Source organism: Andrographis paniculata, unplaced genomic scaffold (genome assembly GCF_009805555.1).
Source record: "Andrographis paniculata isolate CXL003 unplaced genomic scaffold, ASM980555v1 Contig56END, whole genome shotgun sequence".
NCBI lineage: Eukaryota > Viridiplantae > Streptophyta > Magnoliopsida > Lamiales > Acanthaceae > Andrographis > Andrographis paniculata.
The window spans coordinates 2359459-2431547 of NW_026137591.1; the positions used below are offsets into that span (position 1 = coordinate 2359459).

General features: G+C 32.3%; 5 protein-coding genes and 1 long non-coding RNA gene across 11 annotated transcripts; 3 read left to right on the plus strand and 3 right to left on the minus strand.

The window, feature by feature from the left end:
* Window positions 1–6826: 6826 nt before the first annotated feature.
* Window positions 6827–7716, plus strand: LOC127256622 (uncharacterized). Its single transcript, XM_051282733.1, has 2 exons — window positions 6827–7617; window positions 7662–7716. The coding sequence occupies exons 1-2, from the start codon at window positions 6827–6829 to the stop codon at window positions 7714–7716; spliced, it is 846 nt and encodes a 281-aa protein (XP_051138690.1).
* LOC127256798 (uncharacterized) lies at window positions 7684–8551 on the plus strand. The gene is made up of 2 exons (XM_051282999.1): window positions 7684–7933; window positions 8023–8551. Exons 1-2 carry the CDS (start codon window positions 7736–7738, stop codon window positions 8158–8160), a joined length of 336 nt encoding a protein of 111 aa, XP_051138956.1. The 5' UTR covers window positions 7684–7735; the 3' UTR covers window positions 8161–8551.
* A 20754-nt stretch (window positions 8552–29305) lies between these two features.
* On the plus strand, window positions 29306–30802 carry LOC127256757 (uncharacterized). 2 transcript variants are annotated; one of them, XM_051282931.1, is made up of 4 exons: window positions 29306–29442; window positions 29526–30077; window positions 30180–30366; window positions 30464–30802. In XM_051282931.1, the coding sequence occupies exons 2-4, from the start codon at window positions 30000–30002 to the stop codon at window positions 30580–30582; spliced, it is 384 nt and encodes a 127-aa protein (XP_051138888.1). In that variant the 5' UTR covers window positions 29306–29442; window positions 29526–29999; the 3' UTR covers window positions 30583–30802. The 2 variants fall into 2 exon arrangements, with proteins under 2 accessions (XP_051138888.1, XP_051138887.1); XM_051282930.1 differs by having other exon boundaries at window positions 30180–30802.
* Window positions 30803–31471: 669 nt separating this feature from the next.
* Window positions 31472–32527, minus strand: LOC127256623 (uncharacterized). The gene is made up of 3 exons (XM_051282734.1): window positions 32458–32527; window positions 32216–32351; window positions 31472–32069 (listed from the first exon to the last, which is right to left on the minus strand). The coding sequence occupies exons 1-3, from the start codon at window positions 32525–32527 to the stop codon at window positions 31472–31474; spliced, it is 804 nt and encodes a 267-aa protein (XP_051138691.1).
* A 5033-nt stretch (window positions 32528–37560) lies between these two features.
* LOC127256569 (uncharacterized) lies at window positions 37561–42041 on the minus strand. Of its 4 annotated transcripts, none has more exons than XR_007839875.1 (6): window positions 41571–42041; window positions 40173–41444; window positions 38439–38650; window positions 38070–38129; window positions 37773–37911; window positions 37561–37684 (listed from the first exon to the last, which is right to left on the minus strand). It is a non-coding gene; the product is annotated as an uncharacterized LOC127256569 (long non-coding RNA). The 4 variants fall into 4 exon arrangements; XR_007839877.1 differs by having other exon boundaries at window positions 38439–38503; window positions 38598–38650; window positions 40173–42041; XR_007839876.1 differs by having other exon boundaries at window positions 40173–42041.
* Window positions 42042–50814: 8773 nt separating this feature from the next.
* Window positions 50815–55225, minus strand: LOC127256682 (cation/calcium exchanger 1-like). Of its 2 annotated transcripts, XM_051282809.1 has the most exons (2): window positions 53570–55225; window positions 50815–50915 (listed from the first exon to the last, which is right to left on the minus strand). In XM_051282809.1, exons 1-2 carry the CDS (start codon window positions 55181–55183, stop codon window positions 50886–50888), a joined length of 1644 nt encoding a protein of 547 aa, XP_051138766.1. In that variant the 5' UTR covers window positions 55184–55225; the 3' UTR covers window positions 50815–50885. The 2 variants fall into 2 exon arrangements, with proteins under 2 accessions (XP_051138766.1, XP_051138765.1); XM_051282808.1 differs by lacking the exon at window positions 50815–50915 and having other exon boundaries at window positions 53384–55225.
* Window positions 55226–72089: the final 16864 nt, after the last annotated feature.

Below are 72089 nucleotides of genomic sequence, written 5' to 3' on the forward strand. Positions count from 1 at the left end.
CTCAAACGGCCAAAATTTTCAACAAAAATGATGAATGCCGTTGCACCAATTTGCCTCCATCGGAACCTTGGGCTTGAATTTTATTGTCACTGCCACCAGTGGCGTAACTACATTGGGGCAAGGGCTTCCCCACCCTATTTATTTTTTATTTTAATTTAATAATTTTAAAATTATATACACTAAAAAGAATTAAAAATTTTAATATATAAAAAAATTTTGTACAAAAAAATTTTATTTTTAAAAATATTGAAATTTTAGTATAGTATATTAAAATTTTTGGTGTGATCTAATATCATATTAAATTTTTTTAGTACGATAATAATATATAATTTGATATTTTCAGTATATTTGTATATATAAATAATTTTATATCGATACCAAAATTAATATTTTAAATTTTAATATTTGGATATGAAATGATATATATATCGATATTGTATCAAAATTTTGGTACAGTATCAATATATACATTTACCGATTTTTCGGTATATTGAATTTTCGAAAAATAAATTTAAGCCCCCTTCTATTCTCATTCTGATTCCGCCGCTGACTACCGCCTCTGCCCAATCACCTCCGCCCTGAAACCCATCCGAAAAATTGTTTAAAATCATTGTTGACTTTGACCAATGGCATAACGGTTACTTTAGGCGAAAAAATTAACAATGTAACTAATGGATTGTATATAGAAGAGAGTGGTATTTTTACTACACCATAGGGGATTCGACGGAATTCTAAAACTATAGGGGAGTTGGTAAAAAATTTTGAAATCACGTGTAAATTTTATGCTATTTTGCCTAAAAATAAAGATTTGTTCGTTTTTAATTTTAATTTTCGTTTAAATTAAATAGTACTTTTAATGTTATATTCACTAAAACAAATAAGATTAATGATGGATTTTTCCATCGCTAACCCTATACTTTTTATTCTTGAACGATTTTGCGACGGAATTACGGACAGAAGAGTATGTGTTGCAAAATTTCTCATCGCATAATATACACGACACTTTTTTCATCACATAATATAACAGTAGAATTACGGACGGAAATGTCAACGGAAATTTCCATCGCAAACTCCATGACCAAAGGTTTTGTCATGGCCATTTGTGATGGAAATATTCCGTCGGCAACTCCATCGCGAATCTTTGGCAACGGAATCAACGATTAGACACTAATGTTCACGTGTTTTGGCTTGGGATAAATCCATTCCATCACAAATTTTGTCGCAAATTTTATTTCCTGCACCTCAAAATTTGTGTTTTTTTTTTTTTTTTTTTCTATTTACATATTCTTGTCTCAAACAATATATGTATATGAAACTATATTTCAAACTACAACCTGACAATCATATCAAATCCATTAGCACAATATAATTGAATCTTATAATATATGGAGAAAAATTATTTTTGTAACAAAACTTTTGTCTCTAAATCTAATTTTTTTGTTACTAATGAGATTAGAGAGACAGAATTAGGAATAAAATTACGTTAGTTACGTGAACTTTAAGGACAGAATTCTGTTACAAATATATTATTTTTTTTTTAGTTTAAGTTTCAAAACCATGATATATGATAACCACACAATCCACCAATTAAAGAATCTGATAACCGCCAATACAAAAGAAAATTAACAAACCGGTAGCGCACCAATTTCCCTCGGGGGTCACATGATGCATGAGCTAGAATTCACACCAAATCATTGCTCAGGCAAATTGAAATAAACCTTATAATACAACCATACAATCCACCCATTCGAAAATATGATTAAAAATTTTAAATATAATATGTTCAATTCATAGTAAAATGAAATTGTGATTTAAACTAAGGGGTATATTCAATTATGATTTTATAGGATTATCACTACAAAAAAAATAGTATATTAGTAACGGAATTACGTCTCTAAAGTTTACGTAGTTAACGCAATTCCCTCTCTAATTTCGTCTCTAATGTCATTAGTAACGGAAAAAGTAAATTTAGGGATGAAAAAACCTTGTTACAAAATTGATATTTTTTTGTTATGTATGTTGTACTTTTTGTTTGGGAGTTCGGATTTTGAGTTGAAATTTGAATAGTAAAATTTTTGAATTTGAATAGTTGTATGATGTGATATAAATAGGTGTTGATGTGATGTTTTGAATGTAAAAATTGATTTTTTAGTATAATATAAAAAATAAAAAATAGGTGTTTGATTTGATATTTTTTAGGAAAAAAAATTAGATGAATAGTGTAAATCCAATCTAATCTCCCAAACAAACACACTCTAAAATATCTTTAAAAATATAAAAATATTCAATTTAGACTTTTAAAAGTTTCAAAGATATTTAATCCAAATTTTTAAAAGTTTTTTAACAGTTGAAGATATTCGACAATTCTAAACTTTAAAATTATTGTTAGAAGAGATTTCTACGGATTCTTAAAAATATATTGTTATTATTTTTGTTATTATTATTATTTTTTATTATTGATATATAAGTGATAAGCATTATGATAATAATTATTAATATTATGGGTAAATTATTTTTTTAGTCCTCTAATGGGATTTATTTATCATTTTAGTTTCGTAGCTGAAGGTTGTTTTAAAATAATTTGTAAGTAAAAAAATTTTGCACATTCAGTTCTCCAGCACCGGAGATGCCTGCATGACATGTCGGAGACACATGTCCGCCACACGTAGATAATTTTTATTTTTTATTTATTTTTTAAAAAGAATAGAAAAAACATATATAAAATAAAATATAAATAATAAATAAATAATAAAATAAAACAATAAAAATTTTAAAAATATATATATAATATACCGTGAGTGTCTTTACTTTGTGGGATAAAATTTAATACTCTATCTGTCCATTTCTAAAATGTATATTTGTTTTTGACATGCAATGTATTGATATGATTGCAAGTAGATATAAAAATAGGTGAATTTGTAAATGATTAATAGTTACTCAAAATAAAATATACTATTTTGTCTGTCCCAAAATAATAATCTTATTTTCATTAGTAACCATATCACTGTAAAATTACTCTTACTCTTTCATTATTATTATTACACAATTGCCACTACATTTTACACTAATACACTCACAAGGGCAAAAATGTCTTTTACCTATATTTTTTACTCACTATCAATATAATATCAATAAATCTTATCCAACACAACCAAGACTATAGTTTCGGGACGGAGTGAGTAAATTTTTGAATTAAACAATCAAGAAATAAATATATATAAACTTGAAGTGGACCAAAAAAATATTGTTTCAATGATCATATAACAGAATAATTTAATATTTACTTTAATTGATTATTGTATAAAATTATTATTTTTTCTTAAAATACTCTTATTTATATGATAATATTAATCCTAAGTTGACTATTAGTTTAAAAAAAAAAATATTCTCTTAACATTTATACTAACTTATAATTATTTAAGCTTTGTTTACGCAACATACTTTTATTCATTTGACACTATTCGTTTTTCAAAAAAATATCACATCAAATACAATTTTTTTCTCGCAAAACATCAAATCAAATACTAAATTTTAATTTTTTTCAAACTTCCAAATTTTCAAAAAAACCTTCAAAAAAATCTCTATCTAAAATCTCACATACAATAATCTTTAATTATTGTTATATCGGACATTATGTTATTCTGGACTATATATATATATATTTGAATTAAGGCTCAAAATTGGGAGCCAAAAGCATTAAACAAAAGCAAAAAGGAAAGGGAAATTGTGTCACAAGAAGCACACATAGCCATAGCCAAAGCCATCTCAACTATGTGACTCACCGCCGCTATTCATTTCCTTATAAACACTACAATATATATCCAACCAATTACTTCAAAAATGTTAAATAAAATATTTATTACAAAATAAATGCAAAAAAAAAATAAATTAATATTGCAATAATAATATTAATCGCCAACCAATCGAATTGGCGAGCTTGTCTTTTTTGGTTTTTTTTTTTTTCAAAAATCGTCAATAGATCTCTGCTTATGTGGCAAAAATTGCAAATTCTACCTAGTGTTATGTTAAGTAGGCTATAATTGATTTAGTATGTTTTTCAATATAAAAACAAAATTAAATGTCCGATAAAATTTTACATTGGGCAATATCTATTAGAGCATCTCCAACCGACCTCTATTTATGGTGTTTCAACCCTATTTTTGCCGCGATGCTGCTCCAACCATACGCCATTTCATGCACTAAATTTAGAGTTTGCTACAGTGCAACACCGTTTTTGGTGTTAGCACTGTAGCAAACGCCATTTATTTATTTATTTATTTTTAATTTTTTTATTTTTTAAAATTATAAATTTAATTTTTATTTTTAAATTTTTTTAAAAATTTTATTTTAAATTATAAAAATAAAAAAATTGTTTAAAATAATAGGAAAAATTGAATATTTGAAGAATAATAGTGAAAAATGGAATTATGATTGAAGTAAAATTACTTACCAACTACATATTTAGAGTTAAAATTGGATAAATGTATGGGTTGGAGAAGGCCTTACTCCTAAAGTAAAATAAATCTGTTTAGGCAGAGAGAGAAAGAAGACCGTCGGGAAGACTACACATCAGCGCAGTGGTGGGGTGTCGAAAAAAAAAAAAAAAAACCCAGGAAAGCTTCGCCTATACTAGGTTATTGCAATTTTAAATTGATTTTTGACTGTTGATTTAAAAGCCATTGTCAACCATAATTTTCACAAGAGGGAGGGAAAGCCGTCGACGGGTTAAGAGAAGTCCTCTACAAACAAACCACACTCAGTGCTCTTACTAATAAAATATTACTATTTATTCTCTGCGTCCTATATTACTATACGTTTATTTTTTGTACAAAATTTTAAAAATATTATATTTGTTATGAGAAAACGAGAAGGAAAATAAATAAAGAATACAAAAGTTTACGTGGTTCGATGACGATGTGTCGACTTACGTCCATGGACAGAAACCGGAGAGATTGTTTTATACTGATTCAAGGAGTTACAATCATGTCATACGACTAGAATCGTAACTATCTATTCATAAACACCCCAAAACACCATAAATCCTAAACTTATTTGTTATTAAATATGATAAGCTCAAAATGAACCCTGTCAATTGAAACACCCCAAAATAAATCAAAGTCACGTTTCAACAGTATTATATTGAGATGTAGCTGAAATAAAGATAAGAAAATGACAAAACTAACCGTATTAGTATTGTATGTTCTAAAAGTAATTATATTTATGTACCATATTGTAAATTAAAAGAGTATTTCTAATGTTAGGTAGACAGTAAAGTTACTAAAACAAAAATTGAATACTTTGTTATGAGACATACCAAAATAAAAAAAAATTAATAGATTGTTAGAAACGGAGGAAATATTATTATAAAAAAAATAGAGACATTAGACTATGACGAAAATAGTGGGTATATAAAAATAATGAATGTATATATTTATGTAAGACACAGGAAAATGATCATATGTACATTTTTGGACGAGACTGACACATATATATATATATATATATATAATTTTAGCTTGTATATGGTACAATGTCTACTACTAAATATAAATCATAATTTATTTTTTTAGAAAATTGTGACGATAAAACATTCATAAATTTATATTTGATATTGTATAACATAATTTTTTAGTGGGCATCTATATATATATATATTTTTATTATTGAAAAATACATTGCAAAAATCTGTTCCAGTCTATGTGGTAGAACAATATGCCTCACATTCAGCAAAATTGACATTTTTAACACATCAACATAAATCACCAATTCAATTGACAATTTTTGAAAAATAAGAGGCAAACTCGCTAATTCAATTGAGGATTTGCATTATTATAATATTGAGCTTTTGGCAATTTTCTTTTTTTTTTTTTTTTTTTTTTTTTGTGATAAAGATTTTAGTTAATATTTTTCTAATAATTGGTTCAATAATAAACTATTATATTCAATAATTATTTTATTTATAAAATAGTAGATCTAACCATTATTTTTACCTAAGAAATATCTAAATCATGAAATAAAAATAAGAGTAAAATAGTTTTTTTTTTAAAAAAAAAATTCCTATAGTTTACATACTAATAATTTGATCCCCCTATTTTAAATTTTAGTTCAAACTTTGATGCTTAGGTATGTTTGTTTGGAAATTTCTTAATAAAACTTGTAAAATTAATTTTTTATATAATATAAAAATAAAAAAAAAATTGAAATTTAGTGTTTGGGGAGAAAAAGAAAAGTGAAATAGTAAAAAAACTTCAAAAATTCCTAACCAAAATTTACTAAAATTTTGATTTTATAAATGTGTTCTTTAAAATTACTACTACTACAAAACTGTTTGAAACATTTTTTAAATTTTTATTCAAACAAATATTATATATTTTGAAATTAAATGGCGTGAAACGGGCTCCAACTGTTTGGAATTGAAGCGACTTAAAGAAACCAGTTTTTGAATTCAAAAAAAAAAAAAAAAGATTATAATTAAAAAGCACATAAACACACACATGAGAGACATCTGACTGACCTCTTCTTCTTCTTCTTCTTCTTCTTCTTCTTCTTCTCCGTCGAATCGTGGGCTCCAAGGAATTCAAGAACCACAACCCTTCCCTTCCACCATTACAGTTTTCTTCTTTGCTTCCTGCACCATATCCAAACATGCATAAGATATACATACAATTGTGACTCTAACATACATATATATGTATATATATGAATGCAAACCAGTTTAGAATGAAGAAAGTATGAATCGACCAAGTCCACACTCCAGAGAACTTTCTTGTGCCTTCTTGATCTTCATTTCTCGCCATTTTCGATCGCAGCTCGTTCCGGATCGGAGATGAGGAACAAAGGGAGCCTCGTCGGGAACTTCTTCGAGAGCCTTTTCTACACGCACCTCGTCCTCGTCGCATGTCTAGTGCTCTATCTAACATTTCGCGACCCCGATCATAATCGTCGTTTCCAGCCAAGGATATGGCATCTTCTTGTCCAGTCGTCGACAGCCTGCGCAGGAATCATAGGATTCGTGTGGCAATTGTTTACGTACCTTGATCCTTCGAGGACTTTCCTCGCCGCATTCTGGCTCAGCCCTTTTCTCACCTCCGCATTTGGGATTATGCTCGCGTGCGTCGAAACTCCGGCGTGTTTAGCAGCCGCAATGGTCCTGATAGTCGCCGGCGTCGCGCAATCGCTTTACGGGTGCTGGGCGAGTCCAAGATTCGACAATTCCTGCAGGATACTAATCTTTTCGATCAAGAACTGTCCTCCGAGAGTCAAGACCGTCGTATTCCTTTCCCTCGTCGTCAGTTTTCTTTACACGGCGTTCTTGATGTGGGGAATCGGACGGGCGACTGCGGGGGGGACGAAGATCGACGTCCTGTTCATTTTCCTCTCCACGGCGAGCTTAACATGGACAATGCAGGTAATCAAGAACGCGATACAGGCGACAGTCGGGCACGTCAAGTATATGAAATTCATGTGCGGAATAGATCTCGACTATAAGGTAGTAGTACAGACAGAAGCCAAATATTCGATCGGAAGCATATGTTTGGGTTCGATTCTCGTACCTGTCGTCACGGTGGCGCGGGGTTTAGCTCGTGCGGTAAGCCTGATGGCGGGCGACGTTGACGAGTTCATGTTCTCGTGCGCCGACTGCTGCTTGGGAGCCGCATCAGGCATCACAAAGTATGCAAATCGATGGGGATTTGTTTACGTCGGAGCTTACAGTAAAGGGTTCGTGCAGGCATCCATGGTTACATGGGAGATGCTCGCAAGAGCCGGGATGGGAAAATTGATCGAATCTGACCTCACGAGCTCATTCTGTTTCCTTTCCGGAATGGCGTCTGGATGTCTATGCGGACTTGTCGGGGGCATCCCGGCGCTCTTGCTGTACAAAAGTTACGCTGCAGAAATCGCCACATTCACATTCTTAACAGGATATTTCATGGTAAGTTATCCGCACGAAATCTTTTTATAAAAAAGACGACTTTAGGTTGATATGTATACCTGATGAACTTTCTACTCGATGCATTGCAGAATAGGGTGGCCATGGCGTGGATACAGTCGAGCATTTCAGCATACTATGTAGCTTACGCGGAAAATCCACAAGGCCAGCAATTCGATACCTTAATCCCAAACTACATCCGGGATTTAGAGAGATTATCACAAGCATAGAGTGGGTTTTTAACTGCCTGACCAGTGTATTCTAGTAGAATTCATTGTCTCTAACCTCGATATTATTTTTTGTTCGAAGATGTGTATTGCCGGAAACCAAATAGCTACGGAATTTACTAATTCATGGATGACATAAAGTGTGTAATCGATATGCATATTAGTTTAACCTTGAGAGATTTTGGAAAGCATTTCTTCCTAAACTTTCTTGGACTCTATTTTCAAATCTCACTAATATGATGATGACAGAGGAAGTACTTCAAGCATATGGGAATCGAGAAAAATGACAATATATCAACCATGTTAAATCTGTATTTATTTCATGATAAGGTGAATGTAACATATGTAATTAGAATCGAACCTCATCTATCAACCTAGCCCAAGTGATCCAAGCCATTGTAATTGAAGTGCACTAAATACCGCACAACAATCTGCAAGCAAAGAATTGTCAAGTTCATTATCATTTCCATTGTAATATCTGTTCAATGAAAAAGTTCAGCGGGAGGTTCTATTACAACGATACCTATACATCAAGCTTTCACCATAATTCTTCGACTTCCCAAGATTGACATATAAAGCTGATTGCAAAACAATGCCACAAGTCGACTCGGATAATTGTCCAACATCTTTTGCAACCAAAACCATTAGTGTATTGAAGCCTAAAGAAGTACCGTAAAGTTTTTGAGCTGCAATGCCACTAAAGTTTTGCATAACACCTATAAATACTTGTTGTATACTTTCTCAATTCTACACCGAAAATACTAGTGAAAACACATATTTTGGATGCCCTAGACGTTTGATTAGTTTGATCAACCTAGGTCACCAAATTATCATATTTCTTGTGTGCGTTTCTTTTATCTTGATTATCAAAATTTCGTTACAACAGCTACTCGATAGGCATCTCTCTATCTTCATGACTACTTCATTGCCTCTAAATCTGAAACACTTTGAACAAGGTTTAATCCTCTAGTAGCTTAAATTTACAAAAACCTAAAACAAGAACATAATGTTACTGCGTTAACCTTCTACAACCAGATTTCATTCCAAATACAAAATGAATTCACAATCATGGCAAGAAATTGAACAAAAGTATATGCCTCTGTGCACCAAAAGACAACATGATTCATATAGAGCAAAACGCCCATTATATAATCGAATCCTCATTCAATCCAACCAATCAAATATTCATTAGCATAGTGAAACAGAAAGCGGATACTCATACGCAAGTGGAGCAGCTTCCGAAACCACATTCCCTAATTAATACAAAGTTTTATTCAGCGTCAATTCTAATAATATATACGGGGAATATCGAAGGAACATTGATTTTATAAAGGGGAATTCAAGGGTTCAATTGGATTATCTCCGAATCAGCTTATTACAAATGAGTTCTTTAACAAAACACAGAAGAGCCGCAAATTAGAGGCACTAACCCGCGAGGTGGATACAGAGAGACGATTTGGATTTGAATCAAACGTCGGAACTTTGCTCGGTTTCTTCTTCTTCTTCGATTCCTTAATCCCAATGATCGTAGCAGTAGAACTGTTGTCGCAGTTAGCAATGACAATGGCCTACAAATATAAATGATTTTTTTTATAAAAGCAAAATAATACTCCCTCCGTCCAGTAGCAACATTTACTTTTGAATAATTAATTATTTTATATTAATTATTTTATATTTTAAAAATATTGAAGAGTATTTTGGTAAAACAAAAAAAAAAAAAAAAAATGTTGCAATTTAAGACGAAAGGAGTATTTTTGTTTATAATAAAAACTTAAATAGTTAAATAAATTATAATTTTTTAATACTTTTAGATGCAAAATAATATTAAAAAGAATTCCAAAATTTTATAACTACGAAACACCAAATTACATTCCTTATAGTTTCTAAATGAGCTAAATTATATATATAATAAGAAAAAAATCAAAACAAGTTTTATTGAAATCAAAATTAATCAATTATAAGATATTCATTAATTTTAGTTCCAATATAAATTATTTTAATCAATTTAAATCTCATTTTTACAAAACTAACTATAACTGCTGAAATAGTGTGGACCAACACGGCCATGTTCAACAAAACACGGTAATATAAATATAATTGTCACACTTACATGTCACTGAAAACACAAACCGTGTTTTGCTTCTTAGTCCTCCATTGAAGCATCTCCTCTTGCCACGCTAGAAAACTCCTCGGTTGGCTTTCTGGCATCATCGCCGCCCATCTCCCTCTTTGGCTCGTTCTTCTCGGTCTCACCGGCTATGATATCCAGTATCAGTCATATCTCCTCTCTCTTACTACCACATTTTCACCCTCACTGTCGTCCCCGGAAACGGCATCAGCAGAATCGACACGATATCCAAAATTTCCTTTTCAACCGTCAGATTGCTGTCGGATTGCCTATCAGTTACGTTAGTTGCAGCCGCCAAGATATACACCGACATTGTTAATGCCGTAGCGCAGTCGTTGCCGTCCGATCAAGTGAAAGCGTTCTTTCTTCTTAATTTTGTTTTGTCGGTCTGTCGGTTTCCGTTTGCCTCGCCGCTGCGCTGTTAGCCGCAACGTGGGTGTCAAGAAAACTAGGAATCTGACAGCCAGATTCTTCACCATGTCCGTCGTCATAGGCCTCGGTTTCGCTGCCTCCCGTTAAATCCTTAATTTTGTGATCTTCATCCTCATTGTTTTTGTGCTCCTGCTTTTTCTTCTAATACACTTTCTCAGCATTTTATTACAGCTGCTTCAGCTTCGATTTCGGCTTAGATTGTCCATTGAATTGTTATTACAGGAATAGCACCATATACATGTTGGCTTTAGGTTCTTTCTATGTGTAGGAAGCCCAACAATTCAAGTTAGCCCAAAAAGAATTGAGAGCCCACTTTTGTCAATTGTTGTCCTAGTCCTCATAGTTGGGAGATGGGTCATTTAGGGTAGAGATTTTTAGAGAGGAAAATCGTTATCCACGCACATGAAAGAATTGACAAGCAAGGGATAATTTCTTCGACTCGGTTCCGATCAACGGTCTCATCATCCTTAAATATTTTCTTGGTATCGTTGATTTCTCATTATTTACTTGTTTGGATTCGATTTTGAATCTTATTGGTTGTTGATTGGAATGAGTTGTTAGTAGTTGGGAGATCTCCTGTGATTGAGGTTCGATTCTTATAATTGGGTGTGAAGTTTGATAGCCCTTTTGGTTGTGGTTATCTTTGATTGTATGAACCTCTTGATATAGTGGATTTTACCTTGGGTTGGGTGATAGGCCTCGTGGTTTTTATCCTTCACTTTGAAGAAGTTTTCCACATTAAAAGTTTTGGTGTCTCATATTTTTATTTCTGTTGTTTATTGGTGGTTATCATTCATCATATTTTGGTAGAAATAATAATTGATTGAAGGGAAAGATTTTGGTGGAACAGTTTGAACACCCTACTTAGGCGTAACCATGCTTAAGAAGTACTTCGCATATGATTTTTGTTTGCATTTGGTCTTCTTCCACTATACTCCCAACATAAAGTGGTATAAGAGAAATGTTGTTTGGGAATGAAATTTACCATTGAATGATGAATGTGAACTTGGGAAGAATAATTTGCTTAGATAGAACAAATTATCATGTTTGGAAATGGAAGATAACTGATCTTCTATATGTGAAGAAGTTACACGGGCCAGTATTTTCTGCAGCAAAGCCTGATGTTGAAACTAGTTATGCAGATTGGGAATTTGAGCATCGACAAGTATGTGGTTTCATAAGGTAATGGGTAGAGAGAACAATATTTTGAATCACATTGTGAATGAGACCAATGCCAAAACATTGTGGGACAAATTGGAAAACTTATATGCTTCGAAGACTGGCAATAATAAGTTGTTTCCACTATACTCAAGCAGGCTATACGATTGAGTTATCATGAGAACAAGTCCTTTTCCGATCACATAAATGAGTTTCAAGGATGTTTCGATCAGCTGTCAGGCATGGGAGTGATGTTTGATGATGAGGTACTTGGTTTGTGGCTACTTAATACTCTTCCAGATTCATAGGAAGGTTTCAAAGTCTCTTTGCCTAATTCTGCGCCCGATGGGATAGTCAATTTAGAATTTATCAAAAGTGTCATTTCGAATGAAGAGGTGAGGAGAAAGACTCTTGGCACTTCATCTTCTCATTCAGAGATCTTAGTTACAAATAATAGGAAGAGAAATTGGAATATAGGCCGAGATCATGGGAATCGAGAAAAGAGTCGAGGAAGAAGTAAGTCAAAGCCAAAATACAAAGACCTTGAGTGCCATCATTGTGGCAAACAACACATCAAACGGTATTGTTTCAAGTTGAAAATTGAGCAGAAAGGCAAGGACAACAAGTATGAGCAGAAAGATGATGATAGGAGCAATAATCGTGTGAATACGACAATGCTGGAGGATCTCGTCATTGTGTATGAGGAAGAGCGAATTCATCTTACCCAAAATGAGACTAGTTGAGTTGTGGATAGTGGAGCTGCATTTCATGTGACTGCCAATAGGGATTTCCTCACATCATATACTCCGGGAGACTTTGGAGTCTTGAAGATGGGAAATGATGGTTTGGCGAAAGTAGTAGGCACAGGAACAGGTGTTCGGATACCAGTAGTGGATACACACTTGTGCTGAAGGATGTGAGGCATGCTCCCGATGTTTGACTGAATCTAGTCTCCACTGGTAGGTTGGATGATGATGGATATTCCTACCATTTCGGTGATGGAAAATGGAAGATTACCAAAGGTTCTATGTTAATTGCTCATGGTAAGAAAAAGTCCAATTTATATTGGTTTCATGCTATTATTTCTGCGAATGGTGTTAATGCAGTTCAGAATGGGAGTTCTTCGAGCTTATGGCATAGGAGATTGAGTCACATTAGTGAGAAAGGACTTCATACTTTGGCGAGAAAGAATCTACTCCCTGGTGTTAAATGTACGCAACTTGAAAAGTGTTCACGTTGCCTTGTGGGAAAGCAAAGACGGGTTTTCTTTGTTCATCACCCTCCTACGAGGAAGAAAGACATTCTTGAATTGATCCATTCGGATGTGTGCGGTCCTTTGAAGGTAAAGTCTTTCGGAGGTGCAGTTTATTTTGTTACCTTTATTGATGATCACTCAAGAAAATTATGGGTTCGAGTGTTGAAATCAATGGATCGGTTCTTGATGCTTTTGTTAAGTTCCATGTTTCTGTTGAGAGACAAACATGTAAGAAATTGAAATGCATCAGGACTGACAATTGAGGTGAATATCGGGGACCGTTTGATGCTTATTTTCGAAAGCATGGTATTCGACATCAGAAGACGCCTCCTAAAACTCCGCAACTAAATGGCTTGGCAAAAAGGATTAATAGAACGTTGATGGAGAGAGTCAGATACGTGCTTTCGGATGCTAAATTGCCTCAACATTTCTGGGGTGAGGCTTTATATGCAGTTGCTCGCATTATTAATCTGACTCTTACAGTGGCTTTGCAGACAGATGTTCCTGACAAAATTTGGTACGGAAAAAGAATATCTTATGATCCCATCATAGTGTTCGGATGCAAGTGTTTTGTTCATGTGCCTAAGGATTAGCGATCCAAGTTGGATGCTAAGACTCGAAAGTGCATTTTTATTGGCTATGGTGATGATGAATTTGGTTATAGGTGTTACGATCCTATTGAGAAAAAGCTTCTCAGAAACCGTGATTTTGTATTCATGGAGGATCAAACGATTGAGGACATTGAGACGAATCATAAGCCAAATGTTCAAAATATAGACTTGATTTATTTGGATTGAGTTCTTACACCAAAATTGGGTAGTGATGAAAATCAATCTGTCGGTGATGATTCCATTGATGATGTTGATGTTGAATCTTCATTGAGAAGGTCTACCCAGGGTAGACAACCCTCCACTAGGTATTCATCTACGGAGTATGTACTCTTGACCGAGAATGGAGAGCCTAAGGATTATGAAAAAGCCATCCAGAGTCTTGAAAAAGAAAAGTGGATTGTTGCTATGAAAGATAAAATGCAATCCCTACATGTTAATGACACGTATGAGTTGGTTGAGCTTCAAGTGATAGAAGGGCCTTGAAAAATAGTTGGATCTATAAGGTGAAGCATGAAGAACACTCATAATCTCATCGATATAAAGCCAGACATTGTTGTGAAGAGCTTTAGTAAAAAACATGGTGTTGATTTTGAGGAAATTTTTTCACCGGTTGTCAAGATGACTTCTATTCGTGTTATCTTGGGTTTGGCTGCTTGTCTTGACTTATAAGCGGAGTAGATGGATGTCAAGACGACATTTCTTCATGGTGACCTCGAAGAAGAAATTTATATGGAGCAGCATAGAGGTTTTGTGGTAAAAGGGAAGGTGAACCATGTATGTCGATTGAAAAAGAGCTTGTATAGGCTTAAACAGGCTCCAAGGCAGTGGTACAAGAAATTCGAATCTGTTATGATTCAACAAGGGTACAAGAAGACTGATGCCGACCATTGTGTTTTCGTGCAGTGGTTCTTAGGTACTGATGGTATCATCTTACTTCTTTATGTAGATTATATGCTCATAGTAGGCTCTTCAGCCTCGGAAATAAATTATTTGAAGAAAAAGTTGAGCAAGCATTTTGTGATGAAAGATTTGGGGCCAACTAGAAGTATCCTTGGGATATATATTTCTCGGAATAGGGAAGAGAAAAAGTTATGGTTATCCCAAGAAAAATATATCGAAAAAGTGTTGTAGCGGTTCAACATGGACAAGGCCAAAGCTACCTCTACCCCGCTTGCTACTTCATTTAAATTAAGTGTGAAGCGGTGTCCTTCTACTGAGAAAGAAATGGAAGATATGTAGCGCATTTCTTATGCCTCAGCAGTTGGAAGTTTGATGTAATCCATGGTGTGTACTCGGCTAGACATAGCTCATGCAGTTGGTGTTGTCAGTCGATTCATGTTGAATCCTGGCAATGAGCATTGGAGTGCAGTGAAATGGATTCTGAAATATTTTCGGGGAACTTCGAGTATGAGGTTGTGCTTTGGTACTGGGAAGCCGAAGCTTGTTGGTTATCCAGATTCTGATATGGCCGAAGATATTGATAATAGGAAGTCTACTTCTGGATACTTGATAACTAATGCAGGGGGAGCTATTTCATGGCAGTCCCGATTGCAGAAATGTGTGGCACTCTCTTCCACCGAGGCGGAGTTTATTGCTGCTACCGAAGCTTGCAAGGAGTTATTATGGTTGAAGACTTTTGTGATTGAAATCAGTTTTACTCAACAAAAATATATTTTGTATTGTGACAATCAAAGAACGATCCATCTTAGCAAATATCCGACATTTCATGGGAGATCGAAACATATTGATACAAAGTATCATTAGATTCGAGAGGTTTTGGATTCTAAGTTGATTGAAGTTGATAAAATCCACACGGATGAAAATGGCGCGGATATGTACACTAAAAGTCTTCCAAGAGACAAGTTCGAGTTCTGCATGATGGTTGTTGGGTTGGTTGCTTCCTTCATATAGTCGGAAGGGGGAGAATTGTTGGGTTTGGGTTCCTTCTATGTGTAGGAGGCCTAACAATTCAAGTTAGCCCAAAAAGAATTAAGAGTCCACTTTTGCCAATTGTTGCCCTAGACCTTATAGTTGGTAGAAGGGTCATTTGGGGGTAGAGATTTTGAGAGAAGAAAATCGTTATCCACGCACACGCAAGAATTGACAAGCAAAGAAGAATCTCTTCAACTCGGTTCCGATCAACGGTCTCATCATCCTTGGATATTTTATTGTATTGTTGATTTCTCACTATTTACTTACTTGAATTCGATTTTGAATATTATTGGTTGGTGATTGGAATGAGTTGTTAGTAGTTGAGAGATCTCTTGTGATTGGGGTTCGATTTTTGTAATTGGGTGTGAAGTTTGATAGCCCTTTTGGTTGTGGTTATCTTTGATTGTACGAACCTTTTGATATAGTGGATTTTGCCTTCGGTCGAGTGATAGGCCTCGTGGTTTTTATCCTTCACTTTGAAGGAGTTTTCCACGTTAAAAGTTTTGGTGTCTTATATTTTTATTTATGTTGTTTATGGTGGTTATCGTTCATCGTATTTTGGTAGAAAGAATAATTGATTTAAGGGAAAGGTTTTGGTGGAACAATTTGAACACTCTGCTTAGGCGTGACCACGCTTAAGGAGTACTTCGCATTTGATTTTTGTTTGCATTTGGTCTTCTTCCGGTATTCTCCAATAATACATACACAATAAAATGCCCTGTATATAGGTCCAATTATCATTTTCGGACATTTTTTCACTTTTGCATTTTAGGATTATATATGTACTCCGGGCATGATTTTTACCCTCCGGCGTCGGAAAAACGCACGTGACTATCACGTGCGCCTATGTGGAATTGCGGGTGCAAATGTGGACTTCGTCGGTGATGTGTTGTCGCCTGCGTGGACGTCGGAAGAGTGACATGGAATTTCGATTTATTTAAAAAATAAAAAAATTATAAAATTTCAATTTGGCCCGATTGGACCAAATTGAAGTTTAAACCATAGAGGAAACGAGAGACAACCCAACTCCCTTTGATTCGAACCTGTAAACAGAGCCTTAGTTTAATCTCCTCCCAAACATCGATCTCCCCCACCTCCATTTTGATTCCATAGTTGGCCCACCTTTGTTTCCACCGCCAGCGTTGAACCGCACAGCACGACGGACAAATACTCCATCTTGTGGGAGAGTGGGGTGGAGTCGTTGCGAAAAACTCCATTATTTTGGAACTAGGGTAGGGCGATGACTACAAAATTAGGTATGGTTTTTTCTCTGTGCTTAGGGTTTGATATGTTTTTTTGTCGAATAAAAAAGAAAGTATGTGGGTTTGTGTTCCGTTCTACTAGTAATTAATCACATAAGATGTGATCTTTTTTGTCATGTTCGATTTGTGGAAAGCATGCCTAGTTGTGTTCTCATTTTTCTGAATTAATTACTTAGCTATTTTGACCCGATCGAGGTAAATTTTCTTAACACAACGTGTCTACTTAGATATGCTTTTCATTGTGGGGTATCGAACACCAGTAAGTTGGATTTCTACGTATATAAAGATGAGGACTTTAGATTGGTAGTAGATGATGAATCCCTTAGGAAAATAGCATCGGAGACATAGGAGGGAAAGTTGGTGAATTAGATGTGTTTGTGGATGTAGGAGAAGTGATAAATGCAGATGGTGAGTCCGAGTCTGATGTAAAGTATTATACTGAATCAGAACTGGATGTGTGCGATGATGATCTGTTTGATGAATTTGTGGATGGGATTTCCGATGAGTTATTTGGTGAGGTGACAAAAGAAATTGAAGTTGATAAGGTAGGAGAGTGTGAGGGCATACAAGTAGGTGAGGCTTCTGAATCTGACAGTGAATTTGTCATGGGTTCAGATACTGATGAAAAGGATGATTTTTTATTTGATGATAATGTGGATGATGTATCCGAGGAGATTATCGGTGATTTGGAAGGAGAAGGAGAAAAGCATATGGATGAAATGGGAGAGAGTGCATTTGAGGGGGATGCGGAGCATGAGACAAAAGATGATATATTGGAGACTAATAAAGAACTTGTAGAATTGGTGGAATCAAATAACGGTGGCTTGAAGGAGAAGCCTTTTCCCACATTCCAAGAAGTTTTTACCAAAGTTTGAAATTGGTATGGCCTTTTCAAGCAGGAATGAGTTGAAAGATGTTGTAAACTTCTATGCTGTTGTCAATAGGAGGCAAATAAAATTTACAAAAGTTGACCTGAAAAGAGTGTATGTTGTTTATGGTGATAGCAGTTGTAGCTAGAAAATTCATGCACGCGTGATGGATGATGGAATCGGATTTGAGATCTCAGTATACCATGGAGAGCATACTTGTGAGGAGAAGTTCAACCTGTCCAATATAAAAATGAAGTGGTTGAGCGATAAGTATGCAAATAAGTTCAAATCCGACCCGAAAAGAACAATGAAAGGATTCAGGGTGGATGTTATCAACGAATTATGAGTAAATGTGTCAAAAGATATGGCTTACAGGGTCAAAAAAAGAGCTTTGAAAGAGTTGGAAGGGGATGCCACACATCAGTATGGTAGACTTTGAGATTATGCCCATGCACTACGGCAATCTAATCCTGGGACAATTGCTGTGCTAGGGACCGAGGTGGATGGGGATAACTCCACATTTGACAGAATATATATTTGCCTCGATGTGCTGAAAAGGGGTTTCAAGGAAGGTTGTAAGTCTTTTATTGGCATCGATGGATGTCATCTTAGGACTGTTTATGGGGGAGTCTTGTTGTCTGTTGTTGGTTTGGATCCAAACAATTGTATTTTTCTGATAGCCTTTACATAAGTGGCAAATGAGATTCAGGAAACGTGGACTTGGTTCCTGACATTATTGAAGTGGTATTTGGAAATAACGTCTGAATGGAAAGGTTGTTTTATGTCCGATAAACAGAAAGGACTTGTGCAAGCATTGTTAGATGTATTCCCTGGTAAGGAGCACCGATGTTGTGTACGACACTTACACAATAACTTCTTGACCACTGGCTTCAAATGGACAACCTTGAAGAATGCCTTGTGGAAGGCAGCAAGGGTCCCCACTGTTGGTGAATTTAGACAGAAGATGAATGGGGTAGAGGAGTTGGACGAAAAGGCGTGGGAATGGCTTCGAGCAAAGCTTGCTGAGGAATGGAGAAGGTCACACTTAAAGCTATTTTCTAAGTGTGAGTTGCTTGTTAATAACTTGTGTGAGAGTTTTAACAGTGTCATATCCGAGGCCCGAGACAAGCATATTTTATCTATGTTTGAAGAGATTCGAGTGTACCTTATAAAGCGTTTGCAAGCTAATAGAGATCATGCACGTAGAAAATGGGGGGACTTGGTGATTTGCCCGAAGGCAATGAAGGTTGTTCGAAGGAATAGAGCAAAGGTGTCAGATTGTATTCCGATCAAGTCAGATGACAAGCATTATCAGATATCTTGCGCTGATGGAAGACAACACAGTGTGGACTTGGCCAACAGGACGTGTTCGTGTAGGAGGTGGCAATTGAGTGGGATCCCATGTAATCATGCTATCTCGGCAATCGAAAATCAAATGGGGGATGCCATAGACTACGTGAACAGCATGTATCATATGGAAATATATAACCGAGTCTATGCCTATTCTATCAAAGCTGTAACTAGTGAGGTGTTTTGGGAACCCACAAATTACCCTCATCCAAAGCCACCCACTGTTAGGAGACGCATTGGGAGGCTAAAGAAACAACAAAAACGTGATCCTGAGGACCCTTGGAAAAATGTTAAAATAAAAAAGGGAACATCGAGGTTGAAAAGAAGACAAACCGCCATTAAATGTGGCCGTTGTGGTGTTGCTGGCTATAATGCAACCCATTGCCCATCTCTGAACCCACAACATAAGGTTTGTATGTAGATTTTTATAAGTTTATATAATATAATACGTGTTACTTGTTTTTTTACCTCTGTGTTAATATGTATGATACAACTATGGATGAGGGAGAAACTATGGATGAGAGAGCAACCAGTGGAGAACATTTGCTTACAGTTGAAGAACAGTGTGGACAAACTTCGGTCCACGAAAGTGCTCCGGTAAGGATAATACTACGGTTTGGTTCTAACACTACATTGTGTGGTTTTCTATTCACACTGTGTGGATGTTTATCCAATACAATTAAACTATCCTAGGGTGCGACTGAGGAACACATCGAACCAGCAACACAAGAATCCACTGCCAATGTTGCGTGTGGAAAGGTTGATCAAATTGCACAGCCGAAACGAAAAAGACAACCAATGCTACCTTTACGTCACAGTGTATGCAGTTTTATATCTCCAAAATTATTGTAAAATTTGCTTTCAGGAGCACTTATATTTTCTATTTTGGTAACTTAGACAAGAAATGTTAAGGCACGTAATGCATCTGGAATTAAAGAACAAGTTTCCATTGAACCAGATCCCCCAACAACCCTGATTGAACAACGTCCAGTTGAAGCAGATCCTCTAACAACTCTGATTGAACAAAGTCTCAGTGAAAGTTGTCTCCCAACAACCGCGATAAAAACACCTATGGTACATCTAAACTATATTGTCGACAGCTTATTTAATCTTAATACATTATTTGACGTTTTAGTTTTGCGCCTCTACAGCCTTCCCCAAAACGCCATGCAGAACCTCATCAAGTAAAGCTCACTACACAGCCACCACGGCAAAGCGTGAGTTTCATCTATTTATTATATTATAACGCTCTTGTATTTCTATCTTCTTCATATCAAACTTTTTTTTTTCGACAGATAAGAAACAAAGGTAAAGAGATCCAATTACCTTCGGATGTAAACCGGCAAGAAGATGTGCGAGAGGTGATATATCTCTCACAAGCATGCATTATTTTATTATGTAACCTCAATGGGTTCATAACTTTGGTACGTACGCAGGAGAAGAAACAAAATGGACAAGTTGAAAATGCAGGTCGTAAACCGCCATCAATGTTCGAGCAATCGAAAATGTTACAAGCACCCATTGCTTCGAACCTGGATACGAAGGCGTTTCCTTCTATGAGCTTCCAGCGTACGTCCGTCAACAGGAACTATCAAAGCTCATCCAATAGAACAGGGATTTTGAGAAGCGACATGGTTTACGGAGGGGCTCAACCACAACTCATTTAATTAAAAAATTAAGTTGATGCATTTTAGAATTTGTGTGTGGTAATGGCATTATGGGTGCTTTGTCTTCTGTCATTGATGATGGATTGATTGTCCCGGATTGATATGAATATTTGAGATGCCTTTTTGTCTGTTGTGCATCATTTCTTATAATGTGATTACGTTGTATGAAGGTAAGCTATATCGAAACTGGTAACCATGTTTTGTACATAGGACCACTGTTAGTACTTATTTTCTGTGTCATGCTATGTAATGTTGCTCGGGATATTATTCGCAATGTTATTTGCCATGTAATGCTAACGAAATTACTACTATAACTTGAAAATGCAAACATCCTACAATAACACGGTACAATCTTCATTTTTTTTTACTTCATTCACATGTATAAAACAACAGCAAGAAGTCAGCATACAACAATCGTCAATTTCGATTTAACTTTTCTAATTTCTTGTTTTAGTGGCATGATTTCAGCATCCCGATCGTTCATCTTTGAAACTTGTTGCTTAAGTAGCTTAATTTCAGCATCCTTATCATTCAATTTCTTCAATAAGCCCGGAATTACAGATTTCGCTCAATTGCACATTGGTGGATCTTCCCACCAAAAAATCCACACCCCGATCGTGTTCCTCTCTATATGTATGACAAATGAACAATGATGAGTGTGTGTAATATCAAAATTACAATGGTTCACAAAATTCGATACCTTCGATTTTGAACAACAATTGAATCTGCTTCCAGGATTATCCACCGTCCATGAAGTGTACATTACAACTTTCATTGCGCAGTGGCACTCCAAGTCCGAAGGTGCCGACGATGAGATCCCACCTTCGCTTGTTCATATGTTTAAATACACAAAATCTTAGAAATAAAAACTCATTCTAAACTACTAAAAAACTGTAAAAAATTCGAGAAAAAATACTTGTTCTAAACTCCATGACTGGAGCGGAATATCACCACAAAAAATCATTGTAAAATAAAAAAAAAAATTCAAAATTCAAAATTTTTACACACTTGAACTTTGCTGGAAATTTTCCATCAATGCACTGAAGGATGACGGCGGGAACGGCTTGTTACGGAGGTCGACGGAGGACGCAGGTGGGTGTGTTTGATGGGTGATATTATTGGTTCGATTCAAAATCGCGATGAGTGGATTTGATTTTGGAGAGAAAGAAAATCGATTCAATGGGTGGAAGAATGAGGGGGATGGGTTGTCTCTCGTTCCTCTAGGGTTTAAATTTCAATTTGGTCCAATTAGACCAAATTGTAAATATGTTATTTGCAATTTGGTCCAATCGGGCCAAATTGAGCTTTTTTAATTTTTTTTTAAATAAATCAAAATTCCACGTCACTCCTCCGACATCCACGCATGCGACAACACATCACCGACGAAGTCCACGTTTGCACCGGCAATGCCACATTGGCGCACGTGATAGTCACATGCGTTTTTTCAGCGCCGGAGGGTAAAAATCATGCCCGGAGTACACATATTGTCTCAAAATGCGAAAGTGGAAAAAAATGTCCGAAAATGATAATTGGACCTACATACCGGACATATTTTGCAATTAAGAAACAATACACGGTTGTGTGGTGATTGAACACGGCTGTGTTTTCAGTGATGTGTAAGTGATGATTATTTATACACGGCCGTGCTTTGTTGGATACGGCCGTTTTGGTCCACATTAGATGTCACATCGTTAGTTTTGTAAAGATGAGACTAAAATTGATTAAAATAGTTTATAGTAATTAAAATAGTTTATATTAGAACTAAAATTGATGGATTTTTTTTTTTTTATAATGAGACCAAAATTGACTAATATTAATTTCATTGAAACTTATTTTGATTTTTTTTTTCATATAATAACTATACATATGTATAACATAAATATTCGGCTAACCTTTTCCTCTTTCTCTCTCTTCCTCTCCTTCTCTCTTTTTCTCTACGCTCTCGAAAAAATAAAGCAACATTTATCCGTCATCTCTCTTCTTAATCTATTGAAAATGGATTTGAACTAGGTGTAATCGTAATCAAGATTTTTATCTAAATATCTCGTCATATTTAATTTACATTATCTTTCTTCTACTTCATGCTCTTTTTTTCCGCATCAATAAAAAAATTACATATATATTTATATTTATATCAAAGTTATTTATTTTTAAAATTAATTTTTTTTAAAAAAATATCAATATACCTATGATTACGTAGAAAATAACATTTTACAAAATACACAAATATAAAAAATAAATATATTATAATAAATATATAAAAATAAAAAAAATAGAAATATTTTGGACATCTATGCAGCTAGAGAGATTTTTCAAATTTTTTTAATTATTGCTTATTTGGCGCTGAGGTGGAAGGGATTTTTGAGTATGTCAACAAAATGAGATGTTAGCGTTGTGTATGATTTAAGATTATGTGCAATACAAAACATATTTTCACATTTTTTGAATTTTCTCTCACTCTCTTATTACATCATGTCATATGATATTATAAAATCTTTCTAATTTCTTACTCAGCATTGTAAAATCTAATTCATGTTCTCCAAATTTCTCTTTCTTCTCTATTAATAAATTTATTATTTTATTTTTATCTAGATTATATTTTTATAAATTATAATTTTTAATTTAATAAAATAATTTTAATTTAAATAATTTAATATTTGATTCAAATAACTCAAATATAATTTATAATTAAAATAACTTAATATTTGATTCAAATAACTCAAATATAATTTAGTTAGTTTTCATGTGTCCCCTTCATTGTAGACACAAGAATTTAAGAGTGGTATAATTAGTAAATAATTAAGAATGTATTAGTAAAAATAATTATCATATAATAAAAATAATTTTAGATTAAAATTAAGATAAAGATAACTAATTACTATAATTAAAATTAAAAAAAATTATAAATTAAAAATTTTAAAATGAGATTAAAGTGTATAATTTTTTTTAAAAAAAGAAAAGTGACAGAATAAGTGAGATAGACGGAAATGGAAAGGTGGACACCATAAGTGAGACAGAAGTATATAATATCATACATCATGTAGAACCCACTCAAAACCTCTTTATTTCTATGGCTCTTAAAAACAAACATTTTTTTTCTTATTTTTAAAACTTCACATCTTTTATAAAATTAGTTTTAATTATAAATAAAGAAATGTATTTTTTATTTACTTGTATTATAGAATAATATTCATATTGTATATATTTCTTTAAAATATTTAAATACATATTATAATTTTTTTAATCATATATACATTAATTTTATTTTAAAACTACCAATATTATTAATTACATAAAAATAATAAAATAATAATAATATCATAATTCACTATTATTAACTAATTAAATATCATTGTGTTAAATACGGTGTCACTAACTTAATGTATGGGACAAAGTATATAATATATATAATACTCTCTCTTCCATGTGGAGGAGGAAAGTGTTTTTAATGTTGCATCTCGTCTCTCTCCTTTTGTCCTCTCTCAGTCACAAAGAAAGGGTGGTAAGCGTCTCATCTCTCTTTAGGTTCGCCGATTTTCAAGAACAGTCTTGAAATATCTTAGATTTGATCCAGAAAACAAATCAGATTAGACAAGAAATGAGCAAGGAGATATATACAGCCTGAAATCTTTTAGATTTGATCAAAAAAATAAATCAGATTAGACACGAAATGGGCAAAGAGATATAAACAACCCTAAAATCTTTTAAATTTGATCCAAAAAATAAATCAAATTAGACAAGAAATGGACAAAGAGATAAAATATCTATGAGTGAGTGTGTGTAGGCGTGCAAGGGAAAAGCAGCACAGTATTAACCAAAAAAGAGAGGTATGTTGTATTGGCATTGAACGGCGAAGTAGCAACGAAGAGGAAAGTGCTTTTAATCTTACTGCTGCCATCTCTCTCCTTTAGCTCTCTCTTAGAGCATCCGCATCGGAATATCTCCGCATCATCATTTTTTTTTCATTTCAGTAAAAAATATATATATATATTTATATTAAAATTATTATTTTTAAAAATAAATTTAAATAAAAATATATCAATATATATATGATTGTGCAGAGAATAAAATTTTATATAATACAAAAATATAATACTAAATAAATAATATATTATATTATAAGAATATACACCTGCAAAACTTTTTTGCATTTTATTTTTAAATAAAATAATGACATGGCATGTACACGTAAGGAGCGAGAGAGTTTCTCTAAAGAAGATAAACTGGTGATACGGATGGTCTAAAAAAGAGAAACTGGCGATGCGGATGGTCTTAGTAAAGTTCCCTCTCTCCATCTCCCCTTAGCTTCGCTGGTTTTCGAGAACAACCTTGAAATGTGTTAGATTTGATCCATACAACATATTATACACGAAATAGTCAGAGAGATCTATTATATATGTTTGGAAAAAGTCTAGGCAGTGTAGTTTGAGAGGAGAGACAAAAGAAGAGCTTTAAACACAAGTAGAGCGAGCTCAAGCTTATCATATTTGAACTCGACTCGTGTTCGTTCGTTAAGAGATACGAGCTCATAGTTTTGTTTGACCTTAGCTCCTTAGTATTTTTTTTTGTTCGTGTTCGGTTCGACTCGGTTCGTTAAGAGAAATTTTATTTTATTTATTTAATTTTTTAAAAAAATTTAAATTCAATTAAAAATAATTAATTTTTTTAATAAATTTAAATAAAAAATAGAATGAAATATAACATTTATACAGATATATATACTTATTAAATATAAAATTATTAATTTAATTTTTCTAATAAATATTGGCGAACGTTCGCGAACAAACTCGAGCTCGTTCGTGAATATAATGAGTCAAAATTTATGTTTGTATATGGCTTATTTAGTTTAAAGCTCTTAATGGACTCAACCGAGTCAAGTTCGCGAACTGTTCGTTTGTATTACAGCTCTAGATAGAAGTATATATTATGGGAGAAGTAATTTAATCAATAAAACAAGGTGACTGGAAAAGTAGATGGTGGGGACGTGAGTGATGTGAAAGGTGGAGTGATATGGGCATTGGGCATGAGAGAGAAAGGAGCACCTCGACCCCAGCCTCGCCGGCACGAGATTGCATGCAAGGAAGTTGATGTTTTCGACCTGAAAATATAGGTCATTGTGTGATAAAATTTTTTGAGAGGAACGAAAAACCCTTGTGTCAGACGGTGAGGCCCTCCAAATACGAGCCATTGTTGTTGCTCGAGCACATACAACGACACATAAATAGAAGGACTTCTCATCTGTCTCGAACCTTTTTCTTTTTTCCTTCGAAAAATCTCATCCCCACTAATCTAAATTTCAACCATAGAAGTTTGATTAAAAATCGAGTAAGTCCTCGTGCAGGTGACGGCATCATCGACGGTATCTTTTCTCTCTTCTCTGCCCTTCTCTCTCCCCATCTCTCTTCTTTGCCCTTCTCTCTCCCCACTCTCTCCCCCCAATTGCGGACTTTGGTGTTCTCTTCTCCCCAAACCCATTTATATTCCCGTCGCCGACGATCGCTCTTCTCCCTTTTGTTGTCATCTCACCGTCCCTATGCCCGGTCGATGAAACAATTTTCTTCAATGGCGATGGAGGTATGGTAAATTTTGCAGTAATTTCTTGTTTTTAGGGTTATGCTTTTATTTTCTTTTATTCTTTTTTTCTTGATATTTGAGAGTTTTGAGTCGATTGTTTTAGTTAAGATTTAAGATTTTGTGTTTGGAGTTTTTACAACAAAATTTCAAAATCTCTATGTTCTTTCCTTCATTCCAGAGAATAGTTCATAATCTATTTATTTACATCCATTTTAGCATATTTATGTATAGTTTCTGAACTGTGTCCGTATATATGCCTTTTGGTTTTTCATTGAATGAAGTTTAATGTGGAATCCATATGATTGATAGGGATTGATCCAATCTTATTGATATGAATTGCTGCAATTCAACTCTATACAGATCTTTCTCCGTCGCTTGCTATAGAAGGTAATGCATTTTCCAGTCTCAGTTACCAATTTCAAATGATTTCTTCGTATGTTATTATCTCCTCCGGTGCAATTTCCTCTTAGGAACACATCCTACATGTGTGCAAAGTAGTATCAGATTGAGGATATGAATGTGATGCCATTTTTAGATCATGTCTTCAATAGATGAACATCGGAGTAGAACCTTCCCATTCGTAGTCAATAATTGATTCAATATTGTGCCGACCAAAATGATTTGTTACTCATCAATAATTGATTATTTTTTCAACTATTGCATCTACTATGTGGTGTAGTATTCTAGTATGATAGCGACGCGTGCGAACAATACAACATATGTAAACAAGTGTAGTGCATTGTTAATTATTATTTGACCCTTTTTGGTTAGGTGCTCAAAAGATGTAAATAATACAACAACAAATGTCATCTAAAAAAAACAAAAAGATAAAGTAAGGGCAAAAGCACGAGTCAATTATTAAAATATATGGTGAAATTAAGAAATGAATATACAAGTGAAAGATATATCTCTAAGGTAGTTGGTGGATGATTTTTTATAACAAATGCAAGTGGGGTTTGATCCTTGTATTCTTCATTTCATCCTTGATTAATTGAGGTGGTTATCAATAATGAATTTATAGACTGTTTTGACATTTTCTTTTTGTTTTTTATTTTTAATTCTCTTCATAGTACATATCTAATAATGCATTAATTTTCTTTCCAATATCTATCCTTATTATAAATAAAAAATATATATATGATCATACATTCATACACACACATGCATTGTTTTTTATAATAATCCATCCATGGTTCTTGCATTTTCTGGAAAATTATCAAAATGGGTCAATCTGCATTCATTTCAAATTTTCTATTCCATATATAAAAATCTCAATCTTAAAATTATTCTCCAATTCTCTTCCTAGGTTTAAGTTAATATAAATACACTTTGAAATAAGGGAGGTGTAATGGTTAATGGGTTTGTGTGTTGTCCTCCTCCAGGGCAAGCCTCTGCTAATGATAATGATCGGTAACAATAATTAGCCCTTTTAATTTTTGTTTTTTATTTATCACCCATCTACTTTCATATGCTCTTCTACAAATAGTGGATTCATGTGAAATAGCAAAGTACGACGTCCTCAATGTAGTCATGTGTTCTTGGCACACCAACATAATTGAATATCACAGACACAATAAAAAAATAATATATTTATAACGGAATTCCGTCTCTAAAGTTCACGTAGCTAATGTAATTTCATTCTTATTTTCGTCTGTAATGTCATTAGTAATGGAAAAAATAGATTTAGAGACAAAAAAATTTTGTTACAACAATGATTTTTTTGTTATAGTGAGAACTATGTTTCTTAGACAGACCATTATACGTAAGTGTAGTAAAACGAATTTGTAACGAATGATTTTGCTTGGGGATGGATTGTATTGTAATATATATAGAGATTTATCTTACGTGTAGATTATAGACTCTCTCTCCCTTTCTATCATGTTTGCTGTAAAACAACAAAAACTAAAAAAAAAACAAAAAAACAAAAGCATTAATTTCAACGATATCAATTTCTGAAGTAGAAAAAGATAGTTAAAAGTATAATAGAAGACACAAAAGGATGCTTGGCTTGCGTGGGGTTTGTTGATTTCATCTATGAGCTGCATCCGCACATCAATATATATGTATATTATACTGCATAATTCCAACAATTACCAATCCCAATATGAAATAGTAATGTTTGTGGGTGTTGTATTTGTTGTATTTTCATGTTACAATTGTGCAACTATTATGTGTGTTGTCGGTGGCTCAACACAATGATCGAAGTGCATAGGAGATATATTCTTATCCTCATTTTATATTGTTACGTTCATGAATAAATATAATTAATTTTTTAATCCCGTTTTCACTATAATATTATTCATAAACAAGTACTCATCCCAAATTTCAGATAATCCAATAATGGCGGATCCAGCAGAAGAAAACAGAGTGGATGAAGTGCATGAACCAGTGGTGTTGTCTGAAACAAATATTAGGCTCCAAATAGTTCCTCAAAACTCAAATCCTTGCACTGAAACTAGCCCAAATTTTGTCTACTTAACAAATGTCTTTCCCGAGCCACTTTAATATTGGTTTCAGTCGACCTTTTTAATTCACAAGTGCAGTTCTATCCCCAGTACAGTGAACCAACGTTTTTTCCAAATACATGGAATTTTGTACCATCCGGAGCACCACCTCAGGCTCCTTACCAGGATACCCAATGTTCACAGGCCAACACACCGCCTTGCAATCCACATCGGCGATTGTTTCAATCTGAAGCTCCTTCTCGCAGCAACTCTAAAGTAAGGCCAAATGAAAGTAGCCAACGTGCAAATAAGAATTGGAATACTGAGGAGGATCTAGAGCTATGTACAGCATGGTGTAATGTCACAACGGATTCACGGGTAGGGGTAGGTAAAAAAAAAAAAACAAAGTTTTGGGATCGTGTGCGTGATAACTTTGCTATGCTTATGGAAGATAATCATGGGATTAGAATAAATGAAAATAAAAGAACTGCGGGTGCATGTGAGAATTGGTGGACAAAACTTAAATCAAAATGCAGTAAGTGGACCGCAATAAGAGTTCAAGCAGATCGACATTATCGAAGTGGCTGGAGTTCAGCTAATTTTGTAAGTTCGTTTAATTCTTTTTTCGAGTATTGGTATTTCTAAAATACATGTTTTTTCTAAGAGTGTCACTCTCTAATGGCCAGGAACACTTATGTCATGCCACTTTTGAGGAAAAACACGATGCAAAGTTCAAACACAAAGCTTGTTGGAAGATCCTAAAAGATCAACCTAAGTGGTTGGAGTTTGGTAATGGGAAGAAACGCCAACCAGGAGAGCGGTTAGGTAATTGCAAGAATGCTGTAAATGGGGAACCATTTTCGGTACAAGGATCGTTTGACGTGCAGACACTAGTGACCCTAATTGACACCTCCATTGGGGCTACACACATAGATGTAGATGCCTCGGGTGGACAAGCTGGTTACAATGAACTAAGTGGGCCTGCTGCAATAGATCTCGAGCGTCCAATGGGTGTTAAGAAAGCAAAGGCCGGTACCAAAGTAACCAACCAACGGAAACGTAAAATCAGACAATATGAAGAATCTCAAGCCTCGGTTACTCGAACGATAACTGCAAGTTTTATGGCACTTGATTCGTCGTAGAATGACAGATGATCTAGAATGGAGGAGGATAAACTAAGAAAAGAGAAAAAGATGGACGAGCACTATGAACGCATGTCCGAAAGAGTAAATAAGAAGGTTATTTTAACTGGGCTTTACGTTATGTCCATAATTTTAGTAACTATTCTACTCTCCAATGCATTAACATTTTCTACTTATGTTTTTCTATGTACATCGTAGCATAACCTTGATATGGCTAGAGAAAAAAGTCTACTAACTAAGGAGATGGCGAACATTGGTGAGGAGATTATACGTGCATTCCGCAAGCTTGCAGATATGGGCCCAGAAGAACTCTTAACTGAAGTTTCTAGAAAAGAGTATTTGGTACAAAAAGAACAGTTGGAATACTACACCGATGTTCACAATGGTACGTTTGCTTTCTTTTTATGGTTTCATGTTGTTGTAATTGCAATGACAAAACTATTTGGATATAAAATATTAGCAATGTCCATAAATCAAAGCAGCAATTGCAAGCATCAAGATACCAAATTCCCCACCTGTGGACGTCGGTGAATCAAGTGCTTCACCGAATAAAGGTAGAAAATGTAGCCGAGATGCAGACTTGGAAAACATTAGCTTCTAATTGCAGTGGCAACAGCCTGTTTGGTCATTCTTGCAGGCTTAAAGCATACATCTTAAATATTTTTATTTTTTTGTTGGTGTGTGGGATTACTTATAGTCGAAGGTACATCGACAACATGCATATTTTTGTTTTGCACATATATTGTGTGTTGTAGTGGTCTGAGACAGGTTGGAGCTTCGGTTATATTTGGGCAGATATTGTCTTATTTTTGGTTTTGTAATCATGGAAGAAACAAAATATGTGAATATTTTCGAGTTTGTTGCTCCGGTTTAATGCTACAAAGATCTATTTATCCATATCTATATGTGAATATAATAACTATAAAACAAAATACCCATTTGTTCCTAGGGAACATTAGTAACTATCCATATCTGCTTATTCAATATCTATATGTTTTCTAATATATTTATGAATAATATAGATTGCAGGGACCATCAAGTTGATTAAATTTGATACTATGTAGGAAAACAAGATAAAATGTCCTTAAACGAGATAACCTACTAAACTAAGTGGCCACAATTCAACTATAAATCCTCACAATAACTTAATCTTTCACAAATAATTTTTATAATGCATCATAACGGCATAAATCAGAGAGCTTTTAAGAAATGTTCTCACCTCCCGAAAGCATCCATTGATGATTTATGAGATCTTCTTGTAGCCTCTGATTTGTAATTGTATTACGAATTCTTCCCAGCCTTATATGATAGAGTAGGTGAACTTCATCGACTGATTGCTCGTGTTGGGTTACAGTTTGATCTTATTCATTTGTTGGTCTCCATTTCGGGAGGTTTTGGCCACGTTCATCCGCCACGATCATATTGTGCAGTATAACACACATGGTCATCACTCGGAGAAGATCGCTTGTTTTTTTAAGTCTCGCCGGAATCTACAAAATTCGCCATTTTTGTTTGAGTACTCCAAATGCCCTCTCGATATCTTTCCGACAAGCCTCTTGCGAAATTATAAACGCTTTTTCCTTAGCAGTAATTGGATTTCTGACTGCTTGCATAAAGAAGGCATGCTTAGGATATATTCCGTCCGTCAGATAATATGGCAAATTATACAATGTCCCGTTTACCTCGTACTCAACTGGTGGTGCCGTGCCGTCCATGTATTTGTTGAATAACAGCGAATGATCCAAAACGGTTACATTATTATTTGTGCCTAGCATCCCGAAAAATGCATGCCATATCCATAGATCCTGAGATGTAGCAGCCTCCAATATTAACGTTGGGTACCCATAACGTCCATTGTACTGGCCGCGCCAAGCAATGGGACATGCATCCCATCGCCAATGCATACAGTCTAACGAGTCAATCATCCCGAGAAACCCACGCAATTTGTTTTCGGATAAGAGACGCGCAAGATCCTCAGTAGTTGGATCACGTAAATATTGCTCTTTATAAAGGTCAATGATTGAATTACATAACTCCAACGTTGCCCTCCGAGATGTTGTGCCCCCAATCTTTATGACTTCGTCGACGCTATCAAAATAACATCCATAAACTAGAACACACACGGAAGCCATCACTTTTTGCAGTGGTGAAAGGCCCATTCGATTAGTACAATCAGGCCGTTGTGTGAAATATTGATTAAGATTGCAAACATCATGTAAAATTCTGGTGAATACCTCACGACGCATGTGAAATCTCTGCCGAAAAAATGATTCAGGAAATCGAGGAGTCTCAGAGAGATAATCGTTCCAAAACTCTTCATGTCTTTCTTCACGATCACGGTAGATGTAATTCCGTCACCGAGGTGCACCTCTAGCTCCAATGTCAGAAATAAAAGGCAACGAGTGTTGTAATATTTCGAGTTGATCACATTCAAGTTGTAGTAGTAGAAGCATCCTCCGTCGTCTCCTGTAATCACTCTCTTGAACCATCAATTGAAAGTATAATTCTTCGTCGACATGTTGATCACCATCATCATCACTATCCATATGTTGTAGTGAATGAAAAAAAATTAAGGTAAATTCACATGTTCAATTGCAGAAATAAATTGTAAGCCTTAAGATATAGCAATACGGTTTTATAATATAAAATCCAACAACCAATCTTTAATACAATGGGCGTTAGTTAATATGATTGGATTTAAAGTGATTGATATAAAGAAAATAAATGTACAAGACTTGCAATTAATACAAATTGTAGTAATAGGAGGATCAAAAGAAAAAATCTGCATACGATTTGACATGGTTCTGCAAACTAAGACCTACTTTATGTAAGAAAAATCAATACACACTCTCACACTTGCAACTTGCAAGAATTGGTAATTTACTCAATCTTGAAATCGTTTTACAAAGAGATATATATATATATATATATTAAAAGCTACAAATAAATGATGTCTCCTTATGCTTGCAGCCGTGCAACTCCATGTAGTAAAGACAAGAGAATTTTGTATAGGTATGTTATTGTCTTGCAGTAAATTGTGCATCAACAAGAAATGCAAACCTGTCAAAATAAAAAAGAAACAAATATTATATTTATTTTCCCGTTAATTGTAGAAAATAAGGAAAATATAACACATAATTGAATATGAGCAAGTGAGCTATGCCTATACACAAAGCCTATCTTTTAAAAATATTACGTGCATAGCTGATACAACAAAAACTATAATAAGTAAGCTTAGGCATTGTGTTGGTTTATAATAACTATTTATTAGATTGGTACCTTCTTGAACTAACTTTGGATTCAACATCAATATAAATTACACAATCACCTCTGCCTCCATATGAAGTAGGCAACAATGCCAATAAAGCAAGCCTTATGGGAAATTATAAGTTCAAAAGGTAAAACAAGATAACACATATAGAACCTAGTATTTTTAACCGAAGGAATTACATGAGTGAATTCGCTACTATATCATCGACCACTAATTAAAAAAAAACACTAAAAAAAGATAATATGAGATTATTGTTTGTATAGCAACTCTCATTAAGAAATTTTCACATAATAGTTCTTGAACTAGTAAAGTGAACTTCAAAGAACTCAAGGAGAATTTTATTGTTCCTAGTAAAATATTTTACAAAAATAAATAAAAATGATTGAGGTAACAAATACATAGAGTTTGCTTCAAATTAATGTACGTATAAATTAATAAACCTGTAAAGTTATAAGTGTACCCAAAATCCCTACAAAGTTCACAAAGGTACAAGCAACACGATTCAATTCATATGTATTATTACACAAACTTACTGATGATTATAATTTATTTGGAAATTACACAATAAGTGACTCAATTGAATTTAATATCCTATCTTGCCATATACTTGATGGAATGGAGCTATTTTATGAATTATTTGCTACTTACAAGAGAATTGATTGGATTGTGTCTCTTTAGTTCACTGCATTAGGTAAGTAATTAAAATGGAGCAAATGAATGAACGATAGCTCACAGTTTTCGTAAAACTGGGAGGCTTAAAAAAGTTGGTGGGAATAGTTCTAGCCATATTGTTTACTGACAAATCATTGCATGTACAATGACACAATAATTTAAGCAAATGTATACTTTTAAAAAAGAAAATTATATTTCATTTTATAGGTCCAAAGCAATATAGGAACTTACATTGTGGTAATATTTTTAGATAATACCATTTGGAATTATTCCAGTAAGTTGGTTGAACTTAAAACTCTGAAATCCACAAAGACAAAATTATTAAATGAAAAAAAAAAGATATAACAATAAGATAAATAAAAGGATGTAGTATGCCACTGGTTAAGAGTCATAAAGTTTTAAAAAGGTTATGAATAGCTTATACCATAAGAGGAATGACTAATTAGATATGCAGAGCTTATGTTGTTGAGACAAGAAAAAACAAATACAAACATGTTTAATAACTCCCTTCTATAAATATGCAAATCTACCTCTCACAAGACGATGCTCTTCCTTTCACGAATACAAAAGGTTTGATAACTCCCTTTCACAAAAATGCAATCTACCTTCCAATAAATGTACTTTGTACATATTAGCATAGTCATTTGCATATTAATATCGTATATTGCTTAATACACGACCAAAAAAATGGCTATTTGTAGCGGCTTTAAAACCGTTACAAATGGCCATTTTTTGTTATAAAAACTATTTGTAACGATTTTGTACCGGATTTTGGCCGGTGCATATACTCGAGTTACAAAAAGTCTATGTACCGACATTTTCCGTAACAAAAAGTGGACAGTCAACGCGCGTGAGAAATCTTTTTGTAACGGTTTTTGTAACGCTAACAATGTTTTTTGATTTATTTGTAGTGGATGTTTCCCGTAATAAAAGAGTCGTTACAATAAATGTTCATGAATTTGTAATGGCTTTTGTTACGGTATAACTTTTGTTACAATAAACTGATTGTCAAAAAAATATTTTAAATGACATTCATAATTTTTTGTACCGGTATTTGTAACGAACACAATTTCGCAACAAAAAGAGTATCTTTATTTTTTTAGTATAAAAAAAAAAAAATTGTATCGGAACCGAAAAAAATAACTAGTTCGTAATACAACCATTAGTAGCACCAAGTACGCACTGTCTAGGAACATAACTAGTTCGCAATACAGCTAACATATACTGTAATACCCCGATTTTGGAGTGTATAAAATAATATTATTATAGCAAATAAATATTTTTATAATATTTTGGAATCAAGAAATTAATATTGTGGAATAAATTTTATTCCTATTTTATATATTGATTATGATTAAAAAGACTGTTAAACGGATAATATCAATGAGGATAAATATAAAATATAATATATAATTTAATAATATAATATAATAAATAAATAAAGATGATAAAGATGTTAATGTTAATAATAATATAATATAATATAATAATAATAATATAATATATATGTGTATATATATTATACATATATATATATAAAAACAAATAAACCTTACCTCGAAACGAAGGAACGCAGAAGACGAAACGCGAAGGGAGGAAGAAGAAGGAGAAAGAAAGAAAAAAAAAGGAAGAAAAAGATTTAGCTGTCCGATTTTGATTCCGACTTCGGTATTGTATTTCTTGTTATACATAGAATTTAATTATGGATTTTAATATAAATTTAGATATTAAAGATATTAAATTAGAAATTCTTCAAAAATTCAAAATTGGCTATTTAGCTATTTAATCGATGAATTTCTTTAGCTAATAGCCTATTCGTAGTCCTAGTATTATATTTTGAGAATTTCGTACCAATCCAAGTCGAATAAAAAAAACGGCAGTATATTGCACCTGCCTGTTTGTTCATACCTTTGCGTATTTTTATTTAATAATCGGGCAATATAAATATTATGAGGTAGAAGGATTTTATAGCTAGAATATCATATTCTACTAAATATAAAAGTTTGGAGCCCGACGAGTTAATTATAGAAATTAGCTTTTGAATAAGCAGGTAGCTCCTGAGAATAAGCATAAAGCTCATCTGATTTGAGTAAATAATGGGACAGGTGTACGTTGGAGGAGATTTGGGTGAAGTTATAAAATCCAGAAAGTATCGGTAGGAGGTAAGCAGTAGGGAATTAAATCTAATTTTAAGAAATTAGGTATTTATGTTGCATGTGATTCTGATTCTGATATTGATATGATATTATGTGGAATCATTTGGTCAGTACATCTGTATATGTATATATGTGTGTGTATATGCATGTGTGAAACTTCGTTTTACGATATTTGATATACGTATTTGATCGTGTTGGTGAATTTATAAAAAGGAGGATAGGTGGGCCGTCTCACCAGCCCTTTTCATTAAATTCACTTATTGACATGCTGCACACATTGCACGATTTATCGGATATGTTTTATGGATCTATCGTTTAGTCGCCGTGTGCGGTAGTGCTAGGCGAGGACATCATCTGGGGTTAGGATATTCGACCCCGATGTACCGTAACACTTTGGCGATAGTGGACGATAGTAGTCGGACAACTGGGTGACTTAGTCGCACGGTCATTCAGGGATTAGACCCATTGCAGTTGAGACGTATTTGGTCTAATCATTCGGGTTCGGTGTTGTTCCACTCATTGGAGTAGCTACTAGTGAGGTCTACCGGTAGTTTAGGATCAGATGCCAAACTCCAAACGCGATCCCGTTAGGGCGTGCGAGGAGGAGTAGAGTTTCCGGGTTTCCTTCGGGTGATTCCAGGTTGCACGGATTCTACTACGTTACACGGGGTAGGGCTAGACAGGAGGGTCCTATCTTCGCTATCACAGACTATGGGGTGTCTTGTGGTTAATGGCGACAACGTTCGACTATCCATGTATTGATTGCGGGAGTCGTATGGTGGGTATATGGGAGTGACCGGGTGACCGTTATATTATTATGGGTTTACCAGGTCCTTCCTTGAGCCGAGGATTTTCCGGCTATTTATTGATGATAGTCTAGTGAGCTGTTATTATGGAGCCGAGGTTATTCCGGCTGCTCACTTTGACATATGTATATGGGTATATGTGCATGAGTTGTCGATTTTGACATTATTGTTACATTATTTCAGTATGGGCATGGCATGGCATTTATTTTGCAAATGACGGAAATTAAACTCTATTTTCGAGCATGACATGGCATATTTTATGTTAGTTCTTAAAATGGATTTAATTCTAGACTGCTTTTAAGAAAAATATTTGATTCAGGTACGCATGGCACCTCCGGGACAGGGGACGTCTCGGGAGATAGAAAGACGGGCTGAATGAGTGAACTGCATCTGATGTATTATATGTAAATTCTAACTAGAAAAACCTCCCGTTTTGGGAGTATGTTTTTGTAAATATTTATAAACTTGTTTTTTTTGGAAATAATAAAATGCTTATATAACTAATTTTAGCCTTAACACTGTGTTGTGGGGCCCGAAGTAGGAGGTGACGACCTCATGATGCAGTGTGGCGGTAGCATTTCTAGTATGAGCCAACTGGGGGTGTTACATATACAATCCAAAGGCAAAGCATAGCAACAAACACACAAAAGGAAGCAACATATGCAAGTTCAACCTACGTAAAGAACTTAGTCAGTATCAATCCACAAACAAAAGTTATCATCATAAAATTACATGAAATGCTACATCGCCCCATGCAGCGTCAAAGTGAACATACACGGAAGTTACGTGACGAACGAGCTGCAAACATAGTGAAAAAAATATAAGAATTTACTTGCGAGTTGGTTAAGTTATAATCTAATAGAAAGTTATAAAAATGGTTACGTACATCCTTGAATATCCATTCGATTGGCTCGACGTGGACAAACTCACAGAGTGTTTGCACTTCAGATATCGTTCGTGAATTAGCACAGCCTCCGGAACGGTAGCAGCCGTGAAAAAAACCTTTACTATATTAATGGTATAACCTATGTACATATAAAGAAAACATGTGCATATCATCGAAAACAAAATGCAACTCACAAAATTTCATTATCTTAAAGAGGATGATCGATATTGCAGCATTAATAAATATACAAAACAATCATGAGTTAAGAGATAGTCACATGTGGCGTCAAATGCATACCGAGAAAGTATATAAAACTATATATTATCCAGAAGAAATGCTTGCAAGTTTCTAGATTTCCTGCATGAATCGAAAACATAACCTATAATTATTTTTTACAAAATTGATGGAATGAATAAGAGAAGAGACAAGGACAATAGAAAAAAATGCAGCAAAATTATTCCCACTTAGAAGTTATGACCTCTCTTTATTACCAAACCCAAAAGTGTTGGCATAAAACAGTTAACCAAAGGTAGCATCCTACCGAACTGGAGCCCTTGACTATAATGCATATAGGAGAAACCACTCAGACACATTCATTAGCTGAATAATCCAACTATAAAACAAAATCGCAATACTGAATAATAGACAAGGAAATTTTAATTCTACCTTCTTTCAACATATTATAGATGGACACAATATCACCACTAGCTACAAATGTCTTGTCTCTCTACCTTTCAAAATTTTCCAACCATATGTTAGGCGAAAACAAGAAAATAAAATACAAGTGAGTTGGGAGGTAAAAAGAAAATCTTCAAAACTACAAACTCAACATCTGGGTCATCTTCCCAACTTCTGTACAATGTCTAAAGCCTGTCTACCTGTGATGCACATAGATTTAAATATCATGTACTCATGAGAGAAGTATTGAATTGATTATTAAGTAGCATTTCAATATTCAAGATATCTCAAACTTTACCGTAAGCAAATAAATTATATTTTTTGATAATTAAAAGAAAGTAATTTATAGATATAGTCAAGCCAAGGTTTTAGCCTAAAAAATACGGAGCCATTTCTCTAACTATTGATGTAGTTAATCAGCTTGATTCTTGAGCATATACATAATGTTATTCTCCAATGCATTCAACTTAGTTCTGAGCAATATAAATTGATTATGCTCAAGTGCAAGACAAACATGTCCAAACAATACAGGTAAATACCAAGCCCCATAAATTTTAGGCAGACAAATTCCCACAAACAAAATAATGCAAAAACAAACAATTCATTTTCAAAAATCACAAAATATATCAATGCAATAGATTGGATTTTCATAAATCAACCAATAAACCCATAAATTAAAAATAAATGCATAGCTCTTTTCACTTGGCCTAGCTCATGATATAAAAACAGTTCATTATAATGATTACCCATTACACTCAATGTGAAGAAACTTATGAAATCATCAACACAAGCAATCCATAAAGTTAGTGAACAATTTCTATTGTACAAACCAATTGACAAATAATAAGTTGGACTTCAGCTAGCGATAAGTTCAGACATAGCTACTGCAACAAATGAAGAAAAGTCAATCTCCACAACTGAATTGTCAAAACACAAGCTTGATTACACTTTTGCTTTACTACCTATATGAAAGTAATATTTCCTAGTAATTTTGATAATTTTCATACATGAAATAGTGTCAATTATAGCCATACTGCCGTGACTAATCAAATCTGCAAGAAAAATTCTGCTAGGATTAATCCAGTATTGATGTCTGCATCCTCGTAGAAATGCAGTAATAATTATAGAATAAATCTGTTGGTAGATAACAATGCATAATTGACAGAAATAAAGATCACTTTTTCATTGAATTTGTTGATACATCATAAGAAAACAGTTGAGGAAGTGTTTGCTTGCTTAGTAGAAACGTCTCCCTATATACCAGACGAACAGAGGCATAGCATCATGCATTACAAGACATAGAGAGAGTTTAGAGAAAATAACAAAGAAATAATGTTTGAAAGGTGAAATTTTAGTTAATAATAGCTAATTCATACACGATAACATTCTACATCACAAATCCACACTTCCAAAGAGCTAACAATAATAACATAACTAGTATGTCTGGTTTCGTATAAAAATTAGAATTTCATACTGGCTGTGCCTATTAATTTTAAAAAACACTAGTAAGTTTGGTTTCGTATTTACTTATTTTTTTAATTTTTGGACTAAATAGATATTAAAATATTTTTATAAAAAATTATTAAAAATATCTAATAAATAACTTTTTAGTTCACTGTAAATGGAGGAAACCAGCCCTAAATCTAACATTATGAACAAAATTTTAAAAAAATAAAAGCCTAACTAGTTAAAAAATACAAAAATAAACAAATTCAAACTTACAGGAAAAATTAGGGTTCGCATTTGAGGACATCAGCGGGCAGCGGCGGAGCGCGATCGATGGGTTGATGAAGGGTGCGGCGGAGCACGGTGGACGGCCAAGGAAGGTGATGTAGGAAGACGAAGAAGAAGAAGACGAAGACGCAAGAAGAAGAACGAAGAAGACGAAGACAAAGACGCAAGATGAAGAAGAACGCAGAGAAGAACATAGAAGAAAAGGATCAAAAAAATCAGAGGAAAATGAGGGGGGAGGCTGCGACAATTAGGGTTATGCAATGGTAAAGTTGAATATTTTATTTCATTTATATTTTTTAATTGTATATAGTAATTTTATTTTTTAAATAAATAATTATTTTAATTTGTATAGATTAATATATAAGTATAAGTATTATGTATGTATTATATATGATATATATGTTCTCTAAATATGATATATTATTTTAGATTTAGTTTGAAATTTAAAATAAAATTATTTTGTAGTTGTAACGAAACAATACCGCAACAAAAGGAAAAAGGTTGACCAAATCGAAAACACAATTTGTTACGGTAATAACCGGAACAAAAAATATCTTTTGTAACAAAAAAATTGTAACGGATGCGATTTTGCTACAAATGGCCATTTTTTTAGTAGTGGTATTTGTTGTAGAGTGTTCGAAATTAGTATATTTAGCGCTTTTGTTTTTTCAATGTTTTTCCTTTATATTATATAGCATGTTATAGATTATACTTACTTTGTGCTCTATAATTCTAATTGCAGTGCTTTTCGTATTTGTTGTAGAGTGTTCGAAATTAGTACATTTAGCGCTTTTGTTTTTTTAATGTTTTTCCTTTATATTATATAGCATGTTATAGATTATACTTATAAGTATAGGTAAAGAAAAACCACACCAAACAACTTCGATAAAGGACTATTGAGCCGAAAGTAATAACTTAGACTATTTTAATGTCCACTTACTTACATATAAGCAATATGTGGACTATTCCTTCAATCATGACTCGAACTTTGTAAAATACAGTACTTCATACTCCTAATACATACAAATAAAGCAGATTGTTAACAAAGAATTATTATGCATATATATCTAAGAATACAACTCCTGCACATTCATTCTCAAACTTGTGAGAAAATTTTAAATTTAAAGAAAAGGAAGCGTTTGAAAAACTGAAAAATTGCTCAAAGAGAATAATACATTCACTTACAACATCATCAAGTTAGATATGTTTCCATATGAGCACGGTATTGGACAGCCACCAAAGTTGTTATTATCAAGCTGCCTGTGAATACCTTCGAAATTATTTGGAAGTACTCAAATACAAATAGAAGAGAAGAAGAGAATAGGAGAGAAATCGACAAGAAGATCCCACCAGAGATCGATTGGATATAGGTTGTCTGTTACCCACCTCTTTCAGTCGCCGGCAACCGCCGGTTTGATTGGGATGAAAGGTTTGGCGAAGATTGAGAATCGATTGGATACAGGTTGTCTGTCGCCCACCTTCTTCAGATGCAATCACCCGTTCGATTGGGATGAATCGTCGCCCACCTTCTTCAGATGCAACCGCCGGTTCAATTGGGATGAATCGCCGGTTTGATTGAGATGAAGGGTTTGGCAAAGATTGGGAGATTGATAGGGTACAGGTTCTCCGTCGCCAACTTCCTTCGAACGCCGGCAATCGCCGGTTTGATTGGGATGAATCGCCAGTTGGGATGAAAGATTTGGCAACGATTGGGTGTGAATATTGTGTGCGAGGAATATTGCGAGAAAGAATTATGAAGGACCGAAAAAAAGAGCCACTATGTTTGTTTGGAAAATGAAAGAATTACGAAGGACCAAAAAAAAGAGCCACTATGTTTGTTTGGAAAATGAAAATCGATACATATCCCGTTATAATTGACACATAGGATACACGTAAGCAAATTGAGGGTTTTAACTTGCACAGCGGTGTATGTGCTCTCACCGTTTTGCTCCAACACCGCTACTCCTCTCTCAAAGGTCTCACGAAATAATCTCAAATAATTTTGCCTCTCTACCTTCAAATCTTGCTTTCAAGCTATGGAATAATATTTTCTTCAAAAATCGGGATTTGGGTTATTACGATTTGGATTTTGAATTCGAATTTGAAGTGGATGATTTCAATTTCGAAATGGGTGGTTTCAATTTTCAATTCATTAGCTATATAGTCATGAAAGGTGGAAAAGCTTTGGATCTCTACGGTAGACCTGAAACTGCATTTTCAAAAATATTCGAAGAAATACAACTGGCCGCTGCACCACGTCTGTCGCCGCTGAAGCAGGCGGCGCAATTTGGTGATCCTATCCGTTGATTTTCATTGTTGATGTGAATTTGCAAATTTTTGTTTGCAAATGATTACAAAGTTTCAAATTATGTTGTTTTTTTTTTTTTTGGTGTTTTTCAGCAACTTTGTCCATACAAGATCCTTTATGTTTTCTTTAGTTTAAGCTAACAATTATATCCATTTCTTTTTTCTTTTTTTTTTTTTTATCGGAACAATTATTGGTTGAGAAATTATATGATTTTTATCTGCAATTTTGCATCATATAAGTAACTAGTATCATGACAGTGCTTGTTATTCTATCTTTATTGTTTGTCCAATCTATTGGTTGTAAGTTGATGCATTGTTTTAATTCGATAGTTGTTTTAGTTATGTTTTTCCTTGTTGGCCGGTGGAGCTTGAGTGGAATTGGCTTTGGTTCTTTTGTAATTGGTTGGGGGAGAATCGGTTTTCATAGATGTGATCTGGTTGGGATGCCTGGCTTTGATTTTCGCTTGAAGATGGCAGGCTTTGTTCCTTGATTAATTGGAATAAATAGTGAGGACTTGTGTAGATTTGGTGATCGTAAGGCCAAGTCTGTCTTCGCCTCTTTTTTTTTTGTATTCTTGTGGATTTTGTTGTTGATACTGTCACTACAAAAAATAATAGTATATTTGTAACGGAATTCCGTTCCTAAAGTTCACGTAGCTAACGTAATTTCATCTCTAATTCCGTCCATAATATCATTAGTAACGGAAAATGTGAATATAGGAACGAAAAAACCTCGTTACAAAATTGATAATTTCTTGTAGCGTGTGATGATTTTGGGCCATGAAATTTTTATGTGTTTTGAGGAATTTATTTGAAGGTGTGTCGCTACAAGAAAAGAATCATTTTTGTAACAAATTTTTTTTTGTCTTTAAATCTACTTTTTCCGTTACTAATGACGTTAGAAACAAAATTAAGAATAGAATTACGTTAGCTACGTGAACTTTAGGGACGGAATTCCGTTACAAATATATCATCTTTTTGTAGTGTGTGTGGTTGTGGCATCTTCAAAAATTTGGTGTGAACGATTGTAGTTTGAAGCCTGTGTTGTTTTTGCATGAGTTAAAATTGATTATCTAAGATTAGCTTATTAGTGAGGAGAAAATACAGAAGAGGAAGTAATCGGTGGCGGATTCAAATGTATTTTTAAGTGGATGCACAATTTAATAAATTATCATTACAATATAAAATAGGTAAATTATAATTGTTCCTTACGCATTTTTAATCACATTATTGTTTGCATCACTTCTAATAAAGTGAAAATAATAATAAAGATGGGATTAAAAGTTGGATAGAAGAGAAAATTAATACTTATCTATTCCAAAACTATAGTTTTAGTTGTGTTTGACACGAGATTTAAAAAAATATTAATATTATATTGGTAGCTGTTAAATGTATTGGTAAAAAGCTTTTTTTTTTCTTTTTTTTTTTTTATCCTTATGAGTGTATTAGTGTAAAAAGTAGTGATATGTATGTAATAATAATAAAAATGTACGAATAAGTTTATGGTGATATGATTATTTATGAAAATGAGACTATTGTTTTATGATAAACAAAAATGGTAAACAAAATTATTGTATTAAAACGGAAGAGTACTATATAATATAATTTTTTTTAGAGAGAGAAAAATTGAGTATGTGTGGATTTAAAATTTGAAGGAAATTTTAGAGTAAATTTAAGAAACATATATAGTAGGTTGAAAAAAAAAATAAAACAAAAACAAAAACAAAAAAGTAATAATAATAATAATAATAATTTGTTTGTTTGGTGGAATTTTTAGTTACGTTGGTTCGTGAAATTTGGGTTTTGAATTTGTGTTTTGAATAGTACAATTTTGAATTGATATAGTTTGTTTAACTAAATAAATATGTATTGATTTAATACTGCGAGTATAAGTTTAATTTTTAATATATAATATTTTGTATATTTAATTTGTCATTTAAAATTTTATATTGATTTTGTAAAGTTTTTTTTTCTCTTTAAATACATTTTAATATTATTCAATTGGTACAATTTTCAATAAAATTATATTATTTTTTTATATAAATATTACATCAAAATTTTATTTTAATCAATATTCAAATCAAACACTCAATTTTAAATCAAAACTGAACATGTATTGGTGTTTTAAGTCTCCTATTTGGAGTTCTATTATTTTCTTTAATAAATTATCACGTCAAAATTTTATATTAATGAACATTACAATCAAACAATCAATTTTAAATCAAAACTAAACAGTATTTTAAGTCTGTTATTTGGAGTTTATCTGACCTTATGTTTGTTATTAACTTATTATTTATACTTTTTTATTTATAATTTAATTAAAGTTAAGAATAACATCATTAATTTACAGTTTTGATGAGTTTTTTTTTTTTTTTCAAATTCAAATTAATATTATTGAATTCATACAATTTTCAATAAAAATATTTTTTATATAAAATATAACATTAAAATACTATTTAAATTAAAATTTAAATCAATACTCAATTTCAAAACAAATTTCAAACAACAACCAAACAAAACCCATAAAATTTAACAGTATTGAATTTATTCCAATTAACCTACCATTATTGATCTAATCCACATTATTAATTCAAATCGAAGAAAATTAGTTAAAATAGTAAAATATACATAGCGTGACAAATTAAGAGATGACTAACACCACACTTGATGTAAAATTATAATCTCTCTACCATTTAAATATTTGCGTTAAACCTAACCTTTAGTTGAAGAAATCTTTCATTACAACGTTACACAATGAACACAATAGTTGTATTTTGGAGACATGTACAAGAAATAAAATTTAGTAATGATTCAATACTAAGAGCTTTGGGTAACTCGGATTTTTAAATTTAATGCTTAAAAATTACTCCCTCCGTCATTCAAATTTATGTTCACTTCCTTTTTGAATTGTCATAAAAAAAGTTTTTCGTTTTTTTTTAAGTAAAAAATCATTACACTTTTGTATTTTTTTTACTATAAAAGAAAAAAAATAACAATTATTACTCACTTTTATTAAAACTCGTGTCCGATCAAGTGAGCACATATTTGCATGACGGAAGGAATATTTACAAATTCTTACGGTCTATTTACATATTTCAGATATATTTCAAGATACATGTCAATATATAATATATATATATTAATACAAAAACTTCCTCTGTTTCAATTGAAATATATTTTTTACTATTTTTATATGTTTTATTTAAATATATATATATATATATTATTACAGTAAAACTAACGGAATTGAGAATTAGCCCCCGACGATGCTCCATAGTAAATTTGGTTGTGTCTCGGATAGTTTGAGTAGTAATTGTAGTAGTAGCAAGCTAGTGTATATATATATATATATAGTAGTACTCGTTAAAACGCGCTACGCGGCGCCGCTTGTTTGTTTGTTTCAATTTTTTTGTAAGGAATAAGTTGTTATGTTGTGTATTTTAATCAAGGAAAATATATAATTTATATGTAATCTATGTTATTTTGAATATTAGGTGTGTTTTAGATTTCAGTAAACTGAACAAAGGTTTGTTCTGACATAAGGTTAAGAAATTGGATTAAATTTTTTATATTATATTAAAAAATTTATATTTAAATAAAATTAAATACGAAATAAAATATACCAATTGTACTAATTGTAATAACAATTTAAATAAAAGTTGTAATAGAGCAACATCATGTTGTAATCACTCGAAATTATAATTTTTTGAAATGGTTTAGTTATCTTTTATTCATTTGATTGAACAGAGGAGAATAACTAAGTCCCTGCGCAATAATAGAGTAATCTAGCATTCCAGTCGATTATGTTTAACATATTGTTATAAGTAAGTTATAAAAAAAACAAAAAACAAAAAAAATATAGATATTTGTAGTGGCGGGATTCGTCGGATGAGAATTAGAACATACGTGGATTCGATTGGGATGGAAAGAGGAGAGAAATGGGCTGATTTGGTAGGATGGAAGAAGGAAACCGTCCAGCGGGTTGGTAAAGAAATACGATATGTAGCAGCCGATTCCGTCGGATGAGAATGAGAACAAACGTCGAATCGGTTGCGATGGAAATGGGAGAGAAAGGGGTTAATTTGTTCGGATGAAAGCGCTAAACCGTCCATCGTTTTTTAAGGAAATAGAAGAGATAGCGGCCGACTACTTGGGAAGGGAGTGACAGCAGGAGTCCATTCGGTTGAAGTTTGGTATGTGGAAGGTCGGTTTATCTTTCAACAAGTGCTTTTTTCGGTCGGTGAGCCTTTCGTCAAGTTAGAAATTATATATATTTGTATTTTGGAACGTCCAATTACAAAGTAACAATTTCATTACAGATCTTACTTTTTTTCATAAATACTTTTATTTAATATCACATTATTACTTTTACCCCCAAAAAACAAGGCCAAAAATGTGATTACAATTCTTTTAATTATCCAGTATAACTAAAGTACTACTTTAACGGCTGCATCCGTAGTTGAGAGCCCCGTACAATGCATGTTATTTTGTACTTTTTGTGTGTTTTAATTCATCCAATTCTTAACAAATGAATATTGCAATTTGGATTGACTACCTAAAGACCTTTTTTTTATTATCAAAATTTTTGGTTAATTTAATAACTACAAATGAATTTCTTGAAATTACATACGAGAATGAGGCAAGTTTGGTGACTTGTAAGTAATTGAGAAAGACAGAAACGGAGAAATTTAGAGTAATATGATTGTCAAAATATATTAATATAAGGACTCCGGGAAAGCATCTCAAGCAAAAATTGTCTTAGAAAACAGTGGTAGTAATTGATAGAGGAGATGGATTATGCTCTAACAATCATACACCAATGGAATTAGCTGGTGAAAGGCATGTAAAAATGAGTGCAATACAGACCAAAGCAGTTTCCTCTGTTGAGGATGCTTAATTAGGAAGTTAACCAAGTAATTACAGAGAGAAGCAATTCGTGGAGGTTAATAAAACGGGTGGTTGCATGTTCATTTCTTTGTCGCTAATTCTGTTTTCTTTGCTGACGTTGACAATTGTGTTTCTTTACCTTTCTTTTTGAGGACTGCTTCAGTTTCCAAATCTGGTATTAATGGCCAGAGATTCTTGCGGATTCCACCTATTATAGAGAAATAAAATATAATATGTAACAAAAAGATAGATTTTGAAGTTGTTTTTTGTACTTTAGGAAGATGTAAGTACCTGAATTTTATGCTCGAAATGCTGTTGTTGAGGTTGTAATTTGTGACAATGATGGAGTGAGGGTGGGGTGGATGTATTCGGTGAATCTTTTGTGAGATCCTCTATATCTATGGCTGAGAAGTCGGAGTAGTAATTTATTTTTTGGAATTCGAAATATGATTTGTTAGATGATATAAAATTAACTATTCTATATTATAACCTAAATTCCATGGTTCCATGTTGTTGATAGTGTGGCTGTCTGTGCTGAATCTTGTGGATACAGAGGCTTTTTTCTTAATTTTGAATATGAAGTTGCTACTCTTGACTTCGTTGTTTCGCATTTCACAAAGTGTTGCCATGTCCTATATAAAACATTAGTGTCAGGGATTTTGTTTGAAAATAGTAAAATTTTAATTTGTTTTATAACCTTTTTTATTTTTCCTTTCACAGTGTCCAGGTCGCAGCCGAGAAGCAAACTGACAATTTTCTCAAACCCAACACATTTTATGGAAGCGGTGTCGTCGGTAACGGTTACTGTTAACATGTATCTGACAGGTAAAAGCAGATGTGTTTGGTTATATTTTCTAAGTAAAATGTTTATAAAGCATGTGGGTACCTTTCTTTGCTTGTCTGAACGCATGAGCACTTAAAGCAATAGAATGTTCGTGCTGGAGGTGTTTTTTTTGACGTATCGCATTTTTCACAGGCAACGTATGAGAATTTCATGTTTGTTGTCAGTAAGATTTGAAAGGAACCTCGTGTCTTATGATCGACCAACTGTATGTGTAATTATTACAATGTATTAAGTTGATAATAGTATTAGATCTAATTTGGTTGAAAAGAGGTTGGTAAAAGAACTTGTGATTGACGCATTTCTTGGACTGTAATAAAAGGCAACATATCTGTGGAATGTTGTTGAGCAGGTGTTCCAGAGTGTTTCATTTGAACGAGCTCATCCATATAAGTTTTCTCATCCTGTTTTCTGTAGGTAAGTTGTCAATTTAAATTGATTACATATAATTTTTTTAAGGGTACAAATTTGTAGTATTTTACCATTGCTGAAGTGTCATACTTTCGGGGTAAGGAGGATTGAATAGAATGTTAGCCATCGGCATGGTTGACAACGAGATTCCTGAGTTGAAACACACATAAATTTGTAATCGTTTATACCCCGAAAAAAAGTTTGCAGGAACTAAACTTCTGGCTTCTTGTCGTATGCTTTATATAACATTTTGTGAAAATCGACTAATAATCAGTAGTAACAAAATAACTTAGAAATATAGGTGCCTATATGATTTATTTAGATTGATTGTAAAAATTTTTATTTTTTTCAAAACTTGAAGTCGTTAAGTATATTGTAACAATGGTCTACCTTTGAAAGATGAGACTTTTATATTTAGTGCAGCTATAATCGGTCTTTCTGGAAAAAGTGAGAGGATTTCTGATCCTTTTGCCTCGACGAGATCATTCCAAATCGTCAATTGAGTTGGTATTTTCCTGAAGACAACAAAAATGTGAATATTTTAGCATTAATTAAAGAAGTGACAAAAATGTTGTTCTATGAAATATTGTGAATACTCCTCTGTAATGATTGTGATTTCTTGTAGTTTATCTGTTTCTCTTGTTTTGATGGGACCGACTTCGATTGCTATACCTATGACGTCTTTGTAAAGTAAAATTTGTGTTTAGTGTTAAGAAAAGTTTGAACACCATTAAATGAGTGTTAAATAACTTTGCAGTCGTATAAATTTTAGACGAGATAAAATTAAGAATGACTATATAATTAATCATTGTGTGTTTAAAAATTTACCAAAGAAAGCTTTTGATTCGAGAAAAGGTTGTAAGCTTGATAGCTTGACAAACACTGGCTTCCCAAGGAAAATATTTAACTTATCAATAACAAGGCTTATACTTGACTTTTGGTTGAGGATTATCTGAACTTCTGAGTTGTATCTGGGCAGGGTTGCGCTGAAAGGCTTGAGATAATTTCCGTAGATGTCATACGAGTGAAATAAGGTTAGACATTAATCTAACTTCGCGATATCTGGTTCAAATGCGCAAGCCTGCACCTTCGTTCCCTGCATTTACAAATATAATATGTTATTTTGGGTTGTTATGAATTTGTAACCCCCAGCCGGTGTTCCCAAGTAGAAAAAATATTTTATTTTTTTAAGAGAGACATTGTCGTATAGCAAAGTATTTGTACGAAACAAAAAGATTCTGACTTTGAAGACATAATAAATCAAACCTTTGCATCCAAAAATATGAATCTCTTGTAAGCTGTATTTGTCCGTGGGGAAACTCTTTCATTTGATCATTCCAGTAGTATGACCCGAATTGTCCATTTAGAAAGTTTTGTGGAAAGATCAGCAGCCAAAGTAAGTTGTGTTTCTTCGTCGATTTAGTAATGGAGTTATAGTGATGAAAGGTGTATTGAGAGAAAAGTTAGTGAGATATATATTTCAACAGGTACTCGTTGAAAGAAATATAATTATGCAGAGAGTGTGCATTGTGAAAAGAGGAGGAACTTGCTTTTTTATATTAAAGTTTTGTTTGATTTTTTAGTTCCTATGTTTCGTAGTTGCTTTGTTATTTTATTTAATTGAGGTGATAGGTAACGTCTTAATATTATTGATCAATATGCGTAATATAGGAATGTGGTGGGTTATGAAGTTTAGAGAGTATTACAATGTTTCAGAACTTGAGTGTCTAATTGTTATCATTATTGTTAGGTAATACCTAAGAATAGGTACGATAGGTTACTGTAGTAAAACATTTTTTGGGATACAATCTTATGAAGTTAGTAATAGTACAAGTAAGGGCATTTTATGGAAGGGAATGTATGGCATGCACAAAATATAAGTATATATGGGTATATATATATAACTATATAGTTATAAAGACGCATAGAGAGGTATTTATGTTGTTAGGTTATATATGTTTCCTTTCTTTTTTAAAGAAACTATTTTCATAGGGTAATTGTCTTTTTCATTTTATAGTTACGTAAAAGACCAACAATTGTATTTGGTATACTCGATTCTTATTTGAGATGATGAAATCTTATAAAAAAAATGGATTTTACAATGGCTGATGTCCGCAAGAGCAATGTAATAATAAGAAAATATATGTATGGAGAAATGGAATAAGCTAGCAACCTAGATCGAATGTTTTTCTTGCTATTACAATCCTCATAGACGATTTCGAACTCTTGGTCGTGCCTTTTTCAGAGTTATGAGCTTACTGTTGGCCTTGTAGTTGCCGTATGATCTACAGAATAAAAAACAAAACAAACACAGAAAAAAAAAATCCTCGTTGAAATATAAATTAATAAATAAATAAACAAGAGAATGAAAAAAATAAAGAAGAGAGAAAATGAGAAAAAAAAAAACTGTCTTATCCAATTGCTTAGATAGACGATAACAACTACTTCTTCAAACAATGCTGAGGTTTTAGTAATTCACGAAGCCAGTCGTAAATGCGTTTGGTTGAGGTCTATGACTCACCATATTCAGAAAAATTGTGACTTGATTTATGATAATGTATTACCTCTTACAATTTTGTTTGAAGATAATGCAGCTTGTATAACTCAGTTAAAAGGATGATATATTAAAGGCGATCGGACAAAGCATATATCTCCAAAATTCTTTTTCACTCACGATCTTCATAAAACTGGTGAAATTAATGTACAACAAATTTGATCCTCTGGAAATTTTGCAGATTTATTTACGAAGGCGCTACTGACTGCAACATTCAACAAATTGGTGTAATAAATTGGAATGCGTCGAATGAAAAACATCAAATAAAGTCCAAAATATGGGGAGCACATTACTATAAAAATTTTGTACTATTTTTTCTTCACTAGAATTTTATCCCATAGGATTTTTTCCTAATAAGGCTTTAACGAAACACATTTTTTGTATAAATGCACTCTGTATACATATATGTTGACGCTACATATATCAGACGTAGATGTATTTATTGATTAGTATACCTCGTATGACGGTTGAATTCGCATTCACATTTATGACGGTTATATGCCTATATATATGTATGAATTGTAAATGAAATGATACGAATAAATTCACTCAATCTCCATTACTGCACTCATCATCTCATGCACTCATCATCTCATCTCTACATTATACTATAATATATAAATATCATACTAATATATTCGAACATATATATACATACTTACCAATATTATGATATTTATTATATACCAAATAAGTAGTATTCACTTTACTGTTTTTTAACTGAATTAAATTAATTTCTAAAACCAATATTAAGATTTGTGTAGTATGGATTTGGTTTTGGCTTTTTAAAAAAAAATTAATTTCTAATATAAAATAATAGTAATACTTTGTAAAATTATTGTTAAAATTGTACAGTGAAAGAAAATTGAAAACAAAGTTTAAATAATCATAAATATATGTTTATATAAAATTATTTAATCAAATATTATTTTTATGTATGTACATTTAAAACTTTATATTTTTATAAAATACTAATTTATACTTCCTATATTTAATTTATAGGTCAATATTTATTTTTGACACGACATTTAAAAAATAATATTTCATCCGTTCACTTCTAATATTACATATTTTTATTTACATTCCCCTCTTTAGTAATCCTGGATTCTATCACTAATTATTAATAGGTTTTTCTAACACTTATTTATCACTTATTCTCACTTTATTATGCATTTCTATCTAAAAATAAAGATAATTTAGTCTTTACACTATTATATCTAACTATTACTATTAATTCGCGTGCAAAAAATAAATATTAACATTAGAGCTGAACGGAAGTAGTAATATTTTAATTATAATGAATAGTTAAAAGTAATGTAAAAAAAATTTTACACTATTTTTTTTTTGTGTAAGTAACGTTGTGATGATAAAGTAAATGTATTTGTGGAGAAAAAAATAGTCAATAAAATGATACTTTGTAATTAGATAACCCAATATTGAAATATATATACTTTGTGAGTGGACGAATGAAATATGATCATGTAAAAGATTTATTCTTTTATTTTTAAATTTGTATTATATAAATTTTTTATTTATTTATTTTTTCTTTAACAAAACGACATTGATATGTAAAGTATAATATTTAACATACTTCAACACAAATTGTAAAATTTTAATTAAATGTATATATCATTATTGTTTATATTACTAACATTAAAAAAAAAAAAAAAAAGCATTAATAGATGTAAACTTCTAAAATTTCTAACGACTATTTTTTCATCTATTTACACCATCACCAATTCACCATAATAGATTCTACACATTTACTACACACATTTTTTATTTTAATTTAAAACTTAATAAGTTACTATCCCTATAAAAGTTAAAATTTTACCTTATATCAAAATTTTATTTTCCTTGCAAGGGACATGATCAAATTATAACTCTATTTAATAGTAAAAATTTAATTTGAATAATTTTTTATGTACTATTTTAAATGTAAAATTTATTTTTTAATATAAAAATAAAATAAATAGTAAAAATTTTGGAAGTGGATCAAGTGCCGAATTGTTTTAAAATAGTTGTGCTTATATGTATTAATTATGTAATTATATTACATAATTAATAGTTAAATATTTAATGACATAATTAACTATTAAATTAACACGTCATCACATGTGCTGAATATTTGAAACCCACAAAATTTCACTATTTACAATTTTATTTCAAAATTCTAAAACTTACATAAATTTTGTTGGAAGACTATTTTTCAATAAGAAAGTAAAAATTCAAAAAAAACATGGCGTAACAAATTAAAACAATTAATTAATTAGGGAATTGGGAGATAAATGATAAATCATCTAATTAAGGATATTCTCAATTTGGCAAGTGAAGCAATCCAACAGCCTTAGCCAACCTGAGAAACAAAAAGCAAAAGTAAATTACCAAAAGGCCCCCGCCAAGCCATCTATCGAGCTGCATATTCCTCCGCGGTAGCACCAACAGCGCCCACACCAGCGCCGCCATCAAGAACGCCACCGTCTCCGCCACCTCAGCATTCCGGGGAATCCCCGCCGGCGACCGATACGCCGCAAACACCATCGACAGCCCCAGCCCCACCACTGTGTTGAACACCGCCCCGGCGTAGCACCCCGACACCGCCACTTGCGCCCCGTCGGCGCCGCCCTTCACCGCCATCGCCACGTCGGCGACCAGGTCGCCGACCGAGTTCCCCCACGCCAGCACCGTGAATCCGAGGATCGCCGGACTAATTCCGACGACTTCTCCGATCGCCAGTAGTAGCGAAACTAATTCTCTGGCGACGACGTACGTCCACACGATGCTCATCGAAAAGCCGCCGATCAGCCACGGGAGTCGCCGGACACCCGCCGGCGGCGCGGACGCGCCGGTGAAGGCGAGCGTCAGAGTCCCAAAAATCAGGCCGGCGACGATGCCCGCTGTTAGAGTCGGGGTACTTGTCCGAAAATCGCGCTCCGGGGCGGCGGCATAAATGATCACGAGAAGAATCGGCGCGAATGTCGACGACGCTACCGTGATTGGCTTCGACCATTTCGATTCGATCGTTGTCGGGATTGTCAGCATTCTCGGCAAATCGAGCAGCAATTCGACCCCCCGGAGGACAGAACTCCACCAAGAGCGGCGTTTAAGGTTGTCGATTTCTAACACTCCGGCGTCGCCAAGCAACGGGATTCTTTGATCGGCGATGGATTCATCCTCGGCCGTCGGATTACCCAAACCGCATTCGCTATCGACCTTACAGTCATAGCGAATCATTTCGGTAGCCGAGACCAAAGCAATATAGAAAAGATACAGAGAAACGAAGCCGAGGGCGAACCAAAACGTGATCCGCCCCAAGGCGATGATCACGAGTAGACAACATAAGACGAACAAAAAAAACACGACGTCCCGAACGAAGCACGTCCGGTCAACGGTCACAGCACGGGGCGCCACGCAAACGCTCACGACCCCAACAACGACGCAACATATGAAAAATGCGCCGCCCAAAACGCCATTAAGGCCGATATCCGCACTGCCCGATTGCCCGAACGAAATAATACTCGAGAAAACGTCGTTGGCGCCGTTTCCTAACGGGAGAAGAGTTGTCCCGGCGATCGTCGGGGGCAGCTTGAGCACGGTCGCAAGCCCCCCGACCGATGGGCAGAAGTAATCGGACGCCGTCTGCCCTAAAAAACAGAACAAAACGGCGAGCCAGGTGGCGAGAACGAAGTATCCAAAAACGGCGTTTCCGGCGCAATAAAAGATTTCGAGGTAATTGAAGTAGCCTTGGCTGCGGCAGCCACCGCCGTGTGTCTTGATGTAGACACACTTGGCAGCGTAGTCGTCGAGCCGGCGGATGCCGGGGCAGGCGGCGGCGCCGCCGCCGGAGAGGGTGGTGGGAACATGGTGGAGGGGAGTGGGATTGTGGTGAGAAGTTATGTAGAGTGAGAATAAGAAGAGTGAGAAGGATAGGGTGAGGAAGAAGGATAAGGCTTTGGTTTTGTTCTGCTTCTTCTTCTTCTTGTTGATGTAATAATCCATAGAAAGATAGAGAGGATTGTGGAGTTGTAATAAATGAATTTAAGAGGACGTATTTGTTAAGAAAACTACATACTTTGTTTGGGTGTTTGTATCGACAGCAAAAGAGAGTTATTTATTTATTTATTACTCCCTCCGTCTCGGATACCGTGTCTGCTACACCGTAGACATGGCATTTTAGGAGATGTGTAATCAGTAGATAATTAAAAATATATTAATGAAAATAATTATCCTATAATATAAATAATTATAAATTAAGATTAAAATAACTAATTAGTTTAATTAAAATTAAAAAAAATTAAAAAATTTAAAATGAGATTAAAATGTGTAATCATTTTCCAAAAAAGAAAAGTGACATAGTATATGGGACGGACAGAAACGACAACATGGATATGGTATCTGGGACGGAGGGAGTATTATTATTATGTAAAAAGCTTATTCCTTGCCAACTTAATGCGACTCGTATTTTCGTTATCTTTATTTAGTTCTAAGTTATCAAAAATAAATAATATATCAACTGATATTTTGGGATTTTTTCAGTAGATTAAAAAATAGTAATATTTTATTAGTATTGGAAATCTGAAAATATTTTAACATTTTTACCGTTTTACTTTACGTATAAAGTAATTGTACGTGCATTGGTATATTTGTAATTTAGGTAAAAATTAATAGTATTTTTATATTAATGTATAATTATTTTTTATTAAAAAGAAGATGATAGTAATTTGAAGTGAGACAGACAAAATTGGTAAATAGAAATATTTGAATTGGGAGGAAGAGATTAAAGATATAAATAAAACTTAGACTCCCTCAATCTTATATTTTCTTATATCATTTCAAAAGTATCATTTTTTTTTATTATTATAAGTAAAAAAAAATTATATAAAAATATCAAAATACTTCTAATTTTTATAAAAATATGATATTTTTTACTTATAAGAATAAAAATATCAATATACTCTTTACGTCATAAAAACATAATACTCAGGCACAAGATTAATTTTTATGTACTTTTAAAAATATTATATATTTTTTAAATTTAAAATATAATACTTTCTCCGTCCTACTTAATTTGTACATTCTTTTTATTTGCGCCTATCTACATAATTTGTTTTTTTTAAAAAAAAATATATAATTATATACTTTAATTACATTTTTAAATTTATAATTTATAATTTTTTAAATTTTAATTAAACTATTTGGTCATTTTAATCTTAATTTATAATTAATTTTATTAATATATTATTTAATTATTTACTAATTATATAATATATCAGACTCTGTGTTTAAGCTAAATGAAACAAATTATCTCTAAAATAAACAAATTAGCTTGGAGTAACATTTAATTTAATTTAATTTTATTTATTGATCTGATTATATTGTTGTTTTTTATTATTTATAGGAATGACGTGCGGTTTGAATCTTCTGTGTTTCATAATTTTGGATTTGTATACGTGTGTCCATTCACGCGTTTTTAATGATTTAACTATTTTAATTTATTATTTTGTTCTGAATATTGTAATCCAAAAATAATAACAGCAATACATATACACGTAAAGAAAATCAAGATGTATTGTATTTTATTTTTGTTTTTACTTCGATATTTTCGACAGTAATCTAAATATGATATTTTATATGCAAAAAGTACTCCATTCGTCTTATAATTAAATATTTATTTGTTTTTTGTACGTAGTTTTAAAAATATTAATATTATATTAGGATGTAGTAGAAATAAAGTAGAAATGATTAAAATAATCTTATTAGTATGTGTGATATAAAAGTAATGGTATTTGTGTAATATATTGTAAGTTGTAAGGGTATTTGTAGGTAAATAGTACAGTTACTAAAAAAAATTGATACTTTGTTATGAGAATGACTAAAATGGAAAAATGGATACTTTGTTATGGAACGGAGGGAGGATTATGATAATTAACACTAGCACGATAAAACTCTTTAGACTATGATTTTTTCTAGAGTTTCGGAAAGTTTTAAAAATAGTAAAAAATAATTACTTCATTCGTTTTAATTCAAATCATTTATTTTATTATATTTATTTGTCTCATTTCAAAATATATTTTTTTAAAAGTAATTATATATTGATATTAAAATAGTCATAATGTTTATTTAAATTATAAACATGTTATACGTATAAATACTTTATATATAAACTCAAAGAGTAAAAATGTTAAAAACTCACACTTTCACTAATCAATAAAATATTATTATTATTTAATTTACTAAAAAACTAAAAAAAGCCGAATTGGGACGAAATAAGTATTTAATATAATGTAAATACATAGAAGATCCAAAATTTTTGAAAGTTAGATATTTGAAAACTACAATGGTTAGAAATTTGTAATTAGTTATTGATTTTTTTTTCTGTTGAACATGACAATACTAGACATAAGAAAGTATTTTATATTCTCTAAAAAAAAAAAATAGAATTATTGAAAAATGAATAAAATTAGACTATCTTAATAGATTAAATAGTTATAGATTAACTAATTAGTATAAGGTTTGCTTTATAGTATTAAATATTAAATAAATTTACTATGTTTGCTTGACTTTACTTGATTATGTGATATGATTTTTTTTATTTTTTTTTATCAAAATATCCTTCATGATATATTTTATAGATTTACATTGGACAATAACTTTTTTTTTATTTAAATTAAAATAACAATACATTTAAATTCTAGTTGTGCTATTATCATGATAACATATAATGTATATAATTTAAATTTAAAATAATGTGTATTATTATTTATTATATATAAATTAATTTTTAAAAATATATTATTATTATTTCATTGAATAAAAATATTAACAAAATAAGATAAGTTTTATAAATATTAAACAAAAAAAATTATCAATATTTTATATATTTTTTGCTATAATATTTATTAAAATAAATTATTACAAGCATTTGAACAAATATTTTTTAAAAAAAAAAAAAAGAAAAAGAAAGGACAATTTAGATATTTTGTTAAATTGGATAAATTAATACGAATGTGTTGAGCCGTATTATTAATCTTATAAATGGGTACTATTATATCAGGTTTGTAACTATACCAGGTTCGAGTACCTTAAAGTAAACATTTGAATCACTAATTATGAAAGTATATTAAGGGAATCATCACTTATGGAGAGAAACGCTAATCATGGAAAACTATCAAGAGAATCATCACTTATGGAGGTTTTTAGAAGTTACCTTTGATATATATTTCCTTTTATTATAAGTTTTCATATAGTATAATTCTATATCTAAAACCTCCCTAATTTTTTATTTCCTTATAGTTAGATTTACCTTTTGGTTTGTTTCCTTTATTATTTGTTGCATTTTATTTTCTCAAGGACCTCTATATAAGGTTATTGTCTATCATTGTAATGACAATTTTTTTTACATCTTAAATTGAATTTCACTTTTATAATATTCTAGTGTTAGGGAGTGATTTCCTCGCATTTAGAATCTCAAATCGGGTCTTTGGAGTGATTCCATCGGTTCATGGCTTCCAATCCTTTGCAATGGGATTTAGCCTATTGTTTGTGTTTTACTTATGGATTGATTTCACGTTCAAGACTTAATCTCGTGGTTGGTTATCATCCATACTAATTCACATTCTTTGCACTATCTTTTATTCTTTCTTCTCTTTTCTTCTATACATATTCTTAATCCATTTGTTCTATTGAACTTTGTGGGTAAGAAAATTATTATGGTCATAATTATACGCGGCCGGGCCGTGTCATCTGGTATCAGAGCTAGTTGATACAATCTCTTGATTGATATCACGGTTCTTATTTAAAAAAAAAAAAAAGCAAAAAAAAAATTCGAAAAAAAGAGGCAAAAAAAAAAACGAAAAAAAAAGAAGTTATTATCAAATATTAAGATATTTTTTATTTACTTCTAGTTCTCGAATCATTTTTTCTTTTATCAAAAAAAAAAAATTTATTTAGATTATTTGTCTTCTACCTTCATTCTGAACTTATATTTATTTTGTTTTCACTACTGTTTTGGATTTTTTGGCTATCGTCTTTGGGAGAATTCCATCGATTTGAATTGAGTCCTTTTTGCGAGATAGAGAGGCACATAAGGTATGGAGTGATACACGAGAGTTCTAGTGAGGTTATTTTCTTTTTTTTTATTCTTTCTTTCTTCTCATTCTAATGGTAGGGGGTGAAAGATCCAATTCTCAACAAGTTGATGTACAAGGTCTTCTCAATACCATTCTACAAGAGTTCAAAACTCTTCACCATTCTAAATTAGAGTTGATGAATAATAGGATGGATCAACTTGAAGAGAATCAACAAAAGTTACAAGAGAATATCCGACCGTTACCTGAAGCACAAAAGCAAAATGATGTTCAACCACATTTGAGGCCAAGATGCAATATCCGGCCCCCACCACCACACAACATTGATGAACTCGATGATGAGGAGTTTGAAGGAAATTGTGGACGACCTAGACATCATAATAACCATCACCGATGGGATGGAGATGAGGCTATCAACTCGATCAAGTTCCAAGTGCCACCATTCCAAGGAAAATCCAACCCTGAAGCATTTTTGCAATGGGAACGAAGGTTAGAATTAATCTTTGATGTTCAACAATTAACTGACCAACAAAAACTCCTTGTGGCTGTAATGGAGTTTTCAGATTATGCGTTTACATGGTGGGACCAATTGAGCATCAACCGTCGCAGAAATAGGGAGGCTCCAGTGCGTACTTGGACAGAACTTCGTACACTCATGCGAAAGAGGTTTGTTCCCCCTCATTACCATCTTGAAGCATTGCGGAGATTGCAGAGTATACAACAAGGGTCGCGGTCACTGGAGAAGTACTATAAAGAGGTTGAAACACTTCTTCTACAAGCCGATATCCATGAAGATCAGGAGCAAACGATGTCTAGATTCTCGAATAGGCTTCAAAGGGATATTGTTGATGCGGTAGAGATGTACCAATACGTTGACCTCAAGGAGATGGTACACTTGGCCATAAAGGTGGAGAAACAACTAAAATCAAAGCGGATGCAAGGTAATCCGTTTAAATTTTCTCTAATTGTAGGTTTGCCTAAAGCGCCGCTTCCACAATATATCAACAAAGGAAAACAGGTAGCGAGAGTTGATTCGACGCGCCCTAAGTCGCCAACATACGCCCCAAAGAACACCACCCATAGACGAGATGTGTTATGTTTCAAATGCCAAAGCCAAGGACATTTTGCGAATCAATATCCAAACAAGCGTACTATAGTTCTTACGACCTCCGGTGAGTACGAATCCGAATCAGAAATTGAAGAGGTCAATGAGGCAAATTCCTACGACCAGGAAGCTGTAGAATCCATACCGGAGTCCAATTTGACGTTAGCCACTCTCTGAGCTCTTAGCACTCTTCTAAAGGAGGTTGAAGATACCGAACAATACAAAAATGTATTCCATGGAAGGTGTAAGATCGCGACTAAGGTATGTAGTCTTATCATTGACAGTGGTAGTTGTACTAATGTCATTGGTGACCTCGCAGTGAAAAGACTTAATTTGAGGATGAATTTGCACCCGAGGCCTTACAAACTACAGTGGCTCAATAATTGTGGGGAAATCAACGTGACCAAACAAGTGTTGGTGGGAATTGAGCTACAAGGTTAAAAGGATGAGGTAAAATGCGATGTAGTTCCAATGCAAGCATGTCATATTTTGACAAAGAAGTTGTACATGATGGCCGTTGTAATCGATATACTTTCACACATGCCGGACGGACCAGAGTTCTAAAGCCGTTAAGTTCTCAAGAAGTAAATGAAGATAAAAAATACTTGTACAAGCAGTTTGCCCCTGAAGCAAGAGAGAAAAGGAACCAAAAGAAAGACAACAAGATGGTTGGCTATGTCGCTGAATCAACTCAATGTGAAGAGTCCAATTTGAAGTCCTCCTTAAAATCACCCGCAACAAAAGGTACTCCGCATACAAGTGCATCTACTCTGTCATATAGCCTAACTACCCCATAACCTCTCAAATCATCATCCTCACCGGTAAATACATCTGCCCCGAGCCACTCTTAAATACTCTACCCTTCTACTCTAAAATCAAACACAAGTGTAGTGATTCAGGGTGAAACTAGCTGGAATCTTAAACACGAGAGTGAGAGGTCTAATCTTTTTATGTGTAGAAAGGAAGTTTTACGCTTAAAACATGGAGTTCATTGTTTGCTATTACTTTCTAAACCTACTTATTTTTCCATGAATGACTCTAACAAACTTCCATCTATTTTTTCTAACTTATTGCAGGCGTATGATGATGTTTTTTCCTGATGAAGTACCCCATGGTTTACCACCCACTCGTGGAATTGAGCACCAATTTGATTTTGTCCCGGGAGCATCACTTCATAATCGGCCAGCCTATCGAGCCAACCCAGATGAGGTAAAAGAAATACAAAGGCAAGTGGAGGATCTACTAAGCAAATGTTGGATTCGTGAAAGCCTAAGTTCTTGTGTTGTACCTGTCCTATTAGTGCCAAAAAAAGATTGAGGTTGACGCATGTGTGTGGATTTCCGAGCCGTCAACGCTATAACAGTAAAGTATCGTCATCCCATTCCTAGATTAGATAACATGCTTGATAATTTGTGTGGTTCTGTAATCTTTTCAAAAATTGATTTAAAAAGTGGCTATGACCAAATTCGGATGAATCAAGGTGATGAATGGAAAACTACCTTCAAGATTTCTTTTGGTCTATATGAGTGGTTAGTTATGCCATTTGGACTTACCAATGCCCCAAGCAGATTCATGCGATTGATGAATCATGTTTTAAGAAATTTTATAAATAAGTTTGTGGTAGTATACTTTGATGACATACTTGTTTATAGTACTTATATTGAAACACATGTTGAACATTTACAAGCAGTTTTAGATGTTTTACGGGATGAGAAGTTATATGCTAACTTGAAAAAATGTGACTTTTGTGTCGACAAGTGCAACTTTTTGGATTTTATTGTAGGAAAAGATGGAGTATGTGTAGATCTTGTGAAGGTTGCAGTCATCCAAGAGTGGCCTACACCTACTAGCGTACGTGATGTCCGTAGTTTCCATGGCCTTGCAAGTTTCTACCGTCGATTTGTGCGGAACTTCAGCACTATTGCAGCACCCTTAACTGCAATTACCAAAAAAGATGATAAGTTTGAGTGGGGAAGTGAACAACAAAATTCTTTTGATACTTTGAAATCGAAACTTACATATGGACCCCTATTTGTTTTACCTAATTTCTCTAAACCGTTTGAACTTGATTGTGATGCCTCTGGGGTAGGTATTGGCGCCGTCCTCTCACAAGAAAAGAGACCCGTTGCATTTTTCAGTGAAAAGCTACATGGCGCTGCGTTGAATTACTCAACCTACGATAAGGAATTGTACTCCTTAGTGCGGGTCCTGCAAACATGGCAACATTACTTACGTCCTCGTGAGTTTGTTGTGTACACTGATCATGAATCCCTCAAGCATATCAAATCCTAAAGTAAGTTGAGTACGAGACACATTCGATGGATCTCCTTCATTGACACATTCCCCTATGTTGTTAAATACAAAAAAGGTAAGAAAAACATTGTTGCAGATGCATTGTCACGCAGGTATGCACTTGTTACCACACTTGAGTCTAAGCTATTAGGTTTTTCGTATTTGAAAGAATTATATGCAACTGACCCTGATTTCTCCGATATATTTGCTAAATATAATTCTCATGCATTTGAAAGGTATCATATACATGAGGGGTATTTGTTGCGAGAAAATAAATTATGCGTGCCTAAATGCTCTTTGAGAGAATTGTTGATTTGGGAAAGTCATTCGGGGGGTTTGATGGGACACTTTGGTAGGAACAAGACACTTAACTTGCTGCAGGAACATTTTTTTTTGGCCACGTATGAAAGCCGAAGTTGAAGCCGAAATTCGTCGGTGTACTATCGTCGAAGTCTACTGTTCATCCACACGGTTTGTATACTCCGCTACCTATTCCTGAATCCCCTTGGGTTGATATTTCTATGGATTTCATATTAGGTTTACCTAGGAGTAGGTCTGGTAAAGATTCAATATTTGTTGTGGTTGATCGATTTTAAAAAATGGCACGTTTTATTCCATGCACAAAAATCACTGATGCTTCGCATGTTGCTTCATTATTTTTCAAAGAGGTTCTTAGATTGCATGGTGTTTAAAGATCCATTGTTTCTAATAGGGATTCTCGATTTTTAAGTTATTTTTGGAAAACACTTTGGGCTAAATTAGGTACAAAATTAATGTTTTCCATATCACACCACCCACAAACTGATGGTCAAATAGAAGTTGTTAATCGAACTATGGGTAACTTGTTACGTGCCTTAGTTAATGAGAATTTGAAGAGTTGGAAAGAATGTTTAACTCATGCTGAATTTGCATATAACCGTACGATTCATAGCTCTACAAATTGTTCTCCATTTGAGGTTGTTTACGGTTTTAACCCACTAACTTCTCTTGATCTTATGTCATTGTCACGCATTGAGCACGTTAGTTTTGATGGCAGAAAAATGGCTGAATTTGTCCAACAACTTCATTCTCAAGTTCGAGATAATCTACGAAAGGCAGCTAACAACTACGCAAAACAAGCTAACTGTGGGCGCAAGAAAGTTGTATTCGAGATAGGAGATTGGGTTTGGCTACACTTGAGGAAGGAAAGATTTCCAAAATTTCGAAAGTCAAAACTTACTCCCGTGGCGATAGGCCTTTTCGAGTATTGGAACGCATTAATGATAATGCCTACAAACTTGAACTCCCAGGTGAGTACCAAGTTCATGCTACTTTTAATGTTTCTGACTTAAGCCTTTTTGATGCAGCAGATGAATATCTTGTTTGGGAGAATAAGAAAGCTTTTCAAGAAGAAAGGAATGACAAGGACGTCCAATCTTCAAGTATTTAAATGCCCGTGGGACCCATCACTCGAAGCCGAGCTCGTCAGTTTCAAAAATCCGTCACTGCATTGATCAGACGATTTTTCATGGAGAATCAATTTAAGGATGATGCTTGGAGACCACTTAGCCCTCGCCTGACGCTCCTTCAATGGAACCCGCAAGAATCTCAATTGAAAGATCAAGAGAATTGCTAATCATGAAAGATTATTAAAGGAATCATCACTTATGAAGAGAATCGCTAATCATGGAAGATTATCAAGGGAATAATCACTTATGGAGAGAATCACTAATTATGGAAGTATATCAAGGGAATCATCACTTATGGAGAGAATCGCTAATCATGGAAAACTATCAAGAGAATCATCACTTATGGAGGCTTCTAGAAGTTACCTTGATATATATTTCCTTTTATTATAAGTTTCCATATAGTATAATTCCATATCTAAAACTTCCCTAATTATTTATTTCTTTATAGTTAGACTTACCTTTTGGTTTATTTTCTTTATTATTTGTTATTTTTTATATTTTCAAGGACCTCTATATAAGGTCATTGTCTATCATTGTAACTGAAACTTTTTTTTACATCTTGAATTGAATTTCACTTTTATAATTTTCTAGTGTTAAGGAGTGATTTTCTCGCATTTAGAATCTCAAATCGGGTCTTTGGAGTGATTTCTTCGATTCGTGGCTTCCAATCATTTGCAGTGAGATTTAGTCTATTGTTTGTGTTTCACCTATGGATTGATTTCAGGTCCGAGACTTATACTCGTGGTTGGTTATCATCCATACTAATTCACATATTATCTTTTCTTCTTCCTTCTCTTTTATTTTATACATATTCTTAATTCATTTGTTCTATTGAACTTTGTGAATAAGGAAATTATTATGGTCATAATTATACGCGGCCGAACGGTGTCACTATTGCTCTATAATTGAATATTGAATTTTTTATGTTAGTATGTTAACTTAGTTAAATAGCACAAGTTAATTTGGCTCTAACTATTGGCCAGGTTTATGTTAACACAAGTGTGTTTAATGTAATAAATTAAGCGCTTGACATTTTATGTATATTTTTTATATAGTAAAAGAATGTATTACCCTAAAAATAATTGATTGTCCCCTCTGCCACCAAAAATATATATATAATTTTTTTCATTGTTAGTCACTTATGTGTGAATTGAATATGGTAATATTTGATTGTCTATAAATTTATTTTATTTATTTTTCATTTCGAAGATAACATACTAAATTATTGAAATGTACTAAACATGACGTGACATTTGGTCGGTTGAATCGTTAATTTATTGAACAATGTCGTATATAAATAGGTGGAAATTAAAATGAAGGTGAAAATAGAAACAATCACAACCGTGGGTGTGTTTGTTTCAAATTATGTTTCACTAACAACTCTGAAGATTTTGGCATTATTCAATTTTTTTTTTAAAAAAAAATATATTACATCAAATTCTTTCTGTTACGAAATATAATATCAAATATTAATTTTTTATTATTTTTAAAACTATAAAAGTCTTTAAAAGTTTTTGTTTAAATAGAACTTATTTTAAATTGAAATAACTATTTAATATCATATAAATAAATATTAATGTGATGTTTTTAAACTGATAATTAGTGAGTTGGTGACTAGTTGAATATTTTAAACTAGTGAAATCACTTAATCTTTACCCGATCTATTTATGATCCTATTGGGTTCGTATTGACCCGGATACATAATTAAGTCAAAATCTTTGACCAAAATCCAATTATTTCGTGTCGGATTATCGCGTTATATTAGTTTTTATCGGTTCTAATGTAATATGTATAGAGAATTAAGTTTGATTATTTAAGATTGAACTTTTAAATTAATATGTGAGATAATTATCAAATTAGAATTAGTTTACATGTATAATAAATTAATTAATACTAATATATTATAATAGGGTTGTCGTATCGGATTCGAGTTAAGGACATCAAATCTAACACAATCTGTTTATCATCATGTCATGTTCGTCTTGACTCATGGACATAATTTGATCGAAATTCTTGACTCAAATCCAATTATCACATGCCAGATTCATGTCAGACTAATTTTTGCGAGCTCTAAATATTTTTAATGTAAAATTAATTTTTAGTAGTATAATATAAAAAATAAATATTTATGTAATATATTTTATTTTTTTTAATAACTTATAAAACCTTGATGAACAAAACAAAATCTTTAGCATGTTTGTTTAGTAAAATAATTTGAAAAAATATTTTTGATGTGAAATATTGTAAAAGTAATATAAAAATAATGAGTGTATAATATATTATTTTTGGGGCAAAATGTATTTTTAAGAAAAAGAACACACAATTTTTCAAATTTCTTATAATGTGCTTAGGCTGTATAATGTAGACGTAATCAGATACATATTGTTTTCTTTCTTTTCCGATGGATCATGAAATGTGAAGGATCGAAAAGAGCTGTTACCACGACTGAGATGTCAGGCTCAAATCTTCAGGCTCCACCAATATGGACTAATCGGATCTTCATTCAGGCGAGAAAATGAGTATCCAGCAACTGGGACGGATGCAATGTTAGGCAAGGTGGGTCAGTTGACCCACAAAAAATAATAATAATAATAATACTAATTATCACTAAATTACAAATATATCCTTAAATATTAATTTTATTTTTATTTCATGAATCAGTTTCGGTATTCGACAAGACCCACCAAAAGAATTATTGATGTCTTGTTTTTTTTCCTCCAATAGACTTTCCTCTTTTAATAAAAAAAATATTGCAACTTGCATAATTATATTCTAGAGAATTGTCAGAAGCAAAATTGATGATTTTTGAATTATTATTAGGTAATTTTATTATTGATGTTTAATGTGATGAAATATTTTGGGATTCGAACAATTTAAATGAACTTTCTATGAAACTTGTTGAGACAAAGAAAAATAGCAACGGCAAACGTGGAAAAATCATTTTCAACTATAACTATCATAAAAAAAAACTTACGGAATAGCATGAAAGAGTAATTATTAAATTGTTGTTTTGTTACTTTTATAGAAAGAGATGTATTTACAAAGTTAGTATAGATGCTATTGTCCGCCGATACCAAAATATAAGAGATCTCGTCGTGAACACTTATAACTATTTTGATGTCTAAGTGATTGTTAATTTGAAATTTCGTATTTTTCTAATGTAAATTTTTGTTGATATATTTATTTAATTTTAATTTAATAATATTAATTTATCGACCCACTAAATTCAAAATTCTAGATTCGCCACTGTCCAACAATACCCGTGGTACCAGAATTTTTTTGCTAAGCAATCAATATTTTCAATCAAAGGGCAATGGGTGAGGTCAAATGTTACATTACAAAATGTTGGAAAATTATTGTATCACGAGAATATCAAATAATTATCGAAAAATAAAATTTGAGAATAAATATAATTTATCGAAATAAATTCGATAAACCCTAAACTCAGTCATTTATAAAGGTGATAATTTTTTTTTTTCAAGTTTGCATAGCTTTTAAATTACACAGATCTGTGTAAAGTAATTCTAATAGCTTCATTTTATTTTTTTATTGAACAAACAGTAATATAGTTATTTTTATCTCCACACAAACTTATCATTTAGTTTTAGTGTTTACTTTCAATATTTAGTAAATTGATATTTACTAACTTTTTTTTTTTTTAGCATTTAGATTAATTTGTTATAATCTACAATGTCATAAATCAGAACATTTAGATTGTAATTTGTTCCGTCTAACCGGCATATGTACACAACATAAAGGTCGATGTTTGCCAAACTTACATTTGAATTTCCGGCAACCTCCATGATGTTGGCAATTTGATCCAGCAACGATATTCTCACAATATATCAAATTATTCGTTTTTGCAATTGTCTATGTAATATATAGTTGAGATAGGAGAGTATCACATAATCTAAATATTTTTTATTTTATTAAAAAAATATGTTAATTATATAGTTAATAACTTACAATAAATATTATGTAATTATAATTGATATAATTAATAATTTTTTATTAAAATTTAAAATTTATCATTATCTATATATATGATTAATGTATATTTTTATAATTAAAAAATTGATAAAGTTATTGTATAATATATAACAATTCTTTATGTATATTAAAATTAAATAATTTATTTTATTTTACAAATATATTAATTTATATTAATAATATATATTTTGATACGTGTATATTTATATAAAAATATATAAAGGAGAATATTTATATGTTTTCATTTATTTTTTTTAATTTTTATATTTATTTTTATTTAATTATTCTTAATTAGTTATGACGGAATTAAATTTTGAATAAGATTATTTTTCAATTTATTTATGAAATGATGAATTTTATAAGTTTTAAATTAGAATTCTTTAATAATTATATAATTATGACTTTTTTTATTTTCCCTTACTATTTTTTTTTTTTTGTCTTTATATTGATTTGGATGAATGACATAAATTCTGGAATTTATAGTCGATGACACCAGATATTAAAAGTATCAATAAATTAATGACAGATTTAATGATATTTTTCGTAAAAATGCTTATAATTAAACTGTTTGTGCACTCATTTCATACACACCATAAGCATTATTTCCCCCTCTCTTCATTTCTTCTTTTTGTTCTTTTCCGGCAATATTTGTAGTGAATTTTCAATCATATTCCGGCTACTTTCAATATTATTAAATATTTATATCTTTCATTTTTTAAATCTCAATGTTATTTTTTATTTTTTTAATTTAACCATGCTTCTTAGTCACGATGTACTTTAATTTTTTAAAAATTTATTTTTTATTTTAATCATCAATCTTCTCCTTATATTCTATTTTTTTTTCCTCAAATTATTTTTCTTCTTCTTTTTTTATACATAATTTACTTTAATTTTAATTATAAACATATTTTTATACTTATTTATTAATATTTTATTTTATATGTTTTTTTATGAGAGAATATTCATATATGGCTCAGTTATATATATATAAGATTAATATATAATATTGAAATATTTTGATATTCTAGAGATTTGTAATATTTGTTTTTAAGTTGAATTTATCTTAGGTTGGCGAATTTGTTTATGCCATGCAATTGTCATTGAGGTAACCATATTGCTATAGTGAAATTTGACATTTTTTAATGTTCTACAATGTGAAATACATATTATGTTGGTTGAATGCTCACAATGTGTTTTGTGAATTATGATTATGTGCATTTGATGATGTTCGAATAATATTATGACGTTGATAATTTTATATGAGAGTACTTGACTTCTTTTTTTTTTTTTTTTTTTTTGTTGATTATTGTATTTTTCATGTCCTTATTAATTGATTTGCTTTATTTTAGTGAATACATCATTTGTGAATTACAATTGTATTTGAAGAATCTTTAATTCAAAAGTCATAGTTATTAATATTTCATAGCAATCATTCATATATATATATATTATTCATTTATTTATACGAATTTATTTATATTTTCTTTTCATATAATTTTTTTTTAAAAAAAAAATTCAATTAATTTTAGTTTTAAATAAAATTTTACTTAAATATATTTATCTGATTGTATTAAATTATGAAATTATAATTGAATTAAATAATCAATAATAATAAATTTTAAATTAAATATTATTAAGTACAAATTGATTGTATGATAAAATATATATATATATATAAAGTTACTTGTGTTTGTTTGGGGGATTCTCCCCAAATTTTACTATTTATTCAATTTTTTCTCCCAAAAACATCAAATCAAACACCTATTTTTTATTTTTTATATTATACTAAAAATTAATTTTACATTCAAAACATCACATCACCGCCTATTTATATCACATTATACAACTATTCATATTCAAACTTTTTACTATTTAAATCTCAATAAAAAATCCAACCCCGAAACAATAACAATATGTTCAAGCTTTAATAGAAACATTTATATATTCATATCATCAATTATCATATAGCAAATTTTCATATGTATATATATTGTCAGCTATTAAATATTCCATCATTAGTACTTTCAAATTTTTATACAATGTGTGTATATATTTTACTATTATTCCATTTTCATGGCACAATTACAAAATTGTCATACTATAATAAAATTTTCTCTCGATGATTGACTAATCCAAAAATATTTATATTTTTCCTATATTTTTTTTAATAATAAATTGTTTATAAAATATAATTTTAATAATTTATATAAACCGTGCAATGCACGAGTATCACACTAATTAAGAAAATTTATATCGCAAGAATATCAAATAATTATCAAAAAATAAAATTTGATAATCAAATTAATTTATCGAAATAAATTCGATAATGACGTTGTGTCGAGGTAGAATCTCTCTACGCAAAAGCGAATACGCACCATTGTGCCCGAGCCGAAATCTCGGAAGACATCCAGTATGACGATGAGTTTCCAATCTTAACATCCAGCCATAAGTATCATATTCGGCCATAAATATTGAATTTAATTTTGATTTCATAGTTTTCGTGTCCAACGGGCGGGCAGCGCATTGGCATGCCATGTTGTAGCCACATTCTATGTCGTTCTAATGAAGTTGTATTGAAATACAATTCATTTGTGTTACAACTTTTAATGTGAGATAAATATCTAATTAATTAGTTAATTGTCCGTTAACTCTTGTAACTCAATGACTACACTTGACCCAAGTCCAAACAGCGTACATTTAATACAAATTAATTTAATTAATTTGATTTATGGGCTCGTTGCACACCAATTAATCAATTTCAAAAATATTAATTTAATTAAAATTAAATTTCGGTTAAATAATTAATCAATTTTTCAATACAAATATAAAATAAAAGTTAAATTATTTATTAAACTATTCATATTAACAATACATTAATTTGGTTCCGGTGCTAAACTAGATTAATGAGCATTATGCAAAGAGCACATGCCGTACACGTCGTCACTGCATATGCTTGAATGAAAATAGCATTTGACTGATTGTATTGTGATTTAAGTTGAGACAATTATAGAAATTATTTTTGAAAGATAATAAATTGTTTAATTTTTTTTAAAAAAAAATATTATTCATTTAAAACTAAATTATTTGAAAATTATTTATTAAATTATTATTATTATTATCATCGATATAATTATATACTAATTTATATGATTTGTTAAAAATAATATAATTTAAATCTATATACAATATATATGTTATTTTATTTTATATAATTAAAAATAAAACAAATAAATAAAGATGTTATCAATTTTTTAATAAAATATTTAAATGGTATAATAGGTAACTAGATAAAAGAACCAAACATACCCTAAAAGAACTTATGAGCGAAAAATGATGGAAGCTAATGTAACATGCAATGTTGGCGTCTCATTTGGAGGTAGGTTTATTTGGACAACCATTATATATGTAGGTACGGTTTCAACTGTCCAAACTATCCATTAGTTCCCAAAATAGCATAGGCAAATTCTGTCCAAGACTATGCTATTCCACCCACTGATGCTTCTTTCACTGTTTTGTTTCAAGACAAACCGATCACATTAGATGAATTATATGTAATGGATAAGACTAAATGGGGTCGAGAGAATTTAAATCATGATCTCTCAGCCATAAGGCCAACTTCCACACAATTAGATTATCCCTTACGACATTGATTTCACCATCTTCATTGATTTCACCATCTTCCTTACTATCGCAAATGTCTGAGGGATAAAATTAAAAATAAATATTTTATTGAAAAAGTAATAAAAATAAAATATAGTTCGGGTATTTTTTAAAATTTTGTTAGAAAATTAATCAAATATAGTATATTGTTGTAATGATATTTACTGTAAATAAATATTGAATGTAAGGTAATACTTAAATATTAATAATCGGATAATTGGTCTGCCCTCCTTACAGGTAATGTAGAGTTATAATTCAGTCTCTGTTTTAAAATAATTGGTCTGCACTCCCTGTTTTATTTATTTAGTTTAATATTAGTCCCT

What these genes read in the sequence shown, in the direction of transcription:
- LOC127256798 (XM_051282999.1), top strand. Translation starts at nt 7,736, where the DNA reads ATGGTTACATGGGAGATGCTCGCAAGAGCCGGGATGGGAAAATTGATC. An exon ending in TCTTAACAGGATATTTCATG is followed by an intron (nt 7,934 to 8,022) that starts GTAAGTTATCCG and finishes GATGCATTGCAG; the next exon opens with AATAGGGTGGCCATGGCGTG.
- LOC127256623 (XM_051282734.1), bottom strand. Translation starts at nt 32,527, where the DNA reads ATGGATAGTGATGATGATGGTGATCAACATGTCGACGAAGAATTATAC. An exon ending in TCAATTGATGGTTCAAGAGA is followed by an intron (nt 32,352 to 32,457) that starts GTGATTACAGGA and finishes CATTGGAGCTAG; the next exon opens with AGGTGCACCTCGGTGACGGA. An exon ending in GATTTCACATGCGTCGTGAG is followed by an intron (nt 32,070 to 32,215) that starts GTATTCACCAGA and finishes TTATTTTGATAG; the next exon opens with CGTCGACGAAGTCATAAAGA.
- LOC127256682 (XM_051282808.1), bottom strand. Translation starts at nt 55,183, where the DNA reads ATGGATTATTACATCAACAAGAAGAAGAAGAAGCAGAACAAAACCAAA.
- LOC127256757 (XM_051282930.1), top strand. Translation starts at nt 30,000, where the DNA reads ATGGAGGAGGATAAACTAAGAAAAGAGAAAAAGATGGACGAGCACTAT. An exon ending in CCGAAAGAGTAAATAAGAAG is followed by an intron (nt 30,078 to 30,179) that starts GTTATTTTAACT and finishes TGTACATCGTAG; the next exon opens with CATAACCTTGATATGGCTAG.
- LOC127256622 (XM_051282733.1), top strand. Translation starts at nt 6,827, where the DNA reads ATGAGGAACAAAGGGAGCCTCGTCGGGAACTTCTTCGAGAGCCTTTTC. An exon ending in ATGGCGGGCGACGTTGACGA is followed by an intron (nt 7,618 to 7,661) that starts GTTCATGTTCTC and finishes GAGCCGCATCAG; the next exon opens with GCATCACAAAGTATGCAAAT.